A 64,154-nucleotide genomic window follows, 5' to 3' on the forward strand; every position below is an offset into this window, starting at 1 on the left:
TGTATCTATATCAGTAGCCTACATTTGTTTGTTCAAAACAACAGTGCCATGGTAATCATGAGCACATCTCTCCATGGGAAATGTGTCCTATTTGATTTGGACGGATTAAGAGGCTTCTGAGACTTTCCGACACCAATTCACATGGGAAACAAATGATTGCATAGAATTTGTGTGCTTGTCACTGACAGCCAGGTATGCATCACTGTGGCATTGTGCTGGTGAAAAGATGAGACAGATTATATGTAAGAATGCAGTTTGGATGCGCAGTCATCCAAACAATTTGTCATGTATTTTTTTTATCAGATTTTCTCTGAACAGTGTTTTCTGTCTCTGGCCTCATTTCCCAAATACTCATATTACCAAAGCAGCCCACCTGATTTGTTGTACAACACAGGGAAAGTAAAGCTGTGAATAGTGTAAAAGACGACGTAAACAGTCCACAAAGAAGACCGCCAGTGAAACTGAATTTGATGACGAGCTCTCATTTACAATGGCTTATGGCTCCTGCCCTCTCCTTTGCACCTCTATACTGTAGTTTCTAGTTTGAAAAGCCTAATCGATATTTAGTTACACAACCGTGTTGCTTGAACTAATTGTCAACTTGTGATTTCCAGGTTGAAAATCTGTTTTCATTAACACGTTGTTATGCACCTGACCTGGGGGGTGCCAAGGTACACAACAAAAAACTATGGGAGATGCAGTTTACCAAAGAAATTGAATTTATTAAGCAAAATTAAGCAAAAATAAGGAATCAAGAAAAAAATCATGAATAAACAGATGAAGTGTGGAAATCAGTAGTCAAGTGTATGCATGAGTGAAGTGTATGTGGGTGCGTGTTGCATGTATTAACCAAAATGTTGAAAAGGGTGCATAGCAGGAGCAGTGCACAAAGCAAATGAAAAGAAAAGAACTAGGGAAAGACTGGGGAAGCAGGCATTTAAAGAGCGTCGACACCCGGGCCCAGGTGCGAGCCACTTAGGCTGATCATAATCAGGCTCTGCTCCCCAATCTTATTGGACAGAGAACAGAAATTATTAGAAACAAAGCAACTACACACAACCACATAAATAAGTGAAGTAGGCATCACCCCCCAACCCCCCACCCCCACCATAAAGACGGGGTCCCGTCCCAAAGGGACCCTAACCCGCACCCACTACTCTGTTTGCTTTAAATATATCCAATACTAATATTTAGGGTGCTCCTACCATAGCCAACCCCCCTTGTTAACAGCCTCCACCCCAACAACTTATATATCGAAGCATTTAAGGGATGAATGCCAAAACAGGGAGGAACCATGAGAAGACCCATAATAACATTAGTCCTCAAAGACCGGAATGGCCTCAACGTAAACCTAAAAATGGTCTGTCTACCTATGTGGAGCCGCTGAAACAAAAACAGTTGGTTTCTTTCTTACGTTTCTTTCGTTTCCTACCACGTTTCAGTGTAGAAATCCTGTCATTTTGATCAGAGACCTGCTTTACCACAACTGTGGTGGGGCACCACCAGGGCCTGCTGCTGCTGCCGCCTAAAAGGTGGCCAGTTGCCTCGTTACCATGCAGGGGAACAGACGTCACCACTGCTGGTGGCTGAAACCCCACCTGAGCACCAACCAGGTGCTGGTCGCACGGCCGGCTTTGCTTCTCCCTGAAACAGTTCACATGTAAGCACTACATTATGCAAGAGAACCATCTGCGGAATTGAAATCGTGACATAACTTTCACTGCTGAGTATTTCACTAACTTTTAAAGAATCACCCCGGCGCTAACGTAGGTCCATTTCACGAATATATTCCAATCGTTTGTAATAGTGTACAAACATATTCCACAGTCCTGACAATAACAGCTGGGAACTGGGGCACATGGGCGTGGCCTTTGCCCCTCGTTGACTTTTTGTCCGGTTTAAAGTGTAAAAAGTCAGGTGATTACAATATGAAACTATCTGTCTTGGGCACAACCAGCAGCAACTGGTCAGACGTTCTGAAAGCTCTGAATGAGTGGATGAGATGTGGCTGTGAAGAAGTTCTGCAAGATCGTTTTGAACTGTAAAAAGTACTAAAAACTAAACAGGCTAGCTCCCCCAGGTGCAACCAGGTGCCCAAATGTGATGACCTCAGTACATTTGTGAAGACGACTATGGGCTTTGTGTGTTTGAGTGTTTTTTCATGCAAAACTAATGCTTGCAATTGATTGACATGAATAACCCATAGTTTGACATGTCACATGCTATACTTAAAGCATAATTCAAATTTGAAATGTTTGCCTTATAGGTTTTCAATGATTCCCCAACGTTCCCCTGTATTTACCATTATCCAAAATGTATAATCCATTTTTTATATGTTATTTGGATGACCCTAAGGATCATAAAAATGTAACGATTACTATTGCAATTTATTTTGGGTCAAATCTTAGATTGACTGGCCTATTTATTGTCATCAGAAATCAATTTGATTCCAGTTAGAGCCAACTCAGACCAGCAGTAATAAAAAGATGAGTGAAGAATGAGGTTTCAGACTTATCTGCCTATTCTTTAATTTTCGTTTTCTATTTAAGCTCCTGACCTAGAAATACAAATCTGTTTGGCTTCCATTGAGGAAATCCTACCCATGTCAATCTAATTCTGTCTAGCTTTAGGGACTTGAGGTGAACTACAATGAAGGTTGAGGTAATCCAAAAACTGTGCGGTATAGAAATGCTGCTCACACTACCTCTACCACTCCAGCTACCACCTGTCGTTTTGGATCAGCTGTGTCCCTATGGTTGGGAGATGCGCTTTATCAGAATACCTAAAAGCAATGAATTGCCAAACCATAATAAATGTATTGCTCATTTTATATTCAATACATTGTATTGGTCCATTCATGAGTTGTCCAGACTGAAAATTGGGAATTGGCATAAAAGGCAAACAATAACAAAAATAATAGTAAGAGAATAGAAAATAAGGTACTACAATAAGACTATGCGAGAATAAAGTTATGGTGGTGTGCAAGAAAAGGAAAAAAGAAAATAAACTCAATAATAAACTCAAACTGAAAAGTCTCCAGCTTTGAAGACTATAGTTGTAGCAGACATGTCGTGTTCTGGCAGTTCCATATACCAGAAGTCAGAAGATCAGTCCTGTATTTTGTCTCAAAAACACTCAGTGCTATTTTCAAATACATTCTTTGACAGATAGTGTAAAGATTTGAGGGTGATATCTCCACTTTCTCTATCTGGTGAGGACTGTATCAACTGCTCTACTGTAGATCTTTTTTATGGAGACAAGCATGTAACAATTATTCTGCTGAAGATGTATACAATATACATGGACAAGTTTTTCCCAAGTCCTGCTGAGACATAAGACATTTAGTGTAGGCCTATATTCCAAATGTGATCGTTGCCTGTCTTATAGTATAGCACAGTACGAGTACAGTACCAGTACAGTACCAGTACAAGTACAGTATTTAACATACAGGTGTTCAATAGCATTGATGAAAAAAAAGAGAGAGTTAGGTGATTTCTTCCAAACAGAAACGAAAAATTAATATACTTGAAAAAGAAATATGGGGATAAATGGACGGACATAAAGTGCTCGTTTTAGGTTTACGTCGCAGGGATAGAATGAGTGAGAAGAAAGTGTCATCATAATCCCAGCAATTGTACGCTCTGCCCAGGATGATGCCATTGTTCCGTCATGGGGTCTGTTGATAGCTAGTTCTCCTTTGTCTCATCTCTCCAGCTCATCCAATCTTTCTTTTTTCTCTCCGCCTTTCCTTGAAATCAGCCGCCTCCATATCAGTCTCTCTCCGCTTCTATGTCTCTTTAATGTGTCTTGTCAGATTGTGTGTTTTAGAGTCACAACTCCCTCATTTTAGGATTATACAGCCCTCAAAGGGTTTGTTGTCTCTAACCCCCCCACAGCCCCCCACCACCACCCCTCCACTACCCCCAACCCCCACTTCCTCCATTTCTCGAGCATTCCCAATAAGCCTCTTATCGTGCCTGCCTGCTATCATATCCAGGAGTGGCGGTCCATCTGTCACTCTTCCAGATCCCATGACGAATCCTATCCGTCTCCACAGACTCAGCAAGACCCTTGGCCAGGCTAGGGTGCCCTGTTAAAGAGTGTGTCGGGCGGTGGGGATGGATAGGTGGTAGATTGATTGTGTGTGTGTGTGTGTGTGTGTGTGTGTGTGTGTGTGTGTGTGTGTGTATGTACTGTATGTGGGGAAGCAGTATTCTCCTCAGCTTTCAGCATGCAGCTGTGTAGACAGCCACACTGCCGTCGGCTTCTGCAGAACTGTGAGCGAACAAAAAAATATAAAGCAACAACTCAGCATGAGCGGCCTTTTTAACCCAGCAGTTTAATACGCTTCCGTTTGACTGATTTTACCACTCCCAGCTCCGTGGAGGATTTAGCCTTTAAACCACGCTGAATGGTCTTAAGGGCCCAGACCCCACAAAATGATGATGTCTTTTTCATCCTTAATGTCTTTGGTTTCAGTGTAACAATGCATCTGAAATATTCATAAACTGACTGTAGTAATGGCTACAGAGAGGGCCTCTATATTTGACGTGTGCAGAAATTTCCCCTGCGCACTACATCCCTTTTATCATTTATGTAATTGCTTCTAAGTATTATTAAATAAGTATGATCTACATCTCACTCCCTTTTTTAATGCACATTGTAATGTGAATTCTGAATGAAGCCACACTGCGAGGTGATTGTGCACCCTTGTCCACATTTGTAAGCAAGCTTATAGTGAAGAGATTGTCAGGATGTTTTAGTTCAACATTTTGTTTTTTTGTTTCTCTCTCGCTCTCTCTCTCTCTCTTTCCCTCTCCGGGAGGTTGTTTTTGTTAATTTCTCACGACTCGATGGTGGAGTGAAGGTATATGCCGCTGTGCTGACAGAAAAGGAACCCCCCTCCCCCTTATTGTTTGTGTGTTAGTTCCTCCTCTCTCTCTGTGCGGCACCCCGTGGCGCAGCAGAGCACAGGCAGACGGACGCCCAGACTCCCTGGATCATTACATGGGGATCACACTGAGAGAGGCGCATGGGTAGTGGCTGCATGTGAAACTCGATGTCCCTGCCAGTGTTTACTTACATCCATCTCCTTACTGTATGTCTGCGGTTCTCACCGTGGGGTCCGGGGACCCCCAGGTGTCTTGATGAGGTTCTACTAACTAACTAGGGGTCCCCCGCTAAAGTGATATTGATTGCTAATCTTCACCATTACATTTGCAATTAAATAACTACTCTAGCATTCAAGAATGGCTATTTTGTACATAATAGACAGTAGCCTAAAGGAACTCAGGAGCAAATAACTGACCACATTGGACCAAATCTAACAATACAAATCAGTTAGGAGAGAATGTAGGACCCAAATTCAGGATGAGGCAGAGGAGATTGCGGTTCAAAGTGTTTAATAACTCAAAACTAAAAGACTGCAGCCAAGAGACACGTATGCTAACAATGCACTAGCAAGGAAACACTGGGAACAGGGGTGTATAAATACCATAGACTGATAAATACACAAGGACACAGATGATATTTAATTGATAATCAAGACAGGGATATTGGCAAGGAGACTAACAGAACATAGGTGGAGAAAACTAATCACAGGTGAGACAAGACAGGTTCAGAGGAAACCATGAAGGACACTAAATACTAAAAGGAACACAACAGAAAAGAAAAACACTAAACTAAAACTATAGGAACACAAGGAACACTAGAAAACACAACAGAAATACAGAAAGGACACAAATCGTGTCATAAGTGAGTGCTGGTGCCCGGACGGTTAGCTCGACCGTCTGGGCACCTAGGCTGCTGAGCCAACCTGACGGTGTGCCGCGGGTTTGACTCCCGAGCCCGACGGCCTTTGACGCGTGTCGCTCCCCATCTCTCTCCCCCTTTCCTGTCTGACTACTGTTCCCTATCAATAAAGGCATAAAACAAATCTTAAAAAACAAAATTGAGTGCTGGTGATCTTGCCATGATCACGGACAGCCCAATACCATGGATCTTTGGCCCCATTATGGTGGCTGCATATAGTATATTCTGCATGAATTACCATGCAAAATAAGATTGTGTAACCACCAGTTTCTATGTCAGCATAACATACTGTAAGCACAAAACCACTTCACGTGGGAAAGTCTCAAAAGCACACGCATGCTCTGAAATATTAACTGAAAACAAAACCGGTTCTGGTACAGACTCCAATTACTTTCTGGCATATCAGTCTGAGAATACAGATCCTCCAAAGCAAATTAAAGCCCCCTATCCCCCCCGGCAATTCAATTCTGTACGGTGCTGGAATCACTTTCCTGACTGCACTGCCAATCTCTACATATGAGAGCGAATCACTCCAGCCTGTTTCTGAAAGTCTAATACGATGAGCCATCAAACTTGACATGCTCAGATAAGGAGTCACTTGAGTGTGTTCAAGTGTTTATCGTGGGCTCACTGTTGCCTGCCATTGCACACAAAATCCTTCTTCTACCTTCCTTTATCTTATGCTTTTGATTTAGATTCTATGCCTAATTTATTATTAATGACCTAGGAAGAGAAAATGTTTGTTGAGGGTCTATTAGCAGTGTGAAGAATAGTCCAAATGAACCCGTAGTGGAAAAGATTTGGGCATCATTGCGGTCAGTGTATTGTTTGGTCATTTATACTCTCTCCGGGTAATGACAGGAGCACTGGACGGATGCGGGCTGGAGGGCAGATTGTCCTCAGAAGAACAGTGCAGAGATTAAAGATGTGGTGATATACAGTATTGCTCCTCGTTGTGCCTTTCAAGTCATATTAATACTACTAAAGTAACCTGTTATATTACTTTCAATTGACCATATTCACACAGTGGCCATCTTGGGATGAAATGCCACCCCAAAATGGCCTAATAGCCGCTGTGTGAATATGGTGAATTACTTTGGTTATATGTGTACCCCAGAGTCATCTCTTTTTATAATCTCTTTTTATTAGTCCGACATACAGTAGGTGGCCAGTTAAGACTCACCCCGTGCCTTCTGCGTGCTTTATGGTTTAGGTCGGACTAATGACATGGACCTGTATAGTGTACTTAATTCGCAATGGAAACCAAGTTTTTATGTGTGTTTCTATGTGCAGGGCGGTGCTGAAAATGAGCACTTGTGCTCAGCTACTACCCTGGGTAAATAAAGGGGGGGAAATATATATATAGTGGTAGAGGCGAAAAACTCCATCCGCAGCGCACCTCAGCTCCGACAGGGCTCAGCGGCATTTTGATTGCTCGACATTTTTTGTTGTTTACATCCATTTTTCATAATGTCAGAGATGTCTCCACAAAGTTTTGTCTCAAATAGGATGCCCTAAAAGGCGAACTGCCGATAAACCCCACCTCCTTTGTCAGAGCTTCTGGGCTGTATTTTGCGTGTCTCAAGTACCAGGTCTTATTCCCTAACTTGAGTAAACTAAAGACCTGGAGGCATGGTCAATGCTCTTTGGCCACTCAGAATAGCCAAATGGCATTTATCACGCCTCCAGGTCTTTAGTTTACTCAAGTTAGGGAATAAGACCTGGTACTTAAGACACGCAAAATACAGCCCACTGTGTGGTGTGCGCTAGAGATGGAGTTTTCTTTTTGCCTCTACCACTGGTTAATGGATAAATAACATATTGCGATAAGGGAAGTGCTATAGTGTTACGCTCGACCGGTGTTGCTTAGCCAAAATGTGTCCCGGGGACCAAAGGCAAACACACAGAAACAGGAATAGAGGCAAAGAAGGAAATGTAGTCACAAAATGTTACGTTTGGGGAGGTCTGTGGGGAGAATGAGAGAACGGAGCCTGGAACAAAACAGAGGAACGAACAACACATTATCTACAATACTGAAAACTCTCTAAAGCCCACTAGAGAATACTGTTCTAAACTGCCAATTACAATAACCACAGTATAGTCAGCGTCCAAGCGTCGGTTCTCAGCAGCTTATATTGGTAGCTTCTGTTGATGACATATATAATGTGCCATATAGTGTATTAGTGGCTCTGATGAAACACAACATATTTAATAGGATTTGTTTATGATGCAAAGTGGGGCTTGTCATCTTCACTGTTAACACTATTATGTTGTCCAAAAGGAGAGCGCCTCTTGCACTACTTGAAATGCATTAAACACAATGCTTTCGATCTCCTCCCACGCAAACACACTATTACAGTACGTAGCAACAGGCATCTTAAGAGGTAAAGTGAATTGTATTTAGAATGGAAATGAGTGCACTATCCATTTATGAATGCATTACATTTTTCTGAGTGAGAACGGATAGGACGTTAATTGTGATGATGCCTGGTGTGAAAATGTATCGCACCTCAGAATGAGGTGAGACCTCAGGTCAGCATGCAGGGTCTTGTCTACTCCATCTTCTCCCGGTGTGTAAACTGGATTGCTTTGAACTAGAAAACAAATGTGTTTTCCTCACATTATTACTGATGAATACTTGACGACCATGTTGCATTCAGAAGCCTGCGATATCAGTTGTCTATGCATAATTATGATGTATAACTGGAATGAAGGGGTGGAGGGGGAATCCATGGAGACACTAAGTTGGCCTACCAACATGTGCACAAGAAATAATGTGGTGCTGATTATTGGCTCTGGATAAACACAAAGACTGGAGAGCCCAAACCGCAAAAACAAAATACATATACTATACTTGTAAATGTGTGCTTGTGCATATAAATGTATACATCTATATCTGCACCTCTTCCATGGTCACTAGCGTTAACATAACAAATAGTCTTGAGTCTGGATGTAGGAATGGGTTTAACCATAACATAGTCACCCACAATTTAATCTATTGGCTTGTAGAAGATCTAATCCTCTTTCCTGGACCGTGACCCTCGGCTCTCACAGGCTCGAGTAACAATCTCATTCCGATGATACAATAATTATAATCGTCTCATCCTTCTGTCCCAAATGCTTCCCTCCGCTCCCCATGCCAGTGCAGATCTTTGCAATTATCCCAGCACTATACAGATGGCAACATTTGATTAAAATTAAAAAATGAGCTTTATTATTGTGCCCGCTCCTCCAAACACAACAGAATGTAATATATTGCCACAGAATGTTCAAACCTAGCTGCGAGGGGTCACTGCAGAATTGACTCATCAAAGGTTACTGATGCTTCTCTCAGCGTGGCCCGGGGTGCGGAGAAGAGTGGGGAACAGATCGTCTCAACATGTCTGAAGGAGACGTAACACGAGGTCATAGAGTTTCCGGTTCTCCCCGACCGATTACTATCGGACACGCGCTATCAGCACTGCTGCCCTCTCACTTACATCCTGTGTTTTAAAAGGAAAAGAGAAAATCTATGTCTTGTAAAGACCACTGGAGAGGTCATGTCAGATAAATTACAGCAGTGTGATATCATCTCCTCCCAATCATCCTGGCAATAGAGAAGGAGAGCCCTGCAGATGTCTAAAAACAGCAGCCTATCAAGTGATCCTTCACGCTATGAAGTATAGGGCAGGATTTGATTAGCAACAAGTGTTATGTATATAATTATCATCAATTAATTGATGATCAGATTTAATAAACAAGAACCGGCTCCCAATGTGGCAAGTACATGACTGTTCAAACTGCCTAAGATGCTTATATTGCTTATTATTCATGGAGACGACATTTCTCGGTCTGCTCCAGTCCATAATAACCCTTGACAGAAATATAATATTTCTCGTTGATGCTTAGCTCTGTTTTCACGCCATAGGGTTAACAAGGAGCTTAATGGTGTAATCCTCATCTCCTGTCTGACTGGCAGAATGTCCTCTCACTGACCTCTCCCCTGATCCGGAGGTCAAAGTGCTTAACAGGGGAAGTGAGCAAGATCTACCGAGGCGAGGACACAAACCCAGACAAAGTCACAGCTCAGGGCTATTTCTTTTGTTGGTGCACTTTAAGGGTGACTCATAGTACGCACGCACGCACGCGATGAGTTTCGAGTTTCCCCTTGCTCACAGACAGATTGCCCCTGTTAAAGCCACATGACCTTGACTAACCCCAAATCTGACCATGGTGGTCTTCCCCATACGTACCCACACACCCCCTCCCATCAATCCGGCACACAGCCTGCACACCCCCAGCCCGCTGCTGGATTATGGGAGCTGTGCCTTGTGGGAGGCAGGCTGGATGGTTTCAGTATATGTTGATTATGACCCACATCTCTGCTCCCTGGATAATCCCTCTGTCCCTCAGAGATCTAAGAGTATCTAGCCACATCTAATCTCGTACACTCCTTTATTTTAGGATTAGGTCTCAACCCTTCTGGCTATGATCTCCATTCACCTTGCCAGTCAGTCTCAGATGTGACCGGAATCCATGTGCAGTGCTCTGCCTTAAGGCGAATGGAAGCTGGGATAACGTGAAATGGACCATTGTGTGTTCTGCCAAGTCTGACGATAGTACATTGGATATTAAATGGCGATATTAGCCTAAAAACAATCTGTAGACGACAGCTTTGCCATTCTGGGGTATTCTGACAGTTAATAGAAAAATCTGAGCACAGCAAAGTGAAGATATAGGGACTCTTTCAAGCTTATCCTATCTTCCAATAGGCATCAAACGAGTGAACGAGCAAAATGAACCCAGTTTGTAAGCCCACAAACTATGCGATAGTCTCATGATGCCCCAGGCATGGATCAATTTTAGACAGAGAATTACTGTAAGTGCTCCCAAAAATCTTTACTGCAATCAATATGAGATCACATCTCCCTCCCTGGATCTGGGACACAGTCACACAGGTATTCCATTATAGCCTACTTTGATTTCTGCTAATTCAAATAAAATCCATAAAATAGGACCACAATGGAAAGATTCCCCTGGAATTATTTTGTGTTATCCTTTTAGCCTAAATGTCTGGATGTATCTTGTGCTGTATACATTTCTGTATAATAAAGTTTTCAATCAGTCAATCATAAAAGATTATGCTACAATGACCACCATCAACTCATTAAACATTTCTAATGCTTGAATTCATGTCTGAACACGCACAAAATATCATAGGCATGTCGAAAATAGCCAATCTACAAGCTCACAATGCATCAAATCACACAAAAGATATTTGAAAGTACAAGGGCTTATGTGGTTAAACATTGTTGATGTCACTAAAGCATTTTTATTCATTGAGTCATTGAGCAAGACACTGCATCCAACTGCTCCTGATGAGTAGGTTGATGCCTCTGCACTTTGGAGGAAGGCACTATACAAATGAAACAATTACCATTTACAAGGCCTTAAAATATACTTTAACAAATAAAACCAACGGTATGTCATGCTCATCAACTTTCAGTTCCTTTGATCTATATGTAATCACAGAATGATCTTTCTACACAAGAGTAGCCTATAATATAGTGCCACTTTCTCAATAATATGTCCATGGCTCAAGCCACAGCAAATAGCCAAGCTATGCAGTTTTCTACCCGTGGAATCTCTTCTTTCACTCTTTTCTTTACCGCAAAGGCCTTGAATCAGCAGTTAAATTCTATGTACAGTTCAGAGTGAAGTTTCTGCAATGTTCTTGAGTTCATGTGCACAGTGCACTGCACTCATATTTCCCGACCTGGAATTTAACCTTCTATTGACACCAACTTTGACAATGCATGCAGACATTTCAATTTCCAAATGAAAATGACATGATGGCAGTGTGAAATTGAGGGCGGCCGGGGATGAGCAATTATTACTTGGAAAACAAAAACAAAGCACACTCAGTCTGTATAATGCAGTTTGCCGGGTGCACGGCTCACGAAGATTCACAATAAGAAAATAATAGCCAGCACTGCAGCCTTCTGGTACTTTTAAGTCATGGGTGCGCGGACAGCATATACACAGACACATTTCGGGGTCTGTCCTTCCTCAGCATGTATCTTTTGACTATGAGCAATTCATTATTGAAAATAATTGTAACTGCATTTGTTATGGAGACTTGTCCTACCTTAATTTTCAAGTCGCCGGCTCAGAGACGGTGTAGTAGTTCAGACGCACATTCAAGGGTCCATTATTGTTTGCACACAGCGTTGTTTATAAAACAACGACGATCAGCTTCGCTGTGTGTATGTGTGTGTGTGTGTGTGTGTGTGTGTAAATAAATCAGTGTAAATGTAAGAGTTCAATATAACGTAAACAAAACTATTCTCTTCTTATTTCTTCTTGTATTGTGTTGTGGACTTGTTTATAATTATGTGGTCAAAAAACTGTTTGCTGCCGTCCTCACTCACGCGTGTGCGTGTCCAAACATTTTCCCCAACTGTCACACCCTCTCTCTCTTCCTTATCAAGAGGTTCCATCCTGCTGTGTGAGCTGTGGGCCTGTGGCAACTATTTCATAGCCCAAACAGCGGGGGGCAGCAACGAGTGTTCAAGCAAATCAATAAATAAGATAGAAATAACTAAATTGGCTCTAACAGCATTATTTCATACAGAAGGATGGTCTTCCTGCTTTCTTTGTCGCACCTCCAACGGTGCCATGGTGGACTATGCATAGCAGGGGCGTCCTCTTCCCTGAGCCAAGCCTAAGCCTGACCGCATACCAGAAAGGTACGTTTTGCTGCAGGGTCATCAGCTGGGGACCACCATTCATGGATGTTTCGCCCCTTATCCAGAACATCTCCTGGTGGCGGGGCAGTGAACAGGGACGTCTCCCTGACACCCCCTGCAGCGCAACTTATTTTGATCCCCCCCAAGACTTGTCTCGACGTCTCAGCCAGAGCCAGTAGCTTGCTTTCTCTGCTTCCTCTGAGAGTTCTTTAGTGGCCTTGCTTAGCCTGGCTCCCCGTAGACCCATGTCCTTGAGCAGGCGTGACGTGGAGCTACCAACAAAGCCTCTAGCTCCCACCTCCACTGGGTACGTCCTCTCACTCCATCCACTTTCCCTGCACTCCGCAACCAGGTCTGCATATTTTGCCATCTTTCTTTCATAAGCACAAGATGGCATGCACAGAAACAGTCAAACATGCATAAATTCATAAATGCACATACTAGTGCACACACACACACACACACACACACACACACACACACACACACACACACACACACCTGAGGCCGAGTTGGCAGTCTACACCATAACAAGTCAACAAATTGCTACCTGGCCTGTTGTAGGCCTACAGTATGTACGTGCATCATGTCTTGGCGAGTTGGCGTTCAAGCAACTGTTTTGAGTTGCTTATTATGCAGTTTCTCTAGAGTGGTAGCCTACTTACTGCTGCTTGCCGATGCAAACCACTCTCTCCGTGAAGCAGCAGCTGACTATAGGGAGGGCAGCTGTAGAAATAATTGTTTGTCGTAACTCGCTCCTCATTGGTGCCGTGATGACTGGCGATGTACTGTATGCTATTTGTGGTGCGCTAACAGAGCTGTTTGAAGTCTCTATCAGCATTATAGGAAGTGCTTAGTGTAGCGGACTGGCGGTTAGAGCATATGCTTCCATGTGGAAGGTTGCGGGTCAAACCTGGCCTGGGGTTGACTTCAGCAAGGGCATGAGCTTGCAGCGGATTCCTAACGCCAAATCAAATGGGTTCAGATCTGAGTCGAGTCTCCTGAGGAGGTGTTCATGAAGCCTGACTCACCACCTATGAACACAATTTATTTGCGTCCTGGACAGGAGTCTACAGACGTAAAAACAAATGATGGCAGCAGTGTGCGCACAAGTTAATAGTATAGGGCACGGAAATGTATACTGAAACCGATATTTAGAACTAACTAGAGAGGTGCCCGTTGGGCACTGGCCTACTTGGAATTATGTAAGTTGGAAATGAGCCCGGGTCAGAGCCCGGGCAGAGGCCTTTTTGGGGTGGTTCTGGACAACCGTGGGTCCGACCGACTCTGAAATCGAAGAAATTGAAATTGAAGAAATTTAAATCGGTGGGGACAAATAAATGAAAACAGCTCCCTCATGTATTAGGACAGTATCAGTCACCAGAAAAAAGACGGTGCACATGTTTTCAATGAATGAGGGGGTGGGGCAGCTACAATGAATATCTAATTACTGAATCGAGCAACAAAAAAACTGAGGGGGTGTTCACATAAGCCTGAGTAGACGATAAAATGACAAAACGTTTTTTTGAAAGTGAAATATCCCTTTAAACTTGTGTTATACTTTGTTGTACAATGGTGGTGTACAAAAACAGCCGATTTAGAAGTTTACAATGTACCACGCTGCGTTGTGAGCTTGTAAATCTGCTATTTTCATGTTTTTTTTATAATCATTCATTAATGGTAATCGAGGCAAAATTAGCCTAATACTGATTTGAAGTCATGTCGCCCAGCCCATGAGATGGGACTATACTGGCCATGTGAAGGTGCACTGGGTGGAAGGGAGAATAGCAGGCTGAGTAGAACAGCCCAAGGCCTGACCCCGGGATGGGATGGACATGATGAGCTCTGCAGTGAGACTTTGCTCAGGTTTCATCACCGCCTCACACATTTCCCTCGCGGGCCGAAGGCGGTCGACACACAATGGTGGCTCTAATGACCAGTTCTAATGTGCAGCAATATACTAGTACTATCTGCAATATGCGGAGAGAGGGATAATGTGTGTGTGTGTGTGTGTGTGTGTGTGTGTGTGTGTGTGTGTGTGCGCACGCGTGTGCGTGCATGTATGCGTGTGGTTGTGTGCGTGTGTGGTTGTGTGTGTGCATGTGTGCATGCGTGCGTCCCTGCGTGCATGCGTGCGTGAGTGAGAGTGTGCGTGTGAGAGAGATAGAGTGGTGTCGGATGGATGCATGTATTCTGTTTGCCTCTGTGTTCCATTAATTCTTTTCGGTAAAGCTCAGCCTGAGGGGCACAAGCCAAAAAGCAGCTTTCTACAGCAACATTTTTATCAGTGCTTTATCTATCTTGAGTGTGTATTTGTGTGTGTGTCACACAGTGTGTGTGTGTGTGTGTGTGTGTGTGTGTGTGTGTGTGTGTGTTTTGTGTGTGCGCGTGTGTGTGTGTGTTGTGTATGTGTGGGGGGGGGTTGGGGCTTCAGAGAAAATGTTCAATTTAGTCCATTGATGTGTCACTAAGTGATGGATGCCTCTGTGGTGCGCGGGGCGCGCGGCTCTGCGGTGGCTCGGTTTACCTGCAGAGAAAAATGTGAAAAGCCCAAAGATTTTAGCACAGTTTTTTCCACAGCCAAAAGTGCAGGTCGCTGAGGGGTAAATATAGCTCAGAGAGAGAGCATCAAGGACCTCTGTCTGGGTCCACGTACGACGTGTATATGAGCCACTGGTTTGCGGCCCCCACCGCGCCACGTAGAAGGCGAAGGGAAAGCAATAATGTCACTGGCGAGGGAAAAGCAACTCGGAGAAGGACATGTCAAGGGCAAGTAGCAAACAGGGCCTAATGCCCTGGCAGGTGGCATATAGGATTTTTCCCATCCATACAATCTGCTCTGTGTGATTTGTGTCTTATCTAGAATGTTGCGGCTATGGCTGTGCAGGCCAGGCTGGCATCCTTATACCCCTCCCCCCCTCTGTTTAACATGCTGTGCCCTGTCTCTTAAGTGGAGCCACGAACCGTTACCACAATCAGTGCAAATGTCAGCTAGCATCATCTCTCAGTCGCTAAGCGCTCCACTTGTTCCACGCAGCCTGATTCGCAGCGTGCGAACATGTACAAGAGATAACATAAAATGTAAAAAAGATTTGGTGTGATCATCTTGGCTGCACAACAGAAATCTAACAAATGCACTTACGTACAATCATCAATTATTTTTGAACAGATGCAGACCCATTTGATTTATTACACAACTGGCATTCTCTACTGCCGCTTTGATTACAATTGAAGCCTCTCGCTGATCTGCATGCAAACTGTATTATAACACTTTAATGCAGGCCTGGATTAGTGAGGCCGACTGTCTGGTGAATAAATGATATTTATAATCATATCCCTTGGAGTCTGTTAACGTGCCTAAAGAAATTGAGTGATGGGGGGTGGGGGGGGGAGTAGCAGTGTAAGGCCTAATTTATGCTCTGTCTACAAGCTTTCTGCTCCATCAAGTTCACAATGCATCGCATCCACAACACGTTGTGAGCTTGTACTTTGGGCATGAGACACCGTTGTGCAACAAAGCATTAATCTTGCTTAAAAGGGCATTTCACTTAAAATGCATGTGGCATGAGGGGTTGTTTTCATTTCCACTCTGCCGTTTGTGTGACCCGCAGGTTTTAAGTTGCTTGATTCAATATGTTGATATTTGATTTGATCAGACACGGCTCCCCTCATATAATTAATCCCGGGCCGTTCAACTTCAAACACGTGGTTAACTCGTTAGATTGAAACACACGTCCCCTGGTTCTGGTGACTGATATTGTCCCTCTAATAAATGGGATGTCATTTGCGTGCATTGATTTCATGCATTGGACTTATAGAACACCTTTGATGCAACATATTGCAAAATATGAATATATTAAAAGGACAATTATCAGTCACCAGAATCACGGACGTGTGTTGTCAATGAGTCTGACATGGAGTTTGAAGTTGAATGGTCTGGGAGGGGGGCGTCTGATGAATGAATATCAAATATCTACATGAAGCTACTTAAAAACTGTCTGGGGTGCACACAAAAGGCAGAGTAGATATGAAAACGACCCAATAAGTGTCAAATACCCCTTTAACCCATTAAAACGGGGAAAGCATCTATGCCATTTTGTTCTGGCATTTTCAGGGTTGTTCGCAGCCAAATAGCTACATATAATTTTGGGGTATTCTTGGCAAGAAAGAAGTTTGAGAACTACTGATTTAGAAGGCACTTTGTAGAATCGAACTTAGGTCTTAATGAGTTACAGGCATAGAGTTATATAGGTTACAGGTGATGGTGGTGCAGGGTAGTACATGGGACATGGGAGGACCCCAGATGATAATGTGGGTTTAAATTGCAACACGGGTGGGTAATGGGATTCTGTGACGATGCTGCTTCCCCGATGCTGAACAGACTCATGGCGATATGCTGTTGACCCCTTTCCCCGACACAGGACAAGAGATGTCGGAGGTAATTGGGACTGGTATGGGGGAGCAGTGACCTTTTTCATATCATGGTCCATTATTTATTCGGCATTGGAGCCACAGACCAACATTTGATGAGATTTAGCCTCTCAAACCCAAAACGTGGAATAATGTTGTTATCGTTGGATACGATTTAGTTCCATGCTGTATTGATGTGGTACCATATAGGAGAGATAACAGGCAAACGTTGATCAAAAATATCAATTATTCAACATTCTCTAATTGTATAGACTTTACATTAAGTATGCTGATGTTAAACAATAATTAATTTAACTCTTGAGCTCTCAACAGTTAAAGATCTAATATAAGCGGTTCATTTGGTAGAAACTCTCCATGATTTAGCTGAGGATCACCTGAATCCCCCTCAAGGACCACTGGGTGAGAACCACCGTAGGATAGTATAGGGAGGCGACATCTCAGGAAGGTGTCATACAGTGATTAGAGCTCCCACAGACGTCTCGGTCTGTATCGGGTTCACTGCCACCAACATTATTAAAGTCTTTATCACCTCTCACTTATTAAGCATACTCTCTCCCGCACTGTACGGCAAGCCGGAATCCAGAACTAATTCAGTATAAACTACATGAAATATCTGAAATGCAATTCATGTCACCTACCATGCACCTATTTTGTGCTCAGTATCTTTGCTTGTTCGTAATAGGATTCTGTGTGAGATACGGGTCGTTATACAGGGTTTTCACTGAGCGCCTCTCTGTGGGCGAAATGATATAAAGGCACTAGGTTGCAACACTTTAGAGAGAGTTGTTGCCAAAGACCTGCAGCATGACCCAAACGATCTTGGCCTTTCGTGTGCCGAACTGCAGATTGTTTTCACAATGCTGCAGTTTCCCCTCACCTCCCTGCGGGTCATCATCCCCGTCCAGCATGCAGACCTTCTCCCTCAACCATGGTGTTGACCCCGGCCGACCTCTCCCGTTGTGCTGCTTCCTCTCTGGTTCACTGAAAGCCTTGTGGAAAATTAATACCATCTTCTTCATGCCCTGCCTACACAACCATGTCATCGAGGTCTCTTCTCTCTCACAGTGTGTGTGTGTGCGCGCGCTCATGCAAGTACAGGTGTGTTTTCTTGTTGGGGCAGAAAATATCAAGCTGAACTAGGCCAAGATAATTGAGTTTAATTCAAATTCCATTTTGTTCCTGGATTCTACATTTTGGAATTTGTCCAGCATCTAATCTGCATTATTGCCAGCATTGATCGTAGGATCAAAGCAATGTCACAATTTCAAACAATGAACTACTTGACATAGACATCTAGCTAAAGTGTGCCATGGCTTTAAAAAGCTGCAGCAATATGCACCATCTAAATGAGGCATAATAGCTGTGAGAGTGATATAACCATGTTGGAGCGATGTAAGCAGTTTGACAGGAACATTGCTCCTGGCAGCTCCTGCGTTGCATTAGTGATGATTTTCCAGGAGGCGCTCAGACAAGGGGCTTCTGAACGCTCTCCTGAGCCCCAGCCAAAGCCGGAAAAGCCCCTTGAACAGCAGGCCCATGTGTGAGGCGCAGACACTGCCGCTGCACGCGTTATTCATATCCTATCCGCGACACAGGCCAAACCTAGCACCCTCTCCCAATAAAAATATAGGTCATTCCAAATCTAAAAATGGCTGCTACTCCCCGGGGGTTGCTAGAGCATGAAATAGACTTTACATCATGTTCAGCTAAGCAACAGCAACTGAGGAAATTAAGTTTCCTTTTGGTGTCTATTCTTTTTCATGCCCTCTGTTGCTGTAATGGACCGAGTGGTTCTCTCACCCTTTCCTTCCCGCCACTGTCCTTTTGTGACCTGAATAAGATATCTGCTCTTTGCCAGGTGTGGGGGATATGACAGGCGAGGCTAAACTACTGTAGAGATTTAGATAACATGCTTTGCGGTACACTTTTACAATGCTTTCCACCTCTGCTTTCTCAGACTTTTTCGTCTCCTGATAACCAGCACTTCGGGGGGTGGATTTCAAATCGCTGTGTGGATTTAGAAAAAAGGGGCCCCCGCTGATATGGCACAGGCAATCACATGACAGACAGCACAATTACTTCCTAGCCGTTTGTAATACTACCTACTCCCTCAGCCTCTGACAGAAACATTACGGCAATATCCACTCTTCCTCCTGGTAGCGACTATATACCGCTCAGCAAAAACACAATATACACAAAAAAAAGACGGTCTCGCCTCCATCGTCGTCGTGACAACTTATAATGCAATTTGTGTAAGCAAATTCACTCAAACCAAATGGGTAATGCAGTAAGGGAAATGCTTCATCTCAGTTTGCTGTACTTTCGTGTTTACACATTTCCAGATGCTCCTTCAAGACAGCCATATTGCCTCGTTTACATTTTGCATGTCCTGCATGTGTGTTTGTACTAGTGTGTACAGAATATAGAAATTTTCCAATTATTTCCTTCCTTTGCACCATGTATAAAAGCCCTGGTGGCCGTCCTTGAAATGGCTCTCATGTTTATTCAAACTAATGGGTGCGGCAGCAAGGGCTTCTGGTGCCCCATTCGTTTTCTGTGGTCTTCCCTACCAGGGCCATTCATCAGCCAGAACAGTGTGTGTGTGTGTAGAGACAGGGCAGAGGGCTAAACAGCACTCTTCTTGCCACAATGAATGTGACATCAGCTCCCCGCACAAACCAGCGGGTGTGTCAAAGAGGGACACAATTACAGAGGAGAAGGAGAGGGTGAGAGGTAGAGACGTAATCATGGAGGGAAAGAAAAGAGGGAGACAGACACACAGCATCTAATTTTGGTGCTGGGCTAGAGCCGTTCTTTGTTCCACCCCAGGCTTTCATGTTGTTTGCGTGAGCTGGCTCAAGACAGGCAAAGGAGAGCATACACTTGCTCCAAAGCGACAAATAAAACATGCCCCCTCTCAAATAATGAGCAGGAAGGAAACACAGAGAACGTGAGGAGGAAAGCAATTTTATGTAGAAAAGAGCCCCTTTCGTGTGTGTGTGTATTGTCACCTAGTATAAGATTCTTCCTGAGTTCCTTTCTCTGCCCGTTTGCTGTTGTATTTGATATCTAAAAGCAGTGTCCTTGTAATGAATATCTCATAAAACGCTGCACACGTGAGACGTGACCACACCAACAAGCTTGTTTTGGAATATTTACATCAAATAAAACAAAATAAAACAACTAAAGAGGCTAAGAGTCTTGTTTGTTTTTGTTGAGATGAGACAATAGCTAACGAAGATCTAAACTAGGACAGACGTGTGAGGAAAACAAATATATGCAACTGGCAATGGAGAATTCATCCAGCTGAGTGACAGACAATCAAATCAAGTGTGAGATGCAATATGAGGCCCCAGCCGAGACACCTGCAGCTACAAACACAACGTGAGAGTGATGAAGAGATCCGCTCGAGCCTATTGACCTAAAGGAAAAAAGACAGTCAATGCAACCTGGTAAGTTTATAGAGACCATATAGAATTCGTGCCACTACACGTACAGCCCTCGATCACACCTACATATGTCACACTGCCGATCCAACCAAAATATCTGAGTGATAGTGTTGGGAGCTTTGACAGCGTTGTCTCAACTCGTAGACCGCTAGATGGCAATAGCGATAGTTCAGCTCCCACCACCGTTTGAATTTGCCCACAGTCAATATCAAGGTTTCTCCAGATCACTCATTATTTGTCACACATCCCTAATCATCTTTAACTTTGGCATAGCGCTGGTTGTTGTTTTGCCCCAGTAGGTTTGTGACTACAATGTTTTCATCCCATACTTAATGTCATGTCACATTGTTCCGTCCGGTTGTCCATTTCATGGCCCTTTTATCATTTACAATATAAAGTAGATATCTGTCCCCAGATTCCCGCTGTCTCTGTCCCCAGCCCGTAATACTGTAGAGTAGACCATGTTTTTGATTCAGCTTTGCCATGCAGCTGGGTTTTTATCAATACTTTGGTATTCACAACAGAGATATGAAAGTGTTTGCTTGCTAGCCAGAGAGAGGTCACCGAACTATGGGGAAGGAAGAGGTTTCAGATCAACAGGTTGTCGAGACAACGTATTCAGCGGGGTATGGGCCTCGGCTTCCCATCTCGTGACGGCTACGATACTTGTGTTTTAATATATATATATATATATATATATATATATATATATATTAAAACACAAGTATGCTGTATATAGGATAAACACAATTAAGTACACTGTATATAGACAGTGTGAGAGTGATGAAGAGACGGATATCAGACTCAAGGAAAAGAAGACAGTAAATGCACACCATGTAAGTATATATATAGAGATCTTCATTTATTTTGAATATTTAAACCCACTAAAAGTTGTAAGTACAACTTTTGAATGAAAGGCACAGGAAAAATCAGACAATGCTGATATAATACTCAAATGAGAAATTACAGTACAAAAGCGGACAGTTAATTACGCACATACAAATCCCTCCAACTATTGAGTCATCCAGACTAGGGAAACAGAAATATACAGTACCTGATACAACAAAAGGGAGATATGAAACCAGAAATCATAATTTGATAGCCAAACTATTCTTTATTGCTTTTCCAAACTTGACAGGGCTCATATCGACTCCCCAGTACTTGCAAAAAGGGGGTGTCACAACTGCTTTATTTTTGCCATCTTCCTCATGTGGCTGGTCCCATTTATCCATTTGTCTCACCCATTGTCTGTTATTGCACAACACTCCATTGTGCCACGTACGTATCATCCACTTTACGACGCCATGACGGATGTCAGACCGAACAGATGGGACAAGCGAGGGGATTTGTGCGCTGCTTTGAGTGAGATCTCTTACTAATCCACCACCAAATGAACCTATCTGATTACGCTTTCATTTATTGGACCACTGAGTGTAAAATCAGAACAAATGTGCTAATTTGATGAAAATGTAACAAAACAAACAGAGCTTGACACACTGAATCCTGGAGATGTCATTTTTTCTCCCCCCCTCTTTTGTTTTTACATTGAACCAATTCCAAGCTGCCAGATTCAAGAATATGCAAGTCTGTATCTGGGAGTAGATAAAACAGGCTAAACCCTGTGCATCCACGATTAGCTCTCGTCCAAACAGGCACGTGCTACGACTAACTACAGCACCTGGGGGATTCATGTGTTTCACTGCGAGACGGCCAGTTAATTCGAGAGCATGGCACTACTGTATGCTACTGCTATGCACAACGTGAATCTTGTATTCCCAGACCTCAAATAATCAACACCCAGCCATACACACAATAACCCAGACAATCCCTCCATTTAAAATTTCCAAGTTCTCAATTTGACCTTGACGAAGTAAGATTAATCTAGGTTTATCCACTTACTTTACCTCAAGTCCATTTGTCAATAAAGGTGGAGGATGGGATATGTGAACACAAATCCCTGGATCTGGGCTGATTCTTGTAAAAAAAAAAGAAAAAGAAAAGTCAATATGAAGGCCATCGTTTTCTGTGTCACTTGTGAAAACACTTTTCGTTGGACAACTCTTGTGGGGAATAATTGGAGGGAAAGATGATGCCATTCTGTACTGTTGGGGCTTCTTATCATTACATATAGCCTCTTTGGTATATGCACATCTGCATCAACGTGCACCGCCACTGTCCAATCACACCCTTGCCTTTTCCTGTTCCTATTTACAGTAAGTCTCCCTTTTTCCTCTACGTCGTCATAATAATAATAATAATAAAACGCTGATTGCCACACTACGGAGACCTGGAAATCAAGTGATTGATTGGTGTAGCAGGAAATAAGACTTGGGTCGTTGTTTAAGAGTTTTCTTCCTGCATCAAACTAACTGCACCCAAAACCCACCAGTTTGCTTTTCTCTCTCCCTGCTGTGATTAGGACTTCCAGCTTCCAACCAGCTTCCATCTTCCTGGCGAAGGAACCGGTGCTACTGGAACGGGAGGCGGCAGCGCAGCTAAAGTGTAAACACATAGGTCTATTCAAATTTCCACCCGTCCCAATTAACCGTCAGGAACGAGAGAGACTGGCAGCAAAAAAAGAGAAGATCAGTTGGGTGTTTTTTGATGGACAGATGGAGACAGATGGTGGGCAGTTTCCACGGGGTGAGCAGGAGAATGGATGTCGTTACTGCTACTGCTTACTAGTCCGGGCTGCGTTAGCCTAGTGTCAGCGGGGGCTGCATGTGCCTGAGCCCCTCTGCCACCCTCATTAGCACCTCCTATCCAGGGTGGCAGGCAGAGAGAGAGAGATCACTTCTTTCTTCTCTGTCCTGCGTGGTCTGAACCAGAATCCCTTAGATCTGACCTTTCCTCAGAACTCGCTCTCCTGTGCTCTGGTGTCCAGCAGGAGTGGGGTGGGGTTACACAGGGCAGAGTCTCACATGAGGACTGTCTGGGACATCTCCAGAGTTCAACAGTTCGAGGCCACAAGGTTCCCCTCCCCACTGACTCTTCCCCCCACCCCCCCTTCAGGCTAACGCTAGCTCCGTTCATTACCTGGCAGAGGCCGAGGACGAGGTGGAGGCGGCGAGCTGCGTGAGGTACTCACGCAGCTCCTTGGCCGCCTGGAAGCGGCCGTAGTGCTTTTTGGGGTTGGTGCACTCGTCCAGCAGCGCGTCCAGCTGTCCATCTTTGGAGATGTGCGCGGGCGGGTCGTGGAGGAGGCCCCCCGTGGTGCCCCGCCACGTGGCATAGCGCGACAGCAGGTTCTGGCACACAGCGTAGTAGTTGTGGTCCACGGTGACGCGAGAGCACAGGGACTCCTTGGAGAAAGACAGGCAGGCCTCCTTGTCGCATGGCTCGAAGCGGCTCTCGTACCAGACGTCGTAGTTCTCTGGCTTGTCTGTAGAGGGGGGAGGGTGGGCACAGAGGGTGAAATGGATCAGATAACAGCTTTAACGTATTAGCTTTAGCCCGGTTATTGACATTGTGCATGTGCTATTGGCCCTTTCTCCCTCCTGCTCTCGTAAAAGAAAGTACACAGTGTCCATGAAAGAAAGTGCATTACAAGTTTCCATGGCACTCTCATGAAAATTAAGCAGTTCCGTTATTCAGCACTTTAATCAGTTCCAGTTATTCAATCCATCTATCACCACTGTGCTCAGAAGGAATCATGAATTTTGTTGTGAAGTAAAACACTGTGCTAGTTGTACCGTGCTCCTTTTCGACCGCTTTCCGTATAGAGCAGACCTGGGAATTGTACGGCCAAATATGGCCCGCGGGCTGACTGACCGGCTCGCGAAAGATTACTTGTTGATAATTTGAAAATAAAACATACTTTCTAATTACCTTATGGCTGGACTACAACCGCATTGCTTTTATTTTGAAGCCCATTTATTCTCACAGTGCACGCAATCTGCATGTCAACACTGCACGTGAATTGCGTGTGATTGAAATTTGAGAACCTGTCTTCCTTCCTTCACCCCCCTCAAATTTATTGGTGACAACGTCGGTGAATGCAAATAGCCATGAAGCCCAGCTGAGCATGTAGCGCCACAACACAGTAGGTGCTGGCGCTTGATTTGATTACCAAACTTCCTCGCAGGAGGACAAGTTAAATCCCATTATGCTTTATTTAACGATGCTGCATCGTACTGCGGTGTTGCTCCCAGAATGTGGCATGCTTCATAAGTTCAGAACGCTTCGGCGATGCGCAGACAGCGCTGTGAGCTTGTGGATCGTCTGTTTTCTGCACACGACACCGTTGTACCACAAATCTCGCAGAACGTGCACACATCAACATACATTGCCTGCCAAGCTGACAAGTCTCTATTGTGTCGTCAGAACGTCGTTGCTTAATGGTTGTGACTCAATAATCATCTCACGCTGGTAGTAAGCGGCGCGACATGGGTTATGAAAGTGGTACCGATGCCTCCAGGGTCCTCCGAATGGAAGAACAACTATTAAGAGAGCTACCTCTAAAGTTCATATTGTTAAATGTTAATGCTAGTATTTACATGACTTAACTTAAACATAAATATAGTTTTCAACGGGGAAAAGAAACGTCTCCAGCATGCAAGTAGAAATGAAAAAATCACACCTGTGTGAAGTGAGGGCAGGCGCTCTTATCGTACATCATCATGACATAAATTAGTCACTAAGCCTATAATTTGAGTCAAATGTTTCACATTTCGTTTACCATTGCTTTGGAAGTTTTTCTTGAATAAATTACATTTTTGTAAGGCAACCTCACCTTCATTGCCGAATAACATATACTCTTACCAGCTTGTCAAAACAATGCCATTTACTGCTTTTTATATAGAAATAAAATTGATATTATGCATAATTAAGTTCAGCCTTTTGGCCCGGCCCTCCAAAATATTTTCCGTTTCTCATTTGGCCAGAATAACATTAACTCTGACCGGCATTATATACTCTCGGTGCCGTCAGTCTTTTAAACAGCAGACAAAGGCATGTTATTTGGAAAGAGTTCCCAAATAGAGGGTCTTTTGTATAGGGTAGACAAGGGAGCACTTGTTTTATGTTATGTATGGAATGTACTCACTGTTACTGTCATGTGTTTGTTTTCTTTTTTTTTGTGTGGCTTTTGCCTTTATTTTATATATTTTTATGGAGGGATAGAAAGTAGGCTGACAGGAAATGGGGGGGGGGGGGGTGACATGCAGTAAAGGCCGTCGGGATCGGGAATCGAACCCGCGGCACACTGCCAGACTGGATTACCAGCCAAGGTGCGTGGACCGCTGAGCCACGGTCCAGGCCTTGTAATGTATTTTTAACTTATTACTCAACTGTTAGAGGACCTCAATGGAAATAAGTCTCAGGACTTTGTGTAATCCTCGAAATGCTGTACCAATGTGGTTTCAATGCAAAAACACTGGGATGGTAGCGTTTCAGGTAATGGAAAACATTTATTGTTTCCCCCATCTTGAGATATTCAAAATCGGTGTGTTCTTTTTGTCAATTTCCTCACCTCTAGAAGATAATTAGAGTTCACTTTTACCCTCGTTTCATACCCCACTCTACTTTTTCAATTGCTTTCACTTCCACTTTCCAAGTCTATCATTTTTATAGAGTGGAAGGAAGGGGCTGCCGACAGTTATTCCAAATATATTCTAATATTTATTGGGTTGTATTTATTCGGGGTATCTTATTATTTTCCGTTTCACTGAATACAGCGGATTAATACGTAATGAAATCAGGATATTTCAGTCCTGTGGCCTTCATCAAATGAAGGTCGCCCAGCTGAAATGTCATGATTTTATAGATTGCATTGTGCTGGGATCACAGCCGTTTGCACGCATTTAGATGTGTGGTTACCGACTGCTTAGGTTGACATTGCGTGGTGTTCTGTCCGTCTTCAAAAGGTCTGCCTGCCCGAGGCAAGTGAAACAGATCTCATTTCAAGTGCATTTAACACATATTAAATGACAGCGACTGGTTACAAATGTGCCATTACAGAGTTTTACAGAGTGAGTAACTGCTGCCATTTTCGGAATCCAGGAGTTCTGGCTGATGGGTCAAGGACACGAGAAAGTGCTACCAATTCAGGCTTGATTAACTCAACCCGAGTCGTTTCCGTGGCCTCTAACGCCATTTGGGAGATTTTTATTTTGGACTTGTGCAAACCAATCAAACAACTCATTTGCCATTTCTCTGCGACAAAATGTTTTCATTTCCAGTGAGCAAAATCAATTCCTCCGACCCCACCACCACGGTCCTGCAGCTCATTTCACTTCTCTCTTTTCCGTTTAGAGACTTGTGCTGGGGAGAGAGAGAGGGCAGCTGCGGAAATAACTTGGAATGATGAGAAAGCCATCAGTGCTGCCGCATTAAAAAGCAGATCAATAGCACTGTTGAAGAAAAGAATCCCTGAGGCCGCAAACACATAATCAGAGTATCAGCGCTTCTAATGCACTTCTGTTTGCCAGTCAGAACAACTCAATCAAATATCCAGCACTGCCCCGTCGACTGAGGGCCTCTGCGGGTCCCCCTCCCCAGCAGAGGAGGGGTCTATCCACCTCAATCAGCATATGGGTGATGGGAGATGGACCTATGTGTACTGCCTGACACACACACACACACCCCCCCCACATGAATATGCCAAGCAAGATGAAGCGTGGCAATTAATGTTTTAGAAGCAGCTATGCATCCCAGCTCAACATTGATTGACAGATAGCATCACGAGTGTATTCCATTATTCACACGCACACATACGCACAATCTCAAGGACAATGACGAGCGCTGAAAAGAAGTGAATATGTATGAGCTTTAACCCATTTAGATATGCTACACCTACGTTGTTATACATTTCCAGCCAGGTTTTTCAGGAAACTTGGGTAAGGATTTAGAAGGTGTTTTTTTTTGTGGTTCATGCCTTAAAAACAAAACTTTACCCCCACCCCCCACCCTTGAAAGAACAAAAACAAAATCACAAAGCGAGAAAAATAAGAAAGACGCGTGTTCTGATGAGCTAGAGGCACCGACCTGGCCTCCAATCCGTTTTCCCCCGGCCGGCCACTACCTTCCATGTTAAGGAGTCTCAGGTACGTCTCATTCTCATTCCGCTCAACTCCCCTTCATCTGCCTGAGGGCGTGCTCAGACATTGGGTCTGAAATACTTGTTAGCGTGGCTGTACGGGTGGCATTCACAACTACGAGCTGTGCGTGTGTGTGACGGAGTGTGTTTGTGTGTGTGTGCTTCTGATTGAACGTGTATGAGACAGAGGAAGGAAAGGAACACAGAACAAAGGGAAATGTATTGGTGTACGTGGTGTGTCGATCCATGTGTGTATTTATTGCATTAGTGTGAGGCAGTGGTGGAAAAAGTACTCAAATCATTTTCAAATGAATAAAATGTATAAAAATTGTTTTTTAAATAGCTGATCTACTCACAATAATGTAAGCTTGTAGATCGGCTATTTTCAAATGACACATACAGTAGGGCTGAAGTGGTTAATGTATGGTTTGTAATAATAATCAAGATCTACAAAGTAATTAGCAGTAACTTAATTTTCAAATAATTGTTTTATTGTAGTGGAGTGAAAGTATAATATTTGCCTCAGAGATGTAATGGAGTAGAAGTAAAAGTACTGAAAATACCCTCACACCTATGGTGTGAGGGAATTACATTAAGAGAGAGTGATTGAAGGATGTACATTATACAGTATGTGTGTGCTTCCAAAGGCCACTGGCATACGACAGCCTTCCTTCAGCTCGATAAACTCACCGGGGGGAGATGACGACTTTTCTCGCACCATTGGATAACGCAAACTGCAGCTGAACACTAACGCGGTATGTCTTCTTCCATCTACAAGACATCAATATGGATGTGACAGCCAAGAGAGAGAGAGAGAGAGAGAGAGAACGTGGGAGGTGGCAGAACGGCGTGTGACTTTTCTGCCCTGTTTTGATTTGCAAATCAATGGGCTCTCCCGTCAGGACTGACGAGACTCGCGGCCGCACCTTCCGTTCTTGCTCTCCTAATTGCCGCGAGATTGAGTTGTCGAGGCAACCAGTGAAAGGTTACCACACCCCGGGTTCCTAACACCGCCAAGACATGTTTCCCCTGACCCGTGATGCTCATTACTGTCCTCGCTCTCCCTGTCCCCTGTGACTCGAGCACACACGAGTACAGACACAACACGCAGCAGGCATGCGCATGCGTTCATGAGTACAGACACAACACGCAGCAGGCATGCGCATGCGTTCATGAGTACAGACACAACACGCAGCAGGCATGCGCATGCGTTCATGAGTACAGACACAACACGCAGCAGGCATGCGCATGCGTTCATGAGTACAGACACAACACGCAGCAGGCATGCACATGCGTTCATGAGTACAGACGCAACACGCAGCAGGCATACGTTCATGAGTACAGACACAACACGCAGCAGGCATACGTTCATGAGTACAGACACAACACGCAGCAGGCATACGTTCAGGAGTACAGACACAACACGCAGCAGGCATGCACATGCGTTCATGAGTACAGACGCAACACGCAGCAGGCATGCGCATGCGTTCATTCTTGAGGCCAAAACTCTGAATGGTCAGGATAAGCAGCTTGAGTTGTCGTGCTCTAAATGCTGTCGCTGTACAAAGAAAGAGTCTCGACCATGGCGGATCGTTCTCCGCGGATAGAAAGGCCGGGCTGCCGTGACAGAGTGGAAAATCGTGACTAATGGCAATGATGCACATGAGTGGACACACATGCATGTGTGTGTGTGTGTGTGCACCATCAGTGACATATAGGAGGTCAAATGTACTGTAGTCTGAGGAAATCTATTGGCAAAAACATGCATGCATGTGATTGTATGGGAACACACTTATACACTATTGTCATATTACTGTGCATCAATCCATAGTTATCATTGACAATCCTATTTTGGTCAGCCAATCATTTCAAATAGCATGAGTTTATCACAGCATGAGGTGTCTCACACACACACACACACACACACACACACACACGTTAAAGTTTATCACTTTAATAGGATTTCTGCAGGAAGGGAAACATCTAAGGGCCTGGCTGGGTGGCATTCCTATCTTCTGTTGTCCTCGCTGGAGGAAGGGAATGAGGGGAGAGGACATAGGATACGAGTCAGCTTGTATCTCTCTCTCTCTCTCTGTGTGTGAAAGAGGGAGGGGGAAGAAAACTGGGTCAGCTAAGATAGCTCGTTATCCAGGACAATCTGAGCTTTGATGGGGACACGCATGCCAACCACACAGCACCCGAGCTTGGGTCGGGGGGACGGGGGGACGACGGGGGGGCGTCGGCGTTGTGACTACATCCCGGCGACTGATGCAAGGCTTTGAGAGACCGGCAGCGATGCTCCCTCACCGTGACCTTTCCTTGACCTCGCCGAATCGATAGAAGGTTTCAGCTTCCGTGTAAAATTCAGCTGGGTTTTTTTTTCACCCACTCTTCTTGATAAGTGCAACATCAGAGAGCGGAGAGAGAAGCAGACGGCTCCCTCAGGTATATAGGTAATAACGATGCTCGACAATCCATGGGTGAAATAGTCTTAATGCAAGTTGGAAAATATATGGGCTAGGGTCTAACCCTCAGGTGTGTTCCACTCATTTGTAGCTCCCAGACAGAGGTACAAGACTGGCAGGTCCATTAAGGTGCGCCTTTCACTCACTCACACATGCGCGATGAATTGCCATGGCAACTGAAGGAATGGGCGCCGCTTATGCATATCGCATGAACACACTTTTGACCTCACACATCTACGAAGAAAGTCATCACACTCACTACTGTTCATTTTGATTTAGTCTTAGTCTTCTGAATACATTTTAATTTAGTTTCAGCTATTTGAATAGTTTTAGTGGTAGTCAACTAAATATCATAAGGTTTTACACTTGGTTGCATGCCGAAAATAGCCGATCTACAAGCTCACAACGTGTCCTAGATCTGCTATTTTCAAGTGCAACACCCGAACGCAACCAAACTTGCAACAGACTCGTCTTTTAGTCCTATACTGGAACTGGAATTACAGTACATTTCAAGCACATTTTAGTCTAGCTTGTATTTGTTGACCAAAGTGTCAATATATTTAGTCTTAGTCATCATAGCGTAGTTTTTATTTAGTTCCAGTCAGTGAAAAAAACGAACATTTTACGTCGACGGAATTAACACCGACACACGCACACATAGTGTAGTGGTGGGTTATATGGTTTTAAATATTGTATCGTGATAAGATATTCAGAGATATCGTATATATTGTGATACAGTAAATGCACATTCTATGATTTGCAGTTCTATACCTTAACAGTTTCTGTGTTACCTTGTAGGTGGTTGTACTGTTAAGTAACTTGAACAATAACCCTAAACCCCCCCCCCCCCCCCCCCACCACCACCACACACACACACACACACACACACACCCACACATACTATCCCGGGGCTCTTACTCTGCTTGATCAGCCTCTTGTCCGCCACCAGGACGTTCTCGGCGTCCACCACGATGACCTTCCCGTCGCGCGGGCCCACGGCGAAGTTGTCGAAGCTGACGTCCAGCAGGTAGAGCGCAAAGTCAAAGTCGTTGTTGGTCAGCTGCTCGGCGATGTCCATCAGCTGGCGCGCCAGGTCCACGCGCTTCTCCCACGGCGCGTTGTAGAACGCCCACAGCTCCTCGCCCACGTAGTTGACGGCCACCATGCGCCCGCACGCTCCCAGATATTTGGCGAAAGGCCAGCCTTCGTCCGACGGAAAGCTCTGGAAGGAGGAGGGAGGAAGGAAGGAAGGGTAGTTTTAGTACACGGAGGACCGGGAAATAAGTCTCAGTCTAGTTAACTAGAAAGTGGCCACGGAATGCACATCTCTGCCAGGCTGGGTCGCATTTAGACAGGGATGTGTAAATTCAAGGTCGCAGCCAGTTGGATCCGAGAAGTCGCGGGAGGATGGGGGGCTGAACTAATACAACATACAGCATTTGTGGTGACCCCTAAAGGAACGAAAAGTGCTTTTGGAGGTGCACTCCACAGAGGCCTTTCAACCTGCTATTCCCACTGTTTTTGTTATTTTTAATAATAGGCCCACTAATTGTGGAAAGTAATTACAGGCAAACAATTTGGAATAAAACCAATAAAACCCTCTTTGACGCTCATCGCCACATGACTCCGAACATCATTTGTACCTAATTTGGTGAAAAGAAAATGCAAGGAGCAGACCCCAGGCTGCAAATGTAACAAATGTGATTAAGTGGAATTCCTGGAAGATGATTTTTGGCTTTGTGTGTGTGTGTGTGTGTGTGTGTGTGTGTGTGTGTGTGTGTGTGTGTGTGTGTGTGTGAGACTGTGTGTGTGTGTGTGTGTGTGTGTGTGTGTGTGAAATAGGCCCCTTCCGTAAACTCTGGAGTCATGTGACAAACATGTATCATTCAGAGTCTAGTAACAGTGTGCCACATGACCTCCCTGTCCGGTGTTTAGCCATTATACTTACCTTACTAGTGAAAGGAAACAGCCATTCAAGTAAGTAAGGTAAGTAAAGGCATCCCTGCTGGGTACGTGAATACATTACATAGACACGAGGGGCTAGATTCTCAATACAGTATTGTGAAAAATAATAATGGTGATACTCAGCTGTGTCGAGAAAAAAAAAAGAACGTTTTGCACAACCCTTCCCTGCATTGACAAACTAGCAGTTTGTGGGAATGACAGTCTGTCTCCTTTGGCCAAATGGCAATAGTGATCTTTATACACATACTTCGGTGGCAACAACAAAATTGCTTCACAAGAACAACGCTGGTGTAAGAGAATTGCTGGGAGAGAATAATGATGATAATAATATGGTCCCCACTCCTTTGGGTATTTGTTTGTCACAGTACATTTGCACATTGCCGAAATGTGTCCTCTGCTGCATTTAACCCATCCTAACTATTAGGAACAATGAGTGCCAATAATACAGCGCCCGGATAGAGCAGTCATGGGTTAATGGTCTTGTCTTGGACAATTTGCCACAGACGGGGCGTTTCCCAGGTGGCCTCTCTACTCATTCAGCTATGGCCGCCCTAGACTAGGGCCACAACACCAACCAGACCTGCTCCTTTTTTTATTATTATTAAATCCAATCCGTTATACCTACAGTTGAGGGGCCTCTAGTGCATTTACCTACACCGATTTTCAACCACGACCTACACCACTATGATCTAAAACCTACGACCGAACTTTCACACTATTCTCACATTTCTTTTAGTACACCACCAGGCACTTCTTAGCCAAGGTGCTTCTGATTCCTGATGTTAAGCATGGTAGTTGATTGATTTACCTCTGATGGGTGTGCGACTACGTGTGAGGCGATACAGACGTACAACACACAGACAGACAAGCACTGTTCTAGGTGGCCTCCGCGTAAAAATAACAAAAAAGCCCCATGGCCCATGTCAGCTTTGAAAGGAAACAGCCATTCATTGCCTGCACGGCTAAGGACTTGTCATAGGCTATTTGCGCGAGAATCAGCCTTGGTGAGGGAGGCATTGCATGTGTTCATCTCTAAACGCAGCATTCTCTAGTAACTGTTGAAGGACTACTAACGGCTGTGCGGAAAGGCGTCGGCCGAGGATATAATGGATTGGATTTAATAAAAAAGGAGCAGGGCCGATGGGTGTTATAGCCCTACTACAGCAATGAGGCTGATGTACGTTGCTTGTACGCACAGTTTCCGCAGAGCTGATAGGCGGTGATTTGTGGTAGCGGGAGTTGTAGCCGAGAGCTCTAATGTGGTGCGACGCGAGAAGAACGGAGCGATTTACGCTGTATAGCGCGGCATCATTGGGTTACTTAAAGCCGTCTGTGCAGTTTGGGTTAACTCAACCGACAAGAACTCCCTGTGTGCTTTAAGTGAAAACAGAAAAGGCAGGCAAGGTGATACTGCCGGATGGGTGCTTCATAAAGCCTCTCATATTTACTCTGTAACTTGCTTCAGGCCGGGTCATATGAAGGCAGCGTTGTGAGACCATGATGCGGCATGTTCAAACAAGCAAAGAAGTGTGTACATACACACACACCTGACCTTATGCACACTCAGACATGCACGCATACCACTCATGAAAACACAGTACGTACACACACAAGTACGTACACACACACAAAATGAGGCGAGTGCAAGGCAGCTGCAGTTGGCGAGCTGGCCAGGCCTCAGAGGGACTGGATTGTGTACGTCTCATTACCGCTTTCTCTCTCGCTAGTTTTTCTAGCCCTCGCCTCCTCCCCTCTCCCATTTAAGCCTAATTTATACTCTGTGGTACAACAGCATCCGCTCCTCAAAAATCAGTTATTTCCAACAAGCAAAGTATAAATTAGGCTGTTTTCTTTTTTTAGAACCACAGTGATTATGGATGAGGGGAGAGGACCAATTAAAGGACGACAATGGAAGAAAACTGCAAGCACCGCTCACTGTTGAGTGACAGGTTTCAGTCGACTCGCACTCAACTCTCGCCACATCGACTTAATGACAATCCCAAAATCGCTACCTTACAAATCTCCCCTGTTCCTGGCAGACATCGTCTGATGAGAGAGAGAGAGAGAGAGAGAGACACTTGTGCGTTGCGCTCATGTTTCACAGCACCTGCCCACACCCCTCCTTCTTGCTCTCCTATCGTGAAACCCAATCGCCTCACAAGATAACAACAGAGGAAGACGACGGCTTCACACTGCGGTGTAAGGTGTGAACAATTGTGAACGTTGCGTCTCGCCTTACAGCTGTGCGTAATGCAATACTTTCAATTTCAGCACAGAGAAAAGAAAAACATTTCTTCCTTTTCTTTTTTAGGTATGCATGTCAGCACTCGCTCCCCTGAAACATTCATGAGCTACAAATTATTTAAAAACATACATTTCTAACCAACCTCCTGGCCTGTTCTGTTCTGAAGGCAAGCTGCTGGACTCCTGCCACACTGGTGCATTGTGGGGCAGAGCCAGCAGAGCATGCTAGAAGGCTAGCCGAGGATTCATCTGGGTTTTCCGCCTTTATGTGCGGACGAGTCATTCTTCTTTAATTTTCCTCTGCAATTCATGCTGCTCTTTAAGCTCCCTTATCACGTTCCCTACTTGGTGAGTACTGTAGGTGAGGTCAAAAAGCATACACAGCGTTAAACCAGGGCTCCACGGGGCGCGTTGCGTCTCTTGTCGCGTGCGTCAAAAAACGAACCGGGGAAATTTTAATGGTGACGGAGCGCGACGCAACGCGGGCAGTGGAGCCACCCTTCATTGATAGCCGGTTTAAAAACAGCCAGCACATGAGGTGAGGCCACTGATAGGTTGAGCAGCAGGCGGTCAGGTCTGTCTGCCCGAGATGGCCCAATCAATTGCAGGCCAGACACAAGTGTGATTGGCTTTCAGCAGCTGTCTATCTCAGACTTGATGTAACTCACAGCAAAGTCTGCAATAGATCCCTGGTCTAAAAAATGTCCGCTTAGCGTTTTTCTGCACAAAAAGATCAAAAAGGCCCTACACACCAAGCTGACAAACACCACACAGACCGCCGCGTATGGTCAGTTGATGGCGCTGGTCTAGTCCTTGCTATTATGGTGGAATAATACATGAATGAATAATGTTACTCATTTATTTATTTTTATGTGGGAAAACTTGCAAGAAATAGGTGAATACTTCTTTCCCACTGCCAGTAGAAGAGAAAATGTCACGTTGGAACCAGATCATATAAATGGGCACAATACTCTACAGGAGCTACGTATCTACACCATAAATAATGTCATAAATAATGACGTTCTTTCACCAGAAATGAGTGCTTTCCATTAACACCCTGAGCGGCATAAACAGAGTTCTCCGTCCTATCAAATAGTAATGCCCAGTGCTCAGGACGGAGATTTACTGATATAAACACTGATCGCATCGCTCCACAGGCTGGGAGCGTCTGTTGGGAAACATTCAATGTCATTTCCGGTTGAGACGTCATCCAAAATGTTCCCCCCATTTTAGCGGGTCAGATCGAAAATCTTAAAACGTGAATAACTCTTGATCTAAATCATTTCGTCCAATTCTAATCAAAGATTATGTTTTAGACGGGCCATCGCAGTCCCGTCACTAGTCGCGTTAGAATTAATCATACCTCCCGTTGTTGTCGATCTCCTCAGGGGTGTTTTGGCTACATCTAGCTACTTCAGCTACATCCGGGATAGCGCCTGGTGTGTCGCTAAATGTTCTCCTTTGCTGCAAATCGCTGGGCGCTCTTTATTTAATGGTCTTAATAACCCCCGGGCGTTCGTGGTGTTAAATAACTGCATCCGTAAAGTGCCTGCAGGTTTCGGTCTCTCTCTCTCTCTCTGTCAAGAGCCTTATGCAATTACAATCCATTACTATCCAAGCTGATGGCAATAATTGATTTGGGATTACTATAAGAATGATTCTGAAAAGGCATGGGGCTGGGTTATAATAGCCTACAAAAAAAGATTGATTGATTTACTTTGAACAAATTCCCTTTCACTTTAGATTGAAATGATTACGGTTGGTTGCACATTGTGCAAAGGTGGCACATATAAGTGCAAGTGCAATACTTCGTAGAGCCTTTGGTCTCCACGATGGCTTGCCGTTCACTTCTTCACATGCCCCGATTTGCTCAGGCCCCCAACAGCTAAACAGAGAGTTCTCCCTCCCTGGCCATCTCCGCCGAGTCAACATACTCAGTCAGGTGATTGGACCAGCACTAATGGCTAACTACTGCCAACGACATGAGAGACACTTCACAAACTATGGCCAAATTGTAAGCTGCAGATGCTCCACGAAGGTCACGCTACCCAGCATCAGTTTGGCGTGTAGGGGCCCTTAAACTCATTGACTGCCAGAGAGGGGGGTGTTGAGAGGAAACGGGGAGAGAGATGGGTGGGGGGGGGGACACAAGCAGCAAAGATTGTCGGGATGGGGATTCGAACCCACAACACCCTGTCAGGCTGGATTACCAGCCTAGACTGCTAGGCCAATCCAGGCATGTACACATGAATCGTCATCCATCCGTCATCCAACCAAATTAATTATACTAGACCTTACCCGTTCTGAATATATTAACACCATATTATGTACAGTGTGGGTAATGCAATTTAATAGATCAACATTACTGATTGGGAGGGAATTGTCTTGCTATAGTGCAAGACAGGACGTGACTGATTTAATTATTTATTACATTAATTTTAATAATTAATAATTATTATGAAGCTACGACAGTGTTTCAGACAGACATTGAGTGAATTATAGTATGATGATGATTATCATGGTTATAAGTCGGCCTATATACACACACATCTCATTAATATTTAACACAACACGCCAATAATTCATATATTCATTTTCATGACCCAAATCCACCCAATCTGCGGTTATCCGCAGCTAAAACCACAATCTGCCTATTCTGAGACAGTCATATACTGTACTGTCGGGCTAGCAGATTGGCTATTTTCAGTACGTTGACTATTTTCAGCAAGAGATTTGGCGTAGCAGGGAAAAAGGAGGGAAGTTTAGACTCCTTGGGGAACCTGGTCAAGCAGAGTTTAACATTCAAAGGGAAGCCACTAAACAAAAACAATACCAGTGGGGCAAAAAGAAATAAAGAAAATAGCACCGACAGAAGGAAATTATCTCTATTCCTACTCAGACATGAGGGGATTGCAACGTTCACAATTAAAGATTCTAGGATTAGAGATTTAACAGGCTAAATTTCTAAAATGGCTTCCTAATTTACACGTCCAAAGATTAAGTGGAAGTGGGATCAGTCTACAGCACATCCCACTTAGGTCCGGCTCCCTTTGACCCGGATTCAAACCCCAAAGATCTCTTTTATGCTGCTGCAAATCCAAGCAGCTCCTATCCTTGTTGACAGAAGCCAGCCTGCCAAAGCCACGGCTAAAACAGTCTTTGTGAAAAATAGCCCTTCCCCTGGGGGTTGATGGGTGGCTGGGGGGGGGGGGGGGGGGGGGTTCTGTTCGGGTAGTGAAAGAGACCGAGGGAGAGCGAAGAAAGCTCTCTACTGACAGCAAACAGAACATAGAAAGGGAAGACTGTGTGTCTCCGCTCCAGCGGACAGGAGGCATAAAAGCTGCGATGACCTACGTGCTAGACACGTCTCTCTGTCTCTTCTCCCTTTTGTTGTCAGGTCGAGGTCTGAGCGGGCACAATAAAAAAAGAATATGGCAGATGGATAGAGATGGGGTGATGGGAAAGTGGAGGATGGTGTTGGATGGAAAAAGGGAACGGATGCAACGGATGCATGCCCTGTGGCTATACTTTCAGACACTGTCGGCCGCCAGTGCCTTCATGTCCGTTGGAGTGCCGTCCCTGGCTCTTAACAAAGACTCACTTGCCACTCTGTCAGCCCCCCGTCATACTCCCCCTTCCCCAATTACCCAGGTCCTAACAATTTGCCAAATACACCTTTCCCCCTCTTTTTTGGACGGCAATATTTACTACTTTATTGCTGACAAGACAACAAATGGGGGTCGCTGGGGCGAGGCGAGCTAACCGGATGCGTACAAGTGGGTGCCCTACAGGTTTCATTTCAAACAATGCCTATTGCAGAGGTTGATGAATACTTCCAACTTGTCCCACCAATCATTTCCCTTTAGCACTCTTTAAACGGTTACTCTGCAGAAGTCATTAACATCCGCAATGAGGCGTTGCGGGTGTGGGGAGGGGATAAATTGGAAAGTCGAGCCTAATATTACATCCAGTACCCTTTATCTTTGATGTGGACCCTGGAGTAAGCGTGCACGTTTTCTCTGCACGTCTGTGTATGTGCACGCACACGCGTGGAAGGATGGCACAGGTCGTGAATTTTGCCCATCATCGTCCAACGCAGCTAATGACATTCAGAAATACTGATGATGCAAAATTGCCAATGACACGATCCAGCAACTTTAACTGCTGCAAAGGTCTTACGATGCCTTGCTCTCATTAGTACAAGTCAAGACAATTTTGCCTGCTTTGCAAACTCCATGACTTGTCAAACGCGTTTCGGATGGATGTCTAGAAACAAAGTAATCTCTTCTCAAAGATTGCAGCTGGGCCACTGCAGCGGACTGGCACTGTTTTTGTCTCTGCCCTCCCTTCCCCACGGTAATACTGCCGACATGCTGGTGTCCTCCTGAGGGAAGGTGGATTGGAGAGGGCTGAAATGAAACAGGGCCACAGACAAATGTGCAGCCTCTAGAGGAGAGGATGAAACGAATGGAGCACGAGGCTCAGGAACACACACCTGCGACCCGACATCTGCTGACAAAGGCATGCCCTTCTACTGGGTCACTCAAGGGAGGGCGTGTGGGCATGTTTGTTGGGGGCATGTGAGTATCTTTGTTTGCAGGTTGCTGTGTGTGTGTGTGTGTGTGTGTGTGCCATGCGTGTGTAGTATGTGTACCGTGTACTGTATGTCATGGAGTGTGGCTGCGTGTGTGGTGGGGCAGGGTATGGTTGGCTCCGTGTGCATGTGTGTGTGTGTTTGTGAGAGTGTGTGAGACAGCTATACATGCAGTATACAGTATACATGCTGATGAAATGCAAAGTGACCTGAGCTGATAACAACTCCTAGTCACAGGCCGGGTAAACACGAGTGGCTCCCAAGGCTCGTCAGCAAAGAACAGTGGCTCATCTCCCTCTCTCTTAACTCTTTGTTTCCCCTCTCTGTTTTTCTCTCTTTCGATGTCGGTCTGTCTCTGTGTGTGTGACTGTGCAATCTGTGTATGTGTGTCTCTCTCATATTAGGACTACGCCAGTGTTTATAGCTACAAACTTCTCCCTCATTACAGACAAACGAAATTAGCAGTTCAGCCACAAGCGTTTATGTGTTCAGCCAATGTCAACCCCGCCCCCCAAGGTGTGGTGAAAATTCTCCGCATTTTCCATCCGCTCCTGCACACCTTCTCTCTGCTTCCCATCAAACAGGTCCAGACAGGACCAGTGGAAAGATGGGAGAGTCAGTCGACAGGGCTGAAGTCAAGGAAATGTGGCAGACGGAGGTGCGTGCGCACACATACAGTACACACACGCTCAACAACAACCATCTCCTTCAGCCCCGTCACACACCAAAACGAACATTACAAAGCTTGTTTATCAAAGCATGGGCTTAGTGCGTTGAGGGAGGGAGACCGCTATCGGCTCGGCAGCCCAATCTCGGGCCGTCTGGCTGCCTGGACCCGAATCGTTTGGCATTCTCCTATGCTGCCGCTTTGTCGTTGACCTTGTGGAAATGGAGGGTGCGGCATCAGGCCCCCTGTCTGGCATTTTGCTGCCCATTAAAGTTTAAAAAACCCAGACAGTGCACAGCAAGACCTGTGAAAGAGTACCTCATCCTGGAACACATGGTGCTCAGTCCTTTCTTCTCTCTCTCTCTCTCTTTCTCACACACACACACACACACACCCCCCCCCCCCCCCCCCCCTACTCCTGATTTGCTCAGTCCCGCCCCTCTCTCTGCCTCTTTCCCTCTCCCACCCCCAAAACCCACAAGACAGGGGCACGGGGTTCTCTGTTCCGGACATAGGAGCCAGGAAATGCCTAGTCAGAGCACCCAGCTCTGAGACTTGTGAGTGTGTGTTAGTGAGAGCGTGTGTGTGTGACGCGTGTGTGTGTGACGCGTGTTTGTGCGCGCGTATGTGAAACAGATTGGATGCTAGCGAGAGACGGTTTGTGAAGTCAAATATTTGTGTGTGTGAAATATACAGGCAGGGCCGCCTCCTCCTGCAACAGACATGTGGTTCACATAGGGCAGAGTCACAGGGTGCACAGCTGACATAGGGGGTTTATATTAAACTGTGCTAGAAACTGGCGTGTGTGCGTGAATAAAGGCACACACACACACACAAAAATGGTTTGAAAGAAAACTGAATTAGGCAGAGAAATCAAGATCGAGCTGCGAGAATGAACAAGACAATGTATCAGTCCAATCATGAACCAGATACAAAAGGCTGTGCATGATTCAGTGGTCTCTGTCAACCAATGACGGAAATGGGTTAGTTAGGTCATGAGTGGGCAACTATACGAGAGAGAGAGAGGGAGAGAGAGAGGGAGAGAGAATGGGAGCAGGATGAGAAATGAGTGTGGGGGACAGTGCAGCTTGGGGTTGCTCTGCTCCCCTGCTGCTAGCGGATAGCTGAAACCCCTGCTGACCTGGATCTAAGCCGCGGCACACAACGGGGACACCTCATAAAAACTCCCTCTGGCTGGTGGAGGTGCAGCCAGGAGCGTAATTAAGTTATAGGCAAGCCGTGTTGACTCAAGTCTAGGTGGTAAGGTAGCCCACCTGGGCAGTAGACAAGACTGGGCATAAAATGGCTCCTGGACTAGTTGTGGGTTCGAAGGCCCACACAAAAGGGCTCGGCGTTTCATGGTGCCAGATAGAAAAGAAAAGACTGTGGGCAAAGACACTAGCCCGCGAGGCTGTCTTTCTGGAGAAGAGCTTCATTTAACTCACCGATGACCATTTAAAGAGAATAACACTCTTTAAATAATTCCACAAGATCCAAGTACCGGGCTGCGACGGAGAAGCCCTGAATGTGCTACCGGTCCATCTGTAGTACACCCCTGAATTTACAGGAGCCATGTGTGCATCTACTGCTGTAATGCAGTAGTAAATTATAGTACTGCAGGCTGGCCGATAAGTGGCATGGTCTTACTCTAACATTAGACGTCAGAGTCTCTGGAGGAAGAGAGCGTAGTAAAGAGCCACTTGTTACCGGCCCATATTGGCTGCGGCTATCTAAAAGAGGGCCGGGGGAGAGTTATGAATGGGGTTGCACTCTCGGCTCTCTGGGAAGCAGAGCATGAGGGGCGACGGGGGGTCTAACATTAGGAACCTCAGAGATGTACAGAATTAAGCTTAGCTCTGCCACAGGCATTTACCTAACCAAACACAGCTGCCATGTGTGTGTGTGTAGAACGAAAGAGAGAGAAGGGATTATGGTAACACGAGCAGTCTGGCTCTTTCAAATTGGGGTGGGGGCACTCCACAAGGCGATGCAACACACACACACAGACCCCTAGCTCCACCCCCCTCCTTCTCCCCTTTCCAGCAGGGCCTCCTACCAGGGAGCACAGCCAGCCGAGAGGAGTCAGGCTCAGATAACTCCTTGTCTTATCCTAACAGGATTCATTCTGTACAAAGGACCTCGAAAGAGAAGGAAAAAAGGGGGTTTGGGAGCCCTTGAAGCCGGGTTAAGCACCATATACAAGGCCGCCGCCCCCTTCTCTCGTGTGGTAAAGAGCATCTCAATCCCTCCAGAGGCTAAAACTAAATAGCAATTACAGAGACCGGCAACTTAAATACCATTTGCCAGTGGACCTCGAGCCATTGAGCAGACCCTGGGAGACAGGGAGAGGTCGGGCCAAAGCCTGGGTGCTGTGGTCTGTGATTAAATAAAAATAAACAAATAAAAGGAGACTTTGGTGATCTCTCTACTCTCAAGAAACATGACCCACAGAGAGACCGGGCAGGAATTGAGATTTATTGTACCTTTATACTTTGTCTTACTTTGCTAAAGTGGATGAGTGTCCTATTAGATTAGACTGGAACTCATTAAATCAAGCATGGTAAGGAGGCGCACACACACATCCTTTCAAAAATGCAAAACAAGCATCTAGTGTGTTTGCTTAAAGCTCTGCTAATGTTTGCTTTCACATTTGCGTTAAAATGCCTGCCGCTGAGAATTCTTGGAAGGGAGGAGGCTGTGTCTGTTCAGATCCTCTGCTTGTTCAGTGTCCCGTCCCTTTCGACTGCGTGTGTGTGTGTGTGTGTGTGTGTGTGTGTGTGAGAGAAAGAGAGTGCGTCTGTGCGCGTGCGTGTTCTTGGAGAACAGGCTGCATTGTGTGACGGGACGGCTGCGAAATCAGTCTTGGGTGTCAGGTAAGGCCAGGGTGCGTGAATGGAGCAGGGGACGGGGAGGCGAAGCAAAGCGAGGCAAGGGGAGGTCATTGGGAAGAGGGAGTGTAATAGGATGAGAGAAAGGGGGCGTCTGGAGAGCACAGATTTGAGTCTGGAGGAGATGAGAGTACCCTTGACTGAGTTAACCCCACGGGCCTGTCACATCCTATTCTCAGCTTGGTTGAGCAGACAGTGTGAGGACCACAAAGGGGTGCGAGTGCAGTCACATGCTCTCGGCTAACCCGCACAGACTTAATGGTTTGGAAGCAAGCACCGGGTTCTAAAATCACACCTAATTTAATGTCGGATCGGCTTATTCCGAGGCACCAGTTCGTGTAGCAGACGTGCCCGTCAAACTGTCACAGTAGTAGCCAGAGACGTTTCAAGTTTAGTTTAACCATGAGGAAGTAGGAGAAACATACTATGCTTATTTGTTTAACGAGATCTAAGTTGTTGGCTTCTAATGAGGGTGCCTTGATTTAACATGGACATTACTCAAACAGACCTGGCTAGTATCTGAGAGACCTCAGGAAAAGTAAGAGAAGCCAAAAAGTAATTTTTTTGAGCAGGTCAGCGTTTCCATGAAATGTCCAAATAAAACCACCAGTAAAACAGAGACAGGGCTTCCTACTGGTGGTTTTATTGAAGGCGAGAAGCGTGCACGCATCTGCCTGGGTGACTTAATTATGATTTATTGTTTCATATTTTATGTTCACATCTTATTACTATGTTAAAAAAGACCTTGTAAATCTTCTTGTATCTGGTGCACAGGTCTGCCCTGTCACCCAGTCATAAACATTTGCGTGTGTATTAATTCCACTATCAGCTGTCACCCACTCCAGATTGTCCATCGTACCAAAGGGAAATATTACTAAATGGAAAACAACATGACAACAACTTTGCCCTTAAAGATGAGGATCGACATACACTCTCACCCCATGAGATAAAGAGTCATCAACAGAATCCTAATCACGGAACATGATTCAGACGATCGGACACCCATGACACCTTACTCTGACGGGACCTTTCAACCTATTGAAATGTGACAGCTGAATCTTGATCTATGACATATTTTTCAGTATATACGTTTGTGCAAAATTATGTGACTTGCATTCAGAGCACTTAAGATAATTCTCTCTGCTCTATTCTTTACATTTGTACACGCTCTGGATCTGAAGAAAAACTAACTAAAGATACTTTAAGAACTTGTGTCTTGGTCCTTGTGTCAAAATCCTTTCAGGTCTTTTGCACTACTCTAAGTTTCTCTAGAGTTCATCTTTTGGGTTTTTGATACTTTGGGTTCTCACTTTTCCAGTGAAGATTTATAAGGTGGTCTTTTTGGTCTTTTTGGGTATTTTAATAGCCTCACTCAGATTTATATCTGTCAGTGACAGCAGACTGCTGGTGCTTTGGCATGGGGGGGAGTCAGATCAACATATGGAATGAATTCTGTACTGGCCATATATGGAGCGTGTCTTGAGTGTACAGGGTTTGATGATGTCAGATCAACAAATTGAATGTCAGAACAGGGAGGACGGGTGGTGAAAGATCAACATATGGAATGTCAGAACAGGTCCACGCCATATATGGAGATCTAAGAGTTTGAGGTCAGATGTAGAGTTGCTGGCCGACTCCATATATGCGGATCATCACCATTATACATGGTCACACCTCTTGACATGTCACGCCACTATATATGGTGATCACGACAAGAGGTGTGACCATATATGGAGGTGTGATGTCACGGGGCGTGACCTTATGGAGGTGTGATGTCACGAGACATGACCATACAGTATATGGAGGTGTGATGTCACGAGGTATGACCATATATGGAGGCGTGGGGTGACTACTAGTAACTAACCGACAGACGGACAGGAGATGCAGGTTTTCAAAGTAAATGCGACCTACGGTCACAATAAGACATGGTAGAAAGGGACAGAGTTGCATAAGGGGCCCAGTGCTTTACAAGGACTTTCTTTTTTGGCTGCCTGCGTTTTTGTCTTTTCAAAACTATTTATTCCACAAAGCCAAATTGTCTTTCACGTGACAGTGGGGCAGGGGAAAGAGAGGGGGATAACTGTGCTTGTATTCCAGAGAGCACACAGAGGAGAGCAATGTGGGCCAATCGGCCAACCCCCACGAAACAACACGGCAGATTGTTTTCCACCGACAAAGAGGGTCTGGTTTCTCATACAGAAAAGGGTACGATGTATTGCCAGTGACTTCAAAATACTGGAAACAGAAGCCTTCCTAGAAAGAGTGGACAGCAGCAATACTAGCCACATTACTCAATTGAATCAAGCTAGGGGAGGAAGATGCAGATGAAAACCCCAAAACGTGTGTGCATGCATGCAGCACTAGCACCTAATGACAGGAGGAAAACGTCTAGTCTTAAACCATAGCACAGCTGGATTAGAGAGGATATTCTGACCGTGGCCTTTTGCTGAAGTGAATTCAGGCATACTCAACGACAGCCTTAGGCTTAAAACAATTGCTAAAAAAGAAGATTTGAAGACACATCCCTGTAGATTGCAACTAGCTTCAAGTGAGTGAGGTGGAGTGAGACCAGGGGCTGTGGTAGTAGACTACGTCCTCTGTACAATCTCTATATACACTAGATACTTATTATATTATATTCTTATGGTCTACTGCTGCCCAACCTTCTGTATAGTGTGTCTCTAGGTCTCTGAGCAATGTCCTCCTTATCTTTGGAGCACAGTTATTCTGAGGAACAGCAGACGTTCTCAAAGAGCCACAACGATTCCCTCAACTCCCTGGCACATGTCATTGTAAATTCATTATTTGTCCCCACCCTGAGCTGGCGAGAATTTGGACTCTGGGGTTTCTGCTACTTATCCTTGCAGTTCACAAGTTCACAACAAAATCAATTATTCATCAATCCCTGTAATGTCTATTGGCAACATGGGAAAGAGGAGCAACGAAAGAGAAATAGAGAGAGGGAGCGCGACAAACGGAGTGTGTGTGTGTGTGTGCGTGCGTGCGTGCGCTCTTACACTCGTGTATGAATGAATCAATGTGTTTTTGTGTACGTGTTGCGATGCGAGGTAATGCAATGTGAAGTGCGAAGTTGTGTGCAAGATAAGGGACATGGGATGATTCACCAAGCCTTTGAACTGGGGCATAATGCCATTAAAAACCTTGATGGAATTATCTGGCCAGAATTTGTGGAGCGTACACAAGTGGGACAGGAAAAGGGGCGGGGAGCTGAGAAAGTGAGAAAAGAGAGGGAGGGGTAGAGAAAATGGCCACACAAGGCTAATCAGATTTAATAGATTGACTGTTCTAAAGGGCTAATCTCAACATTTGGCCTGCCCAAATGCCTGGAGGCGTGCGAGTGCTTGCACGTGTGCATTTATAGCATGTCTACACAGGCCATGATTTCTGTTGTTTTTTTTTACCTCCACTCACAAGTCAATGCCAGATGAAATTGCAATTGATTGGCTGCTCGCAAATCAGTGAGGGGGAAATAAAAAGGATGTGGATCATGCTTCTATGATATAAATTTGTAGTGTTGACACGAAATGGTGACAGGATATGGATGGATGGTAATAAACAGGGGTTGAGTCGACAGTACTACTAATGGCCCTTTTTGAATACGAAGGCTAACCCAGAACGTCCCATAACCTGAAATGGGATGGGACTATGGTTTCCACTACGAGCAGCACTACGCACACAAACACTAATCTCCGAGAATTATTCAGGGTTTTGACAGGTAAATGTATGACCTCAATCTAGAATTTAATTTGAATGTCTGAATATTGTCCCCCGGCTCCTTACTTATATATTTATTAACCTACAATGGCCCTAATTTGTCGTAGTACAAAAAGAAGATGCACCATTATGTAACCATTCCTGGAAAGAATTACTAGGCTGCAATAGAGGGTACGCGCATGCTTAAAGTGAATGGCACATCGAGTGGCAAATCGAGTGGCAAAGCAACATGCAAAGTGAGTTTAAAATTGTTTAATGCAAATCAGATAGGACTTTTCTGTTTGGATGCATGGGTTGTCAACTCCAGGTACTGTCTGTACACAGATCGTCTGTACCCAGATAAGACCAAATTTGATCCATACGGTCATATAAAACTCCAGGTACTGTCTGTACCCAGATAAAACCAAATTTGATCCATAAGGTCGAATAAATGTCCCTTGCAGGCAGCTCAGCCAAGGCACCACACCCCCCAGTAAACCCATCTGAAAGGACAGATCTTTGTGATCGATGAAGTTGAACATTTATTTTGTTCTATGATGTCAAGATTAAGAATCAAAATGATGAAGTGTGAACGTCAACACTTCAGTCAGACAGAGTGATCAACAATATCACAATGGGTATTAGCAATGATGACAAGCACCATTAAGAAGATTTGCTACTCAAAGCGTGTCCTGCTATTAAGACAAAGGACAAATTAAGTTCTAAAATGCCATCCCCTAAAAAGATATGCTAAAATCGTGTAAAAATATAAAACAGACCATTTACAAATGCTCCAGTGAATAATTCAATACTGCGTCTGCCGTACATTACACTGTTAAATATGCATTACTGTCGCTAGTAAAAATCTCATCTTATGGGTTGCAACTGCACTTTCTCTGTGCCGAGCATTTGTACTCTAGATGGGGAGAAGCAGCTTAGACTTTAGGAAGGGTCTGGTGGCTTGCCTCAGATCTATGGTAGAGGAAGGAAAGGGAGGATTCCCACCCTGTAATTTACTAAGGTCTTGACTGGCCAACTCCCTGGATGGTATACCAACACTTCCCAAAACCCCCGGAGGCGCTTTCTCAAGCGAAGGCAATCCACACACCAAGCTTTATCATAGACTATTTAACATCTGGGGCCACAGATCCCCCTGATACATAACCCCCTGTCAAGATGAGGCGTTTTCCATTCTAGAGTTGTTGTTGTTACTAGAGTACTGGCTAAAGCGAATACAAATACATACACTGTCATCTTCCACTGGTGTCAACTGCATACTACATGAAGTGGATTTGCCGTTTTGATGATTAGTGACTATAGTAATTGTCCAACTTTATTTAAATTCTGTATAAACTTTTTAGGGTCCCTAGGCTGTGACGTCCTGTGGGTCAATACATCATCATCACACAGCATCATCATACTGTACTTATGCAAGACTCAAAGCAACCACACTTGCAATTTCATAGCCTTTCTAGTTTTTATAGGAAATATAGGAAAGGAACAGATTCTATGCTTCCATACCTGTAGTACAAGTGGCTCTGGATTGAAGGCCAGGGTCATGAGCAGCTGCATCCTCTCTGTATCCTTCAGGTTCTTCAGAAGGAAGCTACCCGAGTCTTTGGTCTCTGCGTACCTGCGTACCACGCGGTCCAGCAGCCTCTGGGAGGGGCAGTGCACCAGGTCCGACCACCCTTCCACTACGTCCGGAGTGAGCAGACGAACGTCCCCGTTGAGCCGGGCAAATTCGGTCTTGTACATGGCCTGGATGAGGTCACAGCGCGGCCTGCCAGTGGCCCTCTTGCAGATTTTCTGGTCGATATCGGCCAGCTCCTGGTTCGAGCCGAGCCGCTTGAGCACCACACGGCGCGTGCCCTCCCGGGGCTCGCCGTACTGGGCAAAGTAAACATTTTTGACGTTGAAGACGTCCAAGAACCGCAGCCGGCCCCAGGTCTCGAAGGACACTTGGCCGTTCATGAACTTGCGGCACCAGCTGGTGCCGAAGCACGCAGGACACTTGTTGAGATTGATGAAGCGCCTGTCGGTGAGTTCGTTCTTCTGGAAGGAGGCGAACAGGTTGTGAGTGTTCATCAGCAGGATGACGAACAGGCCCACAACAAACAGCAGCTTCAGGCAGCGGTACAGGCGGCCGAGCTTCAGCGGCAGGAAACGCAGCATGTTGGGGCAGGATGGGGAAAGAGGGGGGATCTTGGAGGACAAGGGGAGAGGAGGCGCACCGAGATGATCTGTGGGGGCTCGGCCTTAATGCCTCTCCGTCATGATCCGCTGGAGTAACGCCATCTACTGCGCCAGGCAGGGGTGAGGTTGGCACAGATGCCCTGTGCCAAGCCCTGGCAGAGGGCAATGAGTCATCTTCTCCCTTCTGTGCGTGTGCGTGCAACCTCCAACCAAAAGGCCTGAAATCAAGTAGAGAACAAAAATGGAACACATGAGAGCAGGGCAAATAAGGCTACATTTCACAACAGCTGAGACGTTGAATAAGTCCGTTTTGGTCATGGGTAAAAGGGGAAAAAAAGACCAGCACTTTAATTTTCCCAGCTCTGGGCATGTGACTTCAACCTCCCAAGCACCAACATCCATACCTCCCATAAAACAAAGAAGCACTTTCTGTGGCGTATGAAATTGTTTCACAAATTGGCATTGCTTGGATCATTTGAGAGAATTCATTGCTTTCTGTGCAGAAATGGGATGGCCCTCAGCCAATGCAATAAACCCTGCCTGTGCCAGTTCACAGTCTCTCTCTCTCTGGGAAATCACTTCTTACAGCCCCCTGATAAAACTAATAATAAATAAAAGAATGGAAAAAAGTGGGAAGAATAAAATGTCACTGATCAAATTAAGCAATGTACAACGTCCTCCTTCAGTATCAATAAAATGGTCTGGACTCGGGGGAGGACTCCAGGGGTTGGCCCTTCAGCTGTAGCAATATCCATCACTGTGACCCCCCCCCCCTCCAATGCACAGCGGAATAACAATACACTCTGCATACTGGTAATGCGGAGCGGCACAATTGCAGTTGAACAATTCTCCCTTCTAACGGAGAACGAATCTCTCTTTCGATTGCGAGACGAATCATGCTGTGCATAGTTTAACCTTTGATCAGAGATGCCCTGCTTGGTTTTAAATCTAGCTTTGAAGTTCTCTCTTTGAAAATGGCTTGTGACGTTAACATAATGTCTGCCGATTTAAAAAGAAAAAAAAATTAAACATCTGAAATGTCCTCCAGAGGCATGGTGTGAATGCATTCGTTAGGCAGGTTGATAATCATCCAGGCTGCCTCGTAGAGCAGGGAGAATCGTAAGATAGAACCAAGCACAGTGGAAAGAAACCAGTCTTGGCTCACAATACAAGGACACTACTAGGAGAGCCTCAAAGCCCCCCCAACAGCAGCACATCCATGATGAAGCCATGTTATACTCATGATTAGCTATTTAGCAATGCCACTTTAGAATTCTCTTTTAGAGAAAATAATACAATGGCTTCAACCATGCAAATTGCCCATAGTCAATTAGAGTACATTAGGACATGCCTATTAGAATAGCCGACTTGAGAGGGCATGGCTAACGAGCAGGCACGCCAGTGTGATTAGTGTGCATGTCGATGGGTTCCCTGCGCTTCGCGCTCAGATCGAAGTGGATGTGATTTGAAAGGACAAAGAGACAGCAGGCAGCCAAGAGAACATTGGCTGCCGGAGATGTGCGGCTGCTACAGCAGTCAGGATACGCGGTACTGCCTTTTTAGACCCTTGTCTGACAATTCCACCAGGTCAGACCCAGGACAACATTAATAATGCAACAAATCTTGTATTGGTGGTGGTGCAAGTGCATCTACTGCTATACCATTTATTCATTTAGGAGAGACAGAAAAAAAAGATTAAATCGCCATTTTCTGTTATTCTTTGAGCAGACAAAAAGCTAAATTAATGTAGTATGTACAGGATTTTCTACTTTGTTCTATAATTGAAGTATAATGTAAGAGCACACAAAATACTGCCTTAAACTGATCCCTGAATCAAAGATGGGTTTAAAAATCATTATTTGTTATTTTGCGGTTTCATTTTCCTTCTCCAGCTAAAATGTGACAATGTGATCAGTCTAAGGGGGCTTCTCTCTGCAGTCCAGGGTTTCTCCCAGACAGTCTTGGCAGAGACTTAATTGGTCAGAGCAGATACTAAACATCAGAAGAATATACCACAATGGCAAAATTAAGCTGTGTTTTTCATCATGTACGTGACCCGAGTGACCTCAACCCGTCACGTATCCTGCACACACTTTTTAACCAATATTTAACCAGTAAAAACACATTGAGACTGCATCTCTTTTACAAGTGGGAACTGGCCAAGAGGCAATACTACATCGTACATTATAGAACAGCAAAAAATCCATCCATGATACACCTCAAAGTACCTATGAAATAAATACAACAAAACAGGTGCTGATCTTTTAGTGGCAGGGCAAATACACAATGACACAGCAAGGATAGTAATCACTGTCATTAACGGAAGCACACACATCTCAACAAAAAAGTGCCTAACAAAAATACATACAATGGAGAAGAACAGAAGTCCACACAACGTTCTGTGGCTCCTAGTAGAAAGTTTTACTTTAATTTAAGGCGACAGCGCTTCGACCTGTGTGGGTCTTCAGCCTTGTAGATCGGGTGGGTGTGTCAAATGTCTACTTTTGCAAACAGCTGTTGTTGATTGTGAGTCGTCCCTGCTATTTGTATTTAACACTACAATTCTGTGTAATGTTTTCTACTGAGGGAGCTACAGAACAGTTCTGGGACTAACCTTTTTCTCCGTATCTAGATAATGGCTGTGTTTCCCAAATGACATTATGTGTAGGGAGGGAGTATAATAATGTCATTATGCATTAGGGAGTATAATTCGTAGGGAGTATAATGCCTGAGGCAGGCCTCAACCATACCAGGCCTCAGGCCTACCATTGCGTGGCACATCTATGCACGGGATATCTATGTTCACAGTGAAAGGGGGCGTTGTTGAGAAGAACCACACACATAAGTCCCTAACACATGGGAAACCCCAACCATTGGCTATTGTATCGCTATTGAGATTCAGCATAAAACATTTGTCCATATTGTACAAATGCACCACATAACACCGTAACTCATCTTTGAAAAATGGGCCTCTCTCTACTGCATGGCTGAAATCATTATAGATACAACAGAAACTATCTACTCAGCAGAAACTGGAGGCTTGGGCCCACAAGCTCCTCGTGAGGTTGGACCTTTTTTCTTCTTTTTACGTTTTTAAGTACAAAGCTGTTAAAAACTAGACTACTCATTTGCAAGTGATCTATAATGCATTTTTATTTTTTATATATTTTTTATCCCACGATTTTGTAACCCATTATTCACCCCTGTGTCAATCATCTACTGTGATCCTGGGCTCTACACACCCTCCGCCAACCTGGGGAGAGCAACGGACTCATGCTCCCTTCATGCCTGAGTGTCCAAATTGCTCCTTTGCACCTGACAGGGGGGAGTTTCCCTGGTTGGACGTAGCGCGTGGAAGGAACACGTTATTCCAACCAGTTCCTTTCCCCTCCATCAGGCGCCCCGGCTGGCCAGGGGGAGGCAGTTTAGAGACCAGGATTACTGCATGTTTTTGTGAAATGCATTTCAATGGTCTAACTTCAATTCAAAGTTCAGGGGGTTCATTTGGTTAGTATATAAAATATAAACGAATATTTTGATATTTTTGGAGTGTAAATTACACACTGCCAAAACTATGCACAGCAGGCCAACACAGTGATTTAATATTAGTATGAATAATGCCTTAAATTAAATTATAAAAAATAAAAAGGTGGTGCAGTAAAAAAGCAACATCGATAAGTCAAAGAGATGTCTGTTTTCTATTACAAGGAGTGAAAAGGAAGCCGATTGCTGCTAGGGAGAACAATTGAACACCCCCGGCACGGTATGATCTCCTTTGAGGTATCATTTAGCATCTGACACTGGCAACGGTACAGACCTCGCAGCAAAGACTTAGATCAGGAAAGCAGATCCGGGTTCTGGCTGGATGCGAGGGGGTAAGAGTGTGGGCCACAACCTCAGTCGGCCTGAGAAAATGCTTCAGAGCCACCTCTTGATCCCGTCGGGCAGGCGGTGGAGAGCCGGGGGCAGGCTGGAACAAGCCCTGAACCAGACCCTGCAGTACGCTGCAGTGTAATGAGATGCATTGGCTGGCCGTTAATGCCGGGATGATAGCGAACAGTTTCTCCTTCTCCTTGAGAGAAAGTGTTGGGCCTCAATTACCTACGGAGCACCACTTGTATTAAGTGGGTGACCTTACTAATTGCTGCAGTCGCATAGGGGTAATCTATACAAGACTCTTCCCCATCCATTAATGGGAGAGATTAAAATTGTAAAAGGATTACAAATGTTAAGAATTAAGTGTTTGAACCTCCTCCAGGTTGCTCAACTTTGACAGGGACACTCAATGCCATGAGCCCTAAATAATTCTATATCTTCAGGAGCCTCATTCAAAGGGATTTCAAATGAAATGTAATCTTAAGTAACTACTTACTCACAAACCAATGATCAGGCATGAAAAAGAAGTCTACATCAATGTCAGACAGACATGTCCTGCTGGTTATGTTGTGTGCTCTTGAGCAAGGCAGCACACATCCCCGTCCCACAGAGACCAGTGCATTCCTTTGGTGCCATTTTTGGGATGGCAATTTACAGACGTGACTCACGTGAGGAACTAAGACAATATCCAAACGCAACGTGTGTGGAAGACCTTCTACAACAGAATGCACCAGTCAAATGAGGTGTAGGGCTGAACAATATGGACACATTTTCATATCCCAATATGTATGCCAAATATCTCCATATCGATACGATGTACAGTAAGGTGACCCAGCCGGGATGATCAAGTCCCGACTTACGTCTCAGTAGCTACCCACGATCAGTCCCATTAGGGAAAGACAGTGTCACACAGTCCACCGCTCCCAAACTACTCTGCTGGGACTGGGACGTCTGGCGAGTGGAAGGACTAGGCTCTGTGTCTGTCAGGGCCCCTCCTATGTCTCACCAGGTCCAGCCCTGCTCTCACCAGGACCTGTGCGTTGCACCAGACTCCCAACACCAGACACTTCATTCAGGAGTGGCAGATTGAGCCGCAATGGTTCAGCAGGCTCCACCGGCAGGGAAACGGTGGTGCCAAGTGTAGCAACAGTGAAAACTAAAATAGCAAGTCAGTTTCACACTCATGTTTACTACTCTTTTGACTTGACAGTGCTCAGTGGTATTGGCACTGGCTTGAATATGCTAAGCCAATTATCAAATCACTGAGTTCAATAAAACGCACGTCAGACGAATTTGGACAAAGAGTCAGGCTTTTCATACGGAAGGCTATAGGCAGCTTGACATTTCAGACGACACCTAGTAATTCCTTTTCAATGAAAGGTAAGTGCAGATCTAGCTCTATGAAGCAGGCAGGAGGAATTATGAACAATCTCACACATGCGTGTATGCTCGTGGCACACACCCACCCGTCCTGTGCCAGAGTTGCACTGACTTTAACAACAAGTTAAAGTCAGTTATAAGTTATGAATGCAAATGCAGAGAAACGGAGGTATGATTTATTGTCCTAGGCACTGGGTAAAACTAAGGGATGTTGCTGGCTTAGTGGCTTTAGCAGTGGGCGAGTGGGGAGAATTTATATTGCCCATAGTTTCCTTTTTTGCAATATTAATATTCTGCATCGTTCAGACGTAATAAAATGTGGGGCAAAATGGCAAATTCAACTCAACAACAATGTTCATGCATTATTGGAAGATGTCAACCATGCATTTCAATGAGAACAAAAAGTCCTGTTTTTTCCAACAAAAACGTTTTGTTAGATTTGTGCCCACACACTGTAACCCTGCCTTTTTTGTACCTATCAAAGTACTCTCCACTCTGGGATTCCTCGCTCCTGGGACTTTCCTGAGGGAACTCAGTGACAGGTCAGGTATCCCAGCCATCTCTCAACTGTATCCTACCCACTGTGATCAGGGCTTTGCCATGTATCTTAATGCTGTCAATGCATTTTCCTTTTACCAATGAGCAGGCATGCATAAAGAAGGACTGTGCATGAATTTAATTTCCCTGGGGTTATATGGTGCAGTTGACTTTTCTTTTCTTTTCCATGGTTCAATCTGAATAAACACTCTTACTTGTGTGATAGATTATATACCTACAGGGAAATCTGTAATTGGTCCCTTTCCAGAAGTTACAGGTGATTGTAAACTGCTTCGTGTTGACAGAAATTCAAGATCATTTAACACTCAATGATTCTCTATAAAAATCAGACAAAAGTATATTGTAGGAAATTATCTTAAGATTAAGTTAACGCATTAATCAACTTTTATGAATGAGGCCCCAGTAGTCTCTAAAAAAACATCTAATGGAAGCACAGTGTGCTGATATAAGACAATACTTTCACTGCTTATTATAGTTCAGTGACGGGCCTCTTTTTAAAAACATGTCCCAGCTCATATTTTATTTTGCAGTAAATCTGTTCTCATTTACAAGAAACCCTCAAGGTTTGGGAGTCATTTGAAATAAGGCCTATTCATTATAGTACAGCCTATACACAGGGCGCAGTGGTAGATTTGCCTTCTCAGGTTTTTTAAGAGTCAAGGTATGGTTTCAGAGCTGAATTAAAGCCAGACACAGCTCATTCTTATAATACAAATGTACCGACCCCCATCCTAATAGAAGAGCAGTGAAATTTAAAGCAATGTTTTCTTTTGAACAAACCTCACTGTGCCCGCAGAAACGTGTTTAACATCCCCCACACACACCCATTTTGCTGCAAGGCACAGAAGGATGGTGAGATCTTGCCATGGAGGCTGTAGGAAGAGGGAAAGAAAACCACCCTAGCCAGGCATGAAGGTTGAAAAAAGCATCCTAAATTGCTTCTTTTCATAAAATCTGCCTTATTTTCACAAAATAATCTGGATGGCCAAAATGTGATTGAAATTGAATAACCTTTTGCTCTGCTCATTGTGTAAGACGATGCAATCACTCATTGGTGTGAGAGGGCACGGCTAACTCTCCAGCTAACCATTTTACTCATGGCACCAGAGTCTACATTTTATTACGATATAATAAAGCCAAGCCTGACATGAACATGCTTGATTAATTTCATTTGATCCTGAAAAGAGGGAATCCAAAGAGATAGTAAAATACAGAGAAGTGTCAGAGAGAGAGAGAGATTGAGAGATTGAGAGAATGATGAGACATTGAGGGAAATCAAATCAATATAACCAAGGTAGTGCCAGGGGACAGGAGGGTGTGAGAACATGCACTGTGATATGAATGCTGGAGACAGATCAATTGAGTCGAGAGCATGTCTGGCAGATATTTCAATGTTCTTTCAATGCCCACGGCTCCTATGGCATTGCTCAAGATTTTGTCTGCGTGCAAACTTTTAAAAAGGCCTTCCGTTTTCCCTCACCATCCAAAAGAAATCTCGCACTCCCCGTCACTCTCCCTCAAATCTCCAGTTGACTTTATTTTCTTCAAACCTTGATTTTTATCTGCCGTTTGGCCAAAGATTGGTTTTTTTTAAAAGAACGTAAGAAACAATGCTCTACATTTGACACTGCTGCAGACTCGTTTTTCAGTAGTCGCTTGACTCGCTTGTAAAAATTGGTAGTTGCAGCTTGCAGTTTTATTGGCTTGTTTCTAAAGTGCAGCTGCTAATTTTGGGCTTGTTGTGTAATGTTGTTTAAACCAGTGGTTCTCAAACATTTATGTCAAAGATAAATGTTGCAACATTTCCTTCAATATTTCTTTGACAATAGCAAATCTACAAGCTATATATCAGCTATTTTCTAAAAACACGATATGTATAGGTTTAAAGGGCTCTTGTTGGAGTGACAGCAGCAGTGCACTGCAGGCATGCAAAGCTCAGTCTGCCGTGGCTGCCTTTAAAATATGACATATCAGGCCTTTTAAAGTAATTAAACAATTTCACAAAAGTGAAAAATACCCGATACTGCCCTTTATTACTTATTTCTGCAGTAATATTCTAACTGACCAAGTGGAACGTAGTGTCAGCTAGCTGGCCTGGGGTGTTTCAATAGCTGTCCAGGCCAGCCGTCCATTTAAAATGTCGAGCGCTAGGGTGAAAAGGGTAAGAAGGATGCATGAGCAGGGAAAAGGCAGACCCACTAGAGGGTTCCGGGCAGGGTGAGTCCCTTCTGTGCAGAAGGCTTCTGGCTAGTAGTACACAGTCATTCTGACATCATAGACTTTTCGTGCACATCGCTTTTGCAATGCGCCAGGAATACCCTCGTTTCTGTAGGTTCTTTGTGGCAGGGCATGACCAGGGTCATGCCAAAAAACCTCCCACAGACAAAAATCTATGCTCTCGTCTTTGAACGCAATGCTATCCTCCAACTTCAGCCATGACTTGCTCCAACTGCATCATTCCCTCCTAAATCACTCATTCTAAAGGGGAAACAATAGGGGGAAATATGTTTTTGAGATCTACTGCATGCATTTGTGCCTACAGTACATATCTCCTACTGTACGTTATGTTTTATGCGTTACTCCTTGTAAAGTCAGTATACACAAGGTATAAAGATACAATGTTCATAATAGAATTATTATAAAAGATTAAACTTCACAGAAACAGATAGAATAATTTTAACTTCACAGAAACAGATAGATAGGAATTAAAGAACAAGGCAGACAAATGCCATGTTTACAGAGTGGGATTCACATTCACTTCAGATCGATGTATTTATGTTTCAAGTGTCGGATTCATTCTTCATCGTACAGCGGTGTCAGACTGAACAATAAACATAGTGATCTACAACCTCACAATGCATCGCCATATAATAAACAACCATATATAAACAAAACCAGCGGATCCAGAGGGGTGAAGGGGATCGTTGCCTATAGAGAGAAACAGGCACTCTGGAAAGAGGGAGAGAGAGCACATGGGGTCCATCTGTACAGCTGCAGACAGTACAAAGTCCCACATGCACGTTGGCTCTGATTATATATGATTAACATTGCTGTACAGTGTACATGTATGGAATGCCCCGCATGACGAGTACAACATTTGCAGGAATCAATTGAAATATGTGCTATTCTCGCAATCCTATGCCGGAATTCAGGCACAGTTGATGTTAGCTGACACGACAGTTTACACAGCTGGCCACCACATATATAAATGTTTTAACATTTCTGTAGTGTTCGTTATCGTATCCGTAGCCCTTACTCTAGAAGTGTATACAATGTCCAGCTGGCCAGAAACAGTAGCCAGCCAGGGACTGGGAACCTGTGTGGAGGGTGTTATGAAAATAGGACTAATGTCCAGTTTGACCACTGGCAATATCGGTACCAACCAACCAATAGTGTTTCTCCCTACTGTATATTCATTCAGCAGCAGCACTGCGACCACCAGTCTTGCATCTTTACGAACTAAAGTTATATCATTTTGCCTTATGGACAGTTTGGACACTTTATGAAAGTCATTTTTACACATGTGAGAAAGGCCCAACAGAGTGGAGAGAGCTCAGTCTATTTGTGCTATGGCATACGAACACTTCATATTGAGGTCAATTAACTTTGTGCTTAGCGGATCAAACATATAACAAGTCAGTGGGTAGATGTCAACAATGAAGCAAAGCAGTGCTGATGAGATGAAAATAAATCTTCACTCCCTAATCGACTGCGCCATGTCCCAAACAGAACAGATCTACAAGCCGTAATCACGTTACGAATCAGTTGCACGTTTTATACTGTACTTTGTAGATCTGTGATTTGTCAAGCAACAACATTGTGCAAAAGAACTAAATTAAGCCTGACAACACATAACTGGAATATGGAATAAAACATCTGAAATAAACATTTGGAAGACCCTCATGCATCTTAATCATTATCTTGCTATAAAGAATAAGATAGAAGCTTCTGAATCTGAATTGCCCATGACCTGGAGCTGGTCCACAGGGCTACCGTGACCCACCACGGCTGTCAATCTCAAAGACACCTGCTGTCCACAGAGATAAACATAATTGAAGCATGTCTAAAGGCAGGATATCACCTGTCCCGCATGACTTGTTTTAATTGTTGTATTTTTCTGTAAAGATTATACATTTATTTAAATCCAATAAAAGGTGTATTTATTTATCTTACCATGGCAAACCTAGCCTCCCGTGTCCTGACCAAACCACATCAATTGCAATGTACAAGCTGAAAAGGACTACTGTTGCCAAGGTTATTGACTCAGGCAGTCAATAATGTTTGATCACAAAAACATTCATCCACACTGCACAGCCGAGTTGCCTCAGAACAGAAAACATGCAGACAGTGATGGATAGTTTCAAATGACAAGAAACACATGCACGCCTAATGGAAAATTGAGTCCTACGAATATAAGCACCAATTAGCAGCATCTCTACACAAGCATCATTCAATTTATCGCTGGCCGACACCAAATGCAACCAGTTTTAATGACAATATCAGTGTGTTTTTCACAGAACGTCTGCAGTCATTGTGGAGGGACACACTTGAACTGGGATAACTTGCTCTGGATCCCGCTGCTGATAAGGTTTTAATTTTGCTTAATCAAAATGGTGGGCATTTCAATTTTGTCAGTATTTAAGTAACATTGATGGCATGTAATAAAAGGATAGCCTACTGTATGTGACTAGGACTAATGCTAGACGCTAGTGTCACCACAAACAGGTGTTGTGGATAATACACAAAGTAATGGAAATAGAATAGGAATGGGAAAAAGGAAGTATATATATTCAATGAAAGACAATAAAACAGACTATGTTAATAGTGTAATTCAATTCAGCTCCTGCCTAGCTCCATTTGTCAGGGCTGTAAAACAAGGTGCCTCATCCCAGTATGATTTGGTGAACTGAATTGACTGAATTCTGAGGTGAGCATAAAAGGTACTCCCCTGGAGGCTTTCAAGTTACCATGTCTAGATTCTCCCCTGCGGAGCACTGAGAAACATTCAAATAGAGACTATTTAGACTCTGCAAGCACATCAGTTTATATTAACAGTTTCCTCTTTCCTGCCCAGCTAACTTTGCAGAAAAATCTTCACCATTGGTCTCCTGTTGTGAAAAGATTTACGATGATAAAGCAGCCTGTTCTATTCATTTGACCATCACAGCAATTTTTTTAGTGGGTATTATGAGCTACAACGATGCTTCTAGGGCGGCTAAGCAAACAGTAGGGCTATTGTACTCCTCTTCAAGAAAGTAAACAGTTGGTCATGACATTTGCAAACCATTGCGAGACAGAGGATTGTTGCAAAGCTCATCGTATATCAAGTTAAAATACTGGCCAAGTGGAAACCTGATGAGCTATAACAATATACCTCGTAACCTGTAAGTAATAGTACACAGCTACCGGTATGTGTTCTAATCAAAACTACAGTGGTTCAGCAAGCAAACACATTTGTTGCTAAATACATTTGTTTTGTAAATACTAAACAGGCTTTCGCAGTTGGCCAGATATGAGATGGGTCCTGTGAGACCTCCATAAGACCAACAAACACCAGCACACCGTCCAGTAAATGGATACAGGTTGCATTCAAATATTTTGAATTAAAATATAAAATTTAAAAAAGCTTTAAGAAAATGGTTCTAATCAGTTATACAATATAGCATATTTCACATAGCATAGCAAGCCTACCTGAAAAAAGTAATAGTTTACCTTGTGTTTCTTATGAGTAGCAAAGTGCTTAAGAAACAGTAGATTCAAACTATAGTTTTATCTGTAAAGATAAACAATACTCATAGAAACAACACAAAATATATACCGGTAGTTTATGTCTCATATTCATATATTACGAAGGCTTATTATTACTGCCATCTTCGTAATATATATCTAGACTATAGCATAATACCATTAATTGTTTAGTCGGGAGGCATTTGTGACTTGTGATGAAGAGTGATTGTGCTGTTGATATTTTTGTTCCTTTTGTACAAGCGTCCGTGACTGGCACAACGTGCAATCGTGCACAGAACAGAGGAATAATTATAATCCCATATAGACAATTTACCACGGAGAAGCATTATTAGAGCAGAGTTCAGAGATCCAACAAGCAAATTAAGACATCCCTCCCAAATGTGTAAGTTTCAAAGACACTTAAAGAAATACACGAAATATAACGAAGTGTCAGACAAACCTGTATGACTTTTCTCACTCTTTTTAAGTCCGTGGTGTTGAAATGTCTTATCGCTCCGTGGACATCTTTCTTCGAAGTTGCGTTACTTTAGATAGATGTTCAATGGAGGACACTTGGGAGTCACCAGAGAGAGACTATATAGATTTTTGAATGCACGATGAAGAGCTCGATGAAGACAACTCACAGACAGTCCCAGCTGCTTGTTATCTATAGCCTGCTAGCCAGCTAGCTGCTGAAATAAACTGTTGTGATGTCGGTACTTAACTCTTCGTATACCGGATCTTTCCCACTGCTGGACGCCGCGGTCCTCTCTCACAACGGACACTTTGGTCCATATCGTGCATTAATATCCATATTTGTCCGCATTTGCGCGAGTCGCTTTGGTGGTTACAGAATACAGATCCCCCTTCTTTCTTCTCCTAACCAAAGCTCACTCCTCTTCTTCACCACAATGGGTTCTGTTTCCACTCATTTTCAACACCGCCAAGCTCTTGAGTTTTTACGACACCCACTGCCTGTTTACGATAGCAGTTGCTAAGCGATTCTTCTAGTATTTGTGTCTCGTGTGGAACACCGCCCCCAGTGCAAACTTTGTCTGGGTTCCCATTTATTTATTTAATTATCTTCTTCTTTTCTTTCTATTCAAAGCACGCAAAGCCAGTCATCGAGATAATTTAATAGTTTGTTATTTTATCCCAATGCCACATTCTTTATGTGCATCTGTGACCTGCAAAAGAAAAGGTACAAAAATGTATCATTATTCAAAACAGCCATCACTATGCCAGCGCAACACTTTGCATTTGATGTTATGATGATAGGTTTAATGGTCCCTCTTAAACAGGCAAGGTAACGGGTACATACGATCGAATAATGTACATATTGTGTTTGTTTCCTTGCCGTGGCTGCTGAAGCATTAGCTCTGGTCCATAGCTCTAATTCCGTTGCATTTTAGAGATCTACTGAAGCATAGCTCCATTCTCCCTGAAGGCTGAAGGGTGAAGCTCGGCCAAAATCGGAAGTGTCCCTGTTAGAATCTTGGACAGATTCCATGATGATCAAAGCGACCGGCTTGCAAAAATAGCAACATCTGCGTAACCAGGGGAATGCAAAGAGAACTGCATTGGCAATGAATATTTAATTGGGTTTTGAGCCTACGGCTAGTTTAATCCTTGTGCCGTGGAAGATGCCATGGCATTAACTTTACAAAAACCCATTAGCCTATAGTAGCGCCAAAAACAGTCCATCTCACCCTACACTGCTACTTTGTTTCCTCTTGCCAACTGTGCAATCAAAATGAACGAAAGACGGGAACTATAATGGCTTTTTCCAATTCGTATTAAAGGCTAGGAGACGGTCCTGGACTCCTGGCTGAAAGCTCACTTTATGTAAATATATATCAATAAAACAAATTGAAACTTGTCATGGCTGTACACCTTATGCAATTAAACCAATTGGTCCAATTAATTCATTATGCATTTTAAAGGGCTACATGCTTCCAGCGGTCATTTATCATCTCACACATATTTGTCACCACTGAAAAAAGTAGTGAACTGATTAATTTATCAAAGAGTGTAAATTAGTTCATTTCAGAATTTGTTCTGCAGATGCAATGCAATTGCTGCAATGCAATAGCTTTTCTTTTCAAAGCTAACATATAACTGCCAGAAACTACACGGAACCTCAATTGTCGTTCCCTGACCACATTTGAAAAATAATGTATTCAATTCCAAATTGATTTGATTTTGATGCCATATTTCTATAGACTAGGGAGATATTATGGATAGAAATGCAAATGAATTAGATTACCACTACTAGAACAATTAACCTAAATAAACTTAAGATCAATTTTATTTTGAGTAATACATATTATCCCAGGGGTTAAACAGTTTCGCTAATATTACCATAGATATTAATATACCGTACCCATATCTGTGGTAGATCTGCACGCTCTGCTTTTATTATTGTGTATTTACCGCCATCTGGTGGTGAGGTGGGCGATGTGGAGCTATGACGCGGCTGTTGCCAATTGTCGAAATGAATGACAGGTAAAACACAGACAGGTCACAGTTATTTACTTATTTCCTCAAGTTTACCCTCGTTGTTTTTGTTGTTGAACATGTTGTCAGCCTCATCGAAACATATACAAGACAGTGTTTATTTTCTCACTGCAATTGGGCTGTTAATTATAACCATTCTGAGTATGTGGCTAATAAGGACATTTAAATTTAGATTTATCCATGAAACTGGAGCTGCATTGTTATATGGTGAGTAAAGGCTATCTATAGCGGCTACGGAAGCCCTTCAATAACGCTTCCTGCATTTTATATTAGGCCTCGAGTCTTTATAGTATGAAGTTTATACATTTTCTAACTTTAAATTAAGCGACCTAGCGTTCCCTCCCGAGGTGGGAGGCGGCCAATGTGGCTTCAATTGGTCAAACTTCAGGCGGGATGGAAGATGCGAGATGTATGATGGTGGTGCATAGAGTAGTGGCATGGCGGTGTAGGCTACCTGCTCCTGATGCAATTGCGCGTAAATTGACTTCATCATTCACAGCCAGTTGCTTCGAGACTCTACATTATTTAGTTTCTACTCTGTTGCCTGCTTATAGTGCTTTGTACAGTTTGTTAGACAGAGCAGACATGTAGAGTAACCAGCGTACACATGGGGCATAAGCATAACCATAGCACGCCCTATAGTGTACACTGTACAGGAGGAGGAGGAGGGTGGGTAACTATAATGATTCTAATGTTCTAAAACGAAATGGCATGTTTTTTTGTGTTGTTGTTTACTACAATGCACATTATGAATCTCAACAGGTATGCTTTTGGGCGTGATTGTGAAAAGCTTGTCCTCTGAGCCGAGGAAAGAACACTGGGAAGTGTACAACTGTATGGGTCTGAACAGAACACACCCCACCCTGGTGATCAACATCTCAAGCCAACTTCACAGTTTCAAACATGTAGGTGTGGTCAAAAGCCCAGGATGCCCTCTGGTCTCAACAACCCTCCCCAAGGTAGGCTACTGTATTAACATCATTTCATATTAATACTGGCATTTTCATTTCACCTGCACACCAGAAATGTGAAATCTCTGGTAGGCCTACTTCCTCCTTGTGGTAAAGAGAGCGAGAAAAAAGGTTGTACTGTATGTATAGATGGCATGCAGGCTGCAGACACTGCTTCTGAGTGTAACAAACATCTCTGAACTGAAGTGTATGGTTTTTTTTTTCATAGTCTGATATGTATAAATTATGGTAACAGAAACGAGAGTGGCTCCCGTGTAGGCCCTGTGCAGAACTGGAGGATGTACAGAAATTTTAACATAGTGTGTGTGTGTGTGTGTGTGTGAGAGACACACACATGTCATTGGTTTGACGTTAGTTCAACCATTACTAAGCCTATCTCTAACCCTAACCAAAGCATGGGAGCAGCGCATGATCACCAACCTTAATGCATGTTTGCCAACCTTATAGTATGCCATGTTCGGACTAACAGGACTTCAGCCCATTCATCCAAACAGAACAGTTGTATTAAATAACGTGAAACTCACCAACATTGCAGCTGTACGGAAAGCTTTTTGTACAGCTGCAATGTTGGTGAGTTTCACGTTATTTAATACAATTAAATAGGACTTTTCTTGGATCTATCAAAAAGGAACTGTGCTAAAAGATAGTTTCCAGAAGTTTGTTCCAGTTGGTGGGGTCGTGTTAGGCTATATCCCAGCTGCAGTATTTGTTTATTTGTAGAATTCCCATTAGATGCTCTTGGAAGTGAATTTGGCGGCGGCGGCAGCGGTGCATTATTCTTATGCGCCGTAGGAGGGATCTGACATGGGTGGGTAATTAGTGCAGAACGGTTTGATAGATAAACACTCAGGGTTGCATTCTGATTAATAGCCAGTCAACTTGGCACAAATTATGTCTGTGAAGAGTATCTAGACTATAATGATTCATTGTATATCAG

The 64,154-nt window shown here is 44.1% G+C and overlaps 1 protein-coding gene across 1 annotated transcript; it reads right to left on the reverse strand.

Annotated features, from left to right (window-relative positions):
* Positions 1–21,256: 21,256 nt before the first annotated feature.
* Positions 21,257–60,677, reverse strand: dipk2ab (divergent protein kinase domain 2Ab). The gene is made up of 4 exons (XM_080793938.1): positions 60,190–60,677; positions 47,514–48,406; positions 30,839–31,142; positions 21,257–23,801 (listed from the first exon to the last, which is right to left on the reverse strand). Exons 2-4 carry the CDS (start codon positions 48,165–48,167, stop codon positions 23,452–23,454), a joined length of 1,308 nt encoding a protein of 435 aa, XP_080650064.1. The 5' UTR covers positions 48,168–48,406; positions 60,190–60,677; the 3' UTR covers positions 21,257–23,451.
* Positions 60,678–64,154: the final 3,477 nt, after the last annotated feature.

This window comes from Protomyctophum bolini (genome assembly GCF_963924005.1).
Source record: "Protomyctophum bolini genome assembly, chromosome: 21".
NCBI classification, from domain to species: domain Eukaryota; kingdom Metazoa; phylum Chordata; class Actinopteri; order Myctophiformes; family Myctophidae; genus Protomyctophum; species Protomyctophum bolini.

Coding starts and splice junctions, on each gene's coding strand:
- dipk2ab (XM_080793938.1), bottom strand. CDS start 48,167: ATGCTGCGTTTCCTGCCGCTGAAGCTCGGCCGCCTGTACCGCTGCCTG. Junction 31,143..47,513: donor CAGAGCCACTTGTACTACAG/GTATGGAAGCAT, acceptor TCCTCCTTCCAG/AGCTTTCCGTCGGACGAAGG. Junction 23,802..30,838: donor CAAGAGGCTGATCAAGCAGA/GTAAGAGCCCCG, acceptor CCCCCTCTACAG/ACAAGCCAGAGAACTACGAC.